The sequence below is a fragment of the Pan paniscus genome, chromosome 21, assembly GCF_029289425.2.
Source record: "Pan paniscus chromosome 21, NHGRI_mPanPan1-v2.0_pri, whole genome shotgun sequence".
NCBI lineage: Eukaryota > Metazoa > Chordata > Mammalia > Primates > Hominidae > Pan > Pan paniscus.
Window position 1 is genome coordinate 23,888,767 of NC_073270.2, and position 71,754 is coordinate 23,960,520.

Genomic DNA, 71,754 nt, shown 5'->3' on the forward strand with positions numbered 1-71,754 from the left:
GTTGTCCAGGGCTTGTCCACTCTCACTATAACTTTTGGTTTTGATCTGTTTTTTTTTCTTTTATTTCTATTTTTAAATAGAAGGGGCTTGGCCAGGTGTAATTCCAGTACTTTGGGATGCCAAGGCCAGTGAATTGCTTGAGGCCAGGCGTTCAAAACCAGCCTGGTCAACATGGCGAAACCCCAACTCTATAAAAAATACAAAAATTAGCCGGGCATAGTGGTGCATGCCTGTAATCCCAGGTACTCAGGAGGCTGAGGCAGGAGAATCCTTTGAACCTGCAAGGCAGAGGTTGCAGTGAGCTGAGATCACGCCACTGCACTCCAGCCTGGGCAATAAAGCCAGACCCTGTCTCAAAAAATTACATAAAGCAAAATAAATAAATAGGAGACACTTCAGGCAGAGCCCAGAAAGGTCAAATGAGAGCCTGTGAGCACCCGAAGGGCAGTGTCCCAGCCTCACCCTCTGGGTCCCCAAGTTTGACACAGGCTCAGAGGAGAGCGGGCTCCGCCAGTATGGTGGATATGAAGGACAGAGGAGGTTGTGCTTTCTGGCTTCCTGCCAATGTGTTTTATCTGGGAGACCACATCAATCCTCCTGGAAGAAACAGCAGGTCTTCCAGACAAATCCAATTGTCCTAGAGAGTGGAGGACACACTGGGGGCTTGTGCAGTGCCCTTTATGAAGGGGAACCCCAGAGTTCCTGGTGAGAAACAGCCGTAGGTAACAGACACCGTCTGCACCCCTGCCCCCCAACCCGCCTCACCATAGGGGTGGGTGAGGTCCCAGAGAATGACCTGCTGGGACTGGAAAGGTCCCACCCACAGCCTTGGACTGTTTGTTCTCAAGAAGCCTGCCAATACATGGGATAAACTGCTCAAAGATGACAGCTGGAGATACAACTGAGGCTCCTTACTGCCCTTCTGTCTACAAAAATGGCGTGACAAAAAGCAGGCTTGGATGAGAAAAGAGGAGATTAGACACTAACTGCATTTCCCACTAAAAAATACAGAAATTTTGCCATGAAACCCACAAATAATTTTAGAGAAGTGGATGCTGTGGCAGGATTCTGCTGGGAGCTGGGTTGTGGGAGGGAGGTGGGTTCAGGGACAAGAAACTTCATGCATCTAATCTGCCAGGTTAATGGGATTAACCGTCATCATTTTTAACTTTCCCTTCAGGGGAAATTTGACTGGAAAGTCGTTCCCCAGCTCTATAACCCAGCCTCTGCAGAACAAATGGGACAGGCTGGCTACTGAGAATACAGGGCACACACCACTGCCAATGCCCCTCCCTGGGCACCACTCTGCCCCATCCAACCCTCTTCTACAGAGGCTCCTGATGGAAAAACAAACACCACCACCTGTGGGCTAAATATCAACTAAAATTTTGTTTATTTAGCCTGCAACCTTTTTTAAAAAGCAATTGCAAGTAATTTTTCATCAAATGTGAATTTTGGTAAAATTACTAGACGTAGCAAAATAGGCCCCATAGTACTACATGATCAGATAGGGCTGAAGTGCAGCTCTCCTTTTAGATGGGGAATAGCATCCCACCTGGCCATGGTCCCCACCACTCCCTATTGCCCCACTACCTTGGTCCACTTTATTAACTTAAATTATTCCCTGACCCCCCTGTAGACATTTGGGACCATGACCTCTGGGATCCTGGAAACAGAAAACCTTTCAAGACCCAGCTCTGTCATGGTGTGGCAGGATGGCTCTCCAGCAAGCATTTAACCATCAACTGTAGACTTCCCGGCTCTAACAGCAGCCATGATATCTCCTGCTGATACCTCACAAGGCAGTAGTGACACCAGCTAGGATGGGCTTGAAATGGTTTTTGAAGATTACAAACAAGTTTATTCTTGAAGTAGTGGGGCAAGCACCTTTTGCCATCTTCGATTAAGTGTCCCTGTGGATGTGGCCTTAAGGCACTTCCTTCTGATGAAAATGCTGTCCTATTCCTCCAGGTCTACACACAGGGTAGGCCTGGGACACACCCAGGTCAGTCACCTCCCTCACAGGCATTTATGCCAATGGTCTCTGCTCAGAGAATTCAAGGTGCTCATTTGAAGCCTGCTGAGTATGAAATTGATAACTTCCTTTGCTACTTCAGTTCACAAACTATGACCTTTTTATGTGAAACTCTGAAGACCTGCCTAGAACACACCTGGATTCTGAGAAAGCTTTCCAATTATTTTTTTCTCAAACGAAAATTCTGAAGCTTACTTTGAAAGGATCTAGATTTCCAAAGACAGGGCAATGATGTTCTGAGAGTAATTGAGGCTGGCAAACATCTCCACTTAAGACAGCTGTCTGCCTCTCACACTCACACTAGGTACACCAAGCTCTGTCTAACCCTCCGTTTCATCATTGCAAATCGACACCTTGCAAAATAAATGTACAACAGCCCTCCCCTCAAGCCCTCTCCAACTCCCATCCTGGTCCAGAGCAAAAGTCAGCAGAAGCTGAGAGTGAAATGATGGCTGATTATGGCAGTTGGGCTGACACTGTCAGTGAAGCTACTAGGTCCCACTAGTTGGTGGGCATGGCTTTCATTGCTGATAAGAAGGTACACTATAGCTGATGCCTGGACCAATCCCATTTGGACTTAACAGTGATGCTCTTGAAGTGGTACAGCATATAATTAATTGAAAATTTCAGACTGCAGGGTATAAATGTGCGCTATATAAAAATGTATATAAATTGTATATAAACAAAATCTGAATTTAGTGAACATACTGTTTTGTTTAAAATTCCAAAATGAGTTAGTGAAACAAGATTCATTTGGTCCTCATTTTACATATCTAGGATAGTTAGCGTCTTCCTAGGAATGATTTTAGAGAAGGAGGGAGAAATTAAGAAAATAACTAGAACATTGAAAGCAAGTAGCTGCTCCCTTGCTGAACACATATTTGACAGTCCAGATTATGTTCATCCGTGGGGACAGTGCAGTGCACAAGCAGAGGAAGTTTCTGCTGTCCCAGAGCCAGAGACAAAAAAAGGTCAGTAGACACGTAATTGCACAGCTAATAATATAGTGCTGAGTCATCCTAATAAAATGATCAAACGTTGGCTCCAGCCTAGTCTGAAAGGTAGGAAACACGGTCAGACAAAGAAATGCACTGATGGCTTGTCAAATTGGTAGAAATTGGCAGGTAAAAATTAAGAATTGGAAGTAACACCCAGATGTGAGTTAAAGAAAGCACCAGCCAGGCACAGTGGCTCACATCTGTAATCCTAGCACTTTGAGAGGCCAAGGCAGGCATATCACTTGAGATCAGGAATTTGAGACCAGCCTGGCCAACATGGCAAAAACCCATCTCCACTAAAAGTATTCAGGTGGCAACATTTCAGCTTTTAGAAGAGATTAGGGGCCAGGCGCTGTGGTTCACACCTGTAATCCCAGCACTTTGGGAGGCCACGGTGGGTCGATCACCTGAGGTCAGGAGTTCGAAATCAGCTTGGCCAACATAGTGAAATCCTGTCTCTACTAAAAATACAAAAATTAGCCGGGTGTTGTGGCAGACATCTGTAATCTTAGCTACTTGGGAGGCTGAGGCAGGAGAATCGCTTGAACCCAGGAGGCGGAGGTTGCAGTGAGCCATTGCACTCCAGCCTGAGCGGCAGAGTGAAACTCCACCTCAAAAAAAAAGAAAAAAAAACACCAGGTATAGGAAACAGTGTGTGCAAAGGCCCTGGGGTAGGAATTGTGCTGGACTGTTTAGCAGAAACTGCAGTTTATCAGTGAGCCTGAGACAGGCTAGGGTTCAACAGGCAAAAGATAAGGGTGAAGAGCTAAGCAAGGTCTCACAGGTCAAGGTGAAGAGCCAGGATGATGTTCCCTCAGCCTTGGAGAACCCTGAAGCTCTGAGCTAAAGAGTGGCATCTCTGGTCTCTTTTATTTTTATTTATTTATTTTTTTGAGACAGAATTTCACTCTTGTTGCCCAGGCTGGAGTGCAATAGCAAGATCTCAGCTCACTACAACCTCCACCTCCCAAGTTCAAGCGATTCTCCTGCCTCAGCCTCCCAAATAGCTGGGATTACAGGCACCTGCCACCAAGCCCAGCTAATTTTTGTGTTTTTAATAGAGACAGGGTTTCACCATGTTGGCCAAGCTGATTTCGAACTCCTGACCTCAGGTGATCCACCTGCCTCGGCCTCCCAAAGTGCTGGGATTACAGGTGTAAACCACTGCATCTGGCCCCTAGTCTCTTCTAAAAGCTGAAATGTTACCACCTGAATATTTTGATTTCAATCTTTATTTCTAATTCTTCTAAAGTTATAGCAAAAATATTTTTTAAATATGCTTGCCTTGCATCCATTGCTAACTCCAGTTTCCAGTTCTCTTGCCAGGGCCTGGAAAACAATGGAGAAATAGAAAGGGAGCGAATGTTCACTTCACTGCCCAGCATTCACTCCCAGGGTGGGGAACACCATGAGCATGGCAGGTGCTCCTAAAGCTGCAGAGCCTGGGGGTGGCAGGGAGGCACAGCCACCCAGGTGAGACCGTCTGGGCTGCTCTCAGAACACAGAGAAGGTCCACAGCCTGCCCTGGTGATACAAAGCAGGGAAGGCCCCAAATTGGGGCTTAGCCTGAGAGGGCTCTTGGCTTCGTGTAGGAATGAATTCAAGGGCCAGTCTGTGATGTTAAACGGTAGATTTTCTTGAAGCAGATGTGCACAGCAGCATCAGAGGCTCTGCTCCTCATGGAGTGGGGCTACCTTCAGGCAGTGTGCCCAGAGCAGCAGATCAGAGGCAGGTCTGCACTCACATTCTTACCCAGTTTTAATTACATGCAAATTAAAAAGCAGAGTATGCAGACATTTCTAGAAAAAGGATGGTAAGTTTTGGATCATCTGCTCACTGCCATGGAAAGGGGTGGTAACCTCTGGATGTTGCCATGGCAATGGTAAACTGACATGGCACACTGGTGGATGTATCTTAGGGAAAGCTACTTCCACTCCATCCCTGTCTTAACTAGTCCTCAATGTGGTCTGACATCTGAGACCTATCTCCAGAATCAAGTCCCACCTCCTACCTCACTGGGGCACACTTTATTTCCAGGGCCTCAAAGATGTGTTGTGCGGCTAGTTCCCTCCCCTTTATCTGATAGGGCTCATCCTAAAAGGGGCCTCTTCAGAACCTGCTCTTGGGCTCCCCTTCCCCAGGCCTCAGGTGTGTGGCCCTCAAGCTGAGGCTGCCCATGGCAGGCTCCTGCCTGGTCCTGGGCTGATCTTGGTGCCCAAGCAAAGCAGTTCCTGCAAATGGAGGCCTAAAGGTCCCTCCTCCCATCAGTCTGTGTGTGGAGTTTCTAAGTTCCTGTGGAGACCAAGCTAAAGCTCAGCCAAGGGCCTATTACAAAATCCCCAGGGATCTGAAACATCTCAGAAAGTGTTAAATTTGACAGACACAGAGGAGGTGATATGATATGCCAGGCTCATACTACAATGAATGTTCATATTAAATCCTCATAACAAGTCTATAAGCACAGCTTCTAAAATATCTACCTTCTAGATTAAAACAAACAACAACAATAAAATCATAGGCACAAATATACACACTGTCTGGGCCAGGGTCACAGAGCTGGTAAAGACACCTAGGATTTGAATGAGCATCTCTTTCCAAAGTCTGTGTTCTTTCTCTCTACCATGCTGCCACAAAACCCACAAGCTTTTAGATGAATTGCAACCCCCCTCCGCCTACCCCCACCAAGATCCCACTATTCAGTGAGGCAGCAGGCTTCAAGTGCAGCTCAATATGGCCCAATTGCTGAAAGAGTGTTTTGTAAGAAATAGTTCAGGAGGAATTCAGTTTCATAAAGACAGGCTTCTTCATAATCAATGACGTCTGAATAACATTTTTATCTAAAAGTATACTCTATTCTGCTGTAGTTCCTTTCTGATAAAACTGAGTATGTCTTCCATTCCATGTTGCTTTGACATCTACCTATTTGTTGAGTGCCTGACATTATTCTAATAACTTTACTCCAGGCATTGTATTTTTAAAGTTCTCCAATTTCCATTTTTAATCATTTCTCTCTCTCCATTTAGAATTTCCATCTTTTTGTTTATTATAAGCATGTCTTCCTTTACTTCATTGAGCATACAGCCAATAGTCACTTTAACATCCTCACCTGCTGATTCCAATGTCTGGGTCCTCTCTCTTCTGCTGTCATCTTCCTGGTGCTTCATGTACTGAGTAATTCCGTATTGTCTTCTGGCATTGTGGTCAGAATGCTGTGGAGTGAATTATCCTCTAAGAACAATGCTAATGGTTGTTTATTAGCTTGCTTATTTGTTTTAGCTGGAAAATAATTCAGCTGGGCTCAAACTGGAAACCCTCTTTTTCAGGGAAGAGAGCAAATGCAGTCAGCTCCCTGATCCTCAGCTGGGTGCCTGGCGCCTGCTCTGCACCTGTGTGGCTCAGGGGTTGGTCAGGGAAGCGAGCAGAGTTCATGCACCCCCTCTCTGGACTCCTTTTCTCAGGATTCTCACTCCCTAGCAGCTGTGGTCCTCTCAACTTTGACCTCTGGTTCTTCATGCCAGTAAAGAGGCAAATTATTGATCAGGGTGTTAACTTCCCAGAGTGGCACAGACCAGGGCCTGCCCTTAGTTGAAACCCTGAAAAAATTGGGCAGCTCACAGCAGGTCATTCCAAGTATTGTCTCTTCCAGAACTGAAAAGCTCCTTTCCAGACCTTTCTGCGGACCCCCGCTGACCACTTAAACGTCCCCCTCATTTCAGCCTCATTGCTGCCCTGCAAGGAGGGGAATGCCTTAAAGATCATACCCATTTTACTGAAGGGGAAACGTAGCTCAGAGAAGAGAAGTTATGGTTTCAAGATAACAGCTGGCAAATGTCAGCCAGGAATCAGACCTGGGTCAGCTGGACTCACATGCCCACATTCTTATTCTTTCGGCTGTGAAACCATCCTTAGCTGCTATCATAGTTGCGTTTGTTCAGCAGTGGTTTTGAACAAGCTATCAAAAGAAGCTGTGCTCTGGAATGCAAAGTGAAGAGAGGTGCTGAGACATGGGGTGGCGGCAGGTGCTCAGAAGCCTCTGAAGGGAACACAACCCCCCTCCATCCTTCGCTCAGAAGGGAACACAGCTGCAGCTCCCCTCTTTTAGTTCTAACTGGAGAGCAAGGCAGAGACCCTTCACAGGTGCTGAGAGGGCTGGGAGGGCTAGCCAGGCCACCTGTGACCTTTTTAGACTTGCAGAAAGCAGGAACAGAGAATATTCTTCAGAGTGCTTGGAGGAAGACTGCAAACCTCCCTAATTGATAAGTGTTGAAGAAAGCTGGGTACTAGAGACCCCTGTACTTCCCTGGCCAGAACGAGCCTCTTCCAGCACCAGAGGGGAAACGAGTAGTACCTGCCACAAACCCAGAGCCCAGGGAGTAGGCCAGACAGGGAGCCAGAGAAGAAGCTGACTGTACTGGTGCTCATGACAAGCTTAGGTTAATTTCCCAAGAGACAATAGAGAGGAGGACATGCCTGCATTATATGTGGGGCAGGATCAGGATGAGAAACCGGCGACACTGCAGAGAGAAGGGGTCAACTCCCTGTCCATCCCTACTCACTCCAAAAAGATTCCTAGGCCTTGGTCAGGAAATGATTTGACTTTTCTGGAAAACTCATGCAATCTGACTCTTCTAAGAGACTGCATGAGCCCTGGGTTGTCTGAGTTTGAAGCCCACTCCACTGTCTATCAGCTGTGCAGCCTTGGAAAAATCACTTCACCTCTTAGGACCTCTATTGTGTCATCTGTAAAATGTGGATCATAATAGTCCCTACCTTACAGGGGAAGGGAGAAGTTGGAGGATCAAATCAGTTAATATGCGTAACACTCTCAGAACACTGCCTGAAATATAAGATGCACTAAATATGTGCTAGCTTCTATTATTATTTGTGCTTAATACTATCACTGCTGCTATTAATATGCCTGCTACTGCTATTACTACTACTGTTGTTGTTATTATTACTACTACTATTACTACTGCACCTGTTGCTATTATAATTATTACTGTCGCTACTGCTGCTGTTGCTATAATTATCACTACTCCTATTACTATTGCTGGTATTGCTATTACTACTACTACTACTACAATTATTATTCATGAGGAGAAGCTAAGTGGCTGCAAATGCTTTCTTAAGCTCTGCATCAATTCAAAATAGACACAGACTCAAAAAACACAGTGGTACAGTTGTCAGATTTAGCAAATACAAACACAGAATGCCCAGTTAAATTTGAATTTTATATAAGAAGTGGTTTTTTAGCTTATGCAATAAACTAAAAATAAGTAAGCTCCAAACTATTGTCTCATGCAATATTTGGGACTTATTTATCCTAGAACATGATTTATTGTTTACCTGAAATTTAAATTTAACCAAGTATCCTGTAGTTTGACAACCCTACTTGGGAAGTGGGTGGTGACTTGTTCCTTGAACACCATTGGCCTTGTGTTCTCGACACACACAGACACACACACACACACACACGCTGGCAGGAGGCTTCGCTCTGGACTCATCTTTATAAGGGCAGCGTTCCGGGCTGGGTTTCTAGAATCAGAACGTGGGCCAGCATTCGTGTTCATTGGACAGTAAGGGAAGAGGGTGGGGACGGGGAACAGAGCTGAGCCAGGATGAGCCCCATCGCATGACGACAGCATGAATGACCCCCAGAGTGGGTCTCTCCAGGAGACAGGAGAAAAGGACCCGGTGTGGGTCCATGTCACTCATTGCAGGGAGCTGGGGAGTCTCTCTGGGAAGGTGGCTCTCCTTGGTCTGAAGGATCATGATACCTGCAAGCTGGCTCCCCCATCTACCCTAGTAACATCCAAAGGCACCCCCAGAGCTGCAAGGAGTTCAAGAGCCAGGCACCACGCCATGAGTGCCACTCAGTGGCTGTCAGTGCAAATGCCCAGCAAGACCTTCTGGGACAGGATGCAGCAGCTGCAGCCTGGAACCTGCTTTCTCCTGTGAACAGAGGCAGCCTGAGTGGAGGAAATAGCCCTGCACTGCAAAGACTCGTTGGCAGTGACAGTCGGTGCCAGGTGCTGGCTGCAGACAGTCGTTCCATGCAGGGATTTGGCTGAGGCAATGCTGACTCGGGTAAAAGGGCTTTATGCTGTTCAAGGGCTCTTGACAAATCGCCTATATCTTTTTAGAATTCTGCAATTCATAAGCGCAGGTTATTTTGACAAAACTTAGTGTCTTGGTTGTCAGATTCAAGAGAAAAAGCACAAAATTAAGGTTTATTGAAATATGCAGAAAAACACATTGCCCAAGGCCTGAACATGGCCAGTCATGAGATGCCTGTGACAGATGAGAAAGCACCTGTCATTTCATGTTGAATTTTTGAGGGAGGCTTATTTCAATGAATTACATTTAAAAAAAAAAAAAAGATTGCTATATCTTGCAGTAAAAAACACTAGATTTTACCTGCAGTAAAACACTAGACTCTAAAGCTTCTCCTTCCCACCTGCACGGTGGCAGTCAGATAATCAGATGCTCAGAGACAGGTTCCCACAGTCCCACAGCCCACATCTACTCAATCCACAGCCCTCATGGCACCCTCCTACCCAGGAGCACCTGGAGAATGTCCTGATGCTGTATGGGGCTGAGGGAAGTACCTGAGGAAACACAGCACATTTCCCCAGAAGGCTGCAGAGGTCTCTGCTACTCCGTGGAATCCTAGAACCCCAGCTCTGCGAAAGGGAACGAGGCCTATGAACTACTCACAGGAGCTAATTAGACATGCAGGAATTTACTTAATTAAACAGTTATGTATTGAACAGATGGGCTGTTGTCAGAGGTATTCGAACCAGAGCGACTCCATCTTGAATAGGGGCTGGGTAAAATAAGGCTGAGACCTACTGGGCTGCATTCTCAGGAGGTTAAGGCATTCGTGGTCATGGGGTGAGATAGGAGGTTGACACGTGAAACAGGTCACAAAGGCTTCGCTGATAAAACAGCATGCAGTAAAGAAGCCAGCCAAATCCCACCAAAACCAAGATGGTGACAAAAATGACCTTTGATTGTCCTCACTGCTCATTACCTGCTAATTATAATGCATTGGCATGCTAAAAGACACTCCCACCAGCGCCATGAGAGTTTACAGATACCATGCAATGTCTGAAAGTTACCCCATATGGTCTAAAAAGGGGAGGAATCCTCAGTTCTGGCATTGCCCAACCTTTTCCCAGGAAACCCATGAATAATCCACCCCTTGTTTAGCATATAATTGAGAAATAACCATAAAAACAGCCAACCAGAAGCCCTCGGGGCTGTTCTGCTTATGGAGTAGGCATTCTTTATTCCTTTACTCTCCTAATAAACTTGCTTTTACTTTACACTATTGATTTGCTTTGAATTCTTTCTTGAGTGAGATCCAAGAACCCTCTCTTAGGATCTGGATCAGGACCTCCTTCCAGTAACACTATGGGCCAAGCAGGGCTTTAGACAGCAAGTCTGTCATAACAGAAAGATCTCGGAAAATAGAGTGTGGTTTGTAGCTATCGTTACTGACAGTCTTCTCTTGAACATGGTCACAGAGTTCTGGAAACTTAACACAAACAGATATTTTTAAGAAACTGTGTTATTTCTAACAGTTGTGTTATTTCTAATAACTCGCAAATAAGTCATAAACATATCTCAAAAGAAAAGTATACATGGGAGAAGTCAAATGTGGACTGGGAGGGCCTCCACTGTGGCCCTTTAAAACACAGACAAGGTGTTGTAGCACAGCAGTAAGCTTTTCTGGAGGCATTTCCTTCAGGCTCACCACCCATTGTTTGGAAGGAAAAGTGAGCACATTTACCACCCCTGGCAGAGATCTAAGGTCCTGATTTCAGCCCACAGCGCTTCAAGCTAATCAAGAGACTCTGGTATATTGCACTGTTTATACATCCAAAGCCACGCCCGTGATAGTGAAGCCCTCTGTATTATCTTAGTAACTTGTATTTGCAGAGGAGGAAGAGCTTCAAAATAACAGCCATTATCTTGTGTATTTGGCATCTCCAAAGTATTGTCCAGATCTGCACATTGTAACAATGCTAAAATTACCAGGAAAGATAGGCATCTCCGTAATACCTCAGAGTTGCTCAGTGAGGCAGGCAAAGCAAAGGGAAGGTAGTGCCTCCCCTAAGTCCAGGCAGCCTCACCCATGGCAGGACAGAGGAGAAGGCACTCTGCAGGACAGAAGAAAGAGTATCTTTTTGATGGTGTAAGTCTACTGGAACATGCTAATTGCACATGTGGATTAGACACTATTTTTACCACCCCCCCACCAAAAAATAACCCAGGTTCTTTTGCTTGGCAAGTAAGAAATCAATCTCCTTGAGACTGTAGGTTTGATCAACAGGAGTTTTATTACTTGGCACAAATAAGCATGCTGTTGGGAGTATTCTCCAAAGCAATGTCTCCCTGAGGGAAAGTGACAGGAGGACTTCATGGGGAGAGGGAGAGAAGAGAGGACGCGTCATGGCAAGTGGAGGAGGGGCCTCAGTGGTGCAGACACAGCGAGTCATCACACCAGCACATAGGTTGCATGTTATGGTGATGAAGCTGTGGCTCATCCCAGGATGGAGACACTAGCATGGTCATGAGGAAAGTTCACTCGGGTTTGTCTATAAGCTGCTGAGGTCTACTGAGAGCTGGTTCCAAGCAATAAGACAACTGCATTCCACACAAAATGCAGGGCAGTAGGCTGTAAAACACGCTGATTGTTCAAGGCGATTACATTCCTATAATCACTCCAGACCCTCTGGAGTGGAGAATCATCTCTGTCCCATAAAAGACAAAGAACTTCACTTGAATCCTCCAAAGATGGTGACAGGTGGATGTCAAAGAAATGTAGGCATGGAGATTGTGGGGTTTGCTCTGGTACCGTTGGTGCCAGTAGGAAGGGAAAGAGGGGATGTCGGGTTTCCATCCCAGGGGGCAGCAGTGAGAGAAGGAAAATGCCTGGGGGCAGTGGAGACCCTCTTCAGACAGACACCAATGGCCAACCAAAGTCAGGAGCACTGGTTCTCAAACCAAAGCACCAGCAGAAAGAGACCCTCTCTTTCTGTTCATGCTGTCAGTAGACTGAGGTCTGAAAAAAAATTAGAGCTGCCTTTGCAATGATCTCATCAACAGTTGAACAAGTTAAATGCATTGCTTTGTCCTATTTGGTTGTGTCAAAGAATTAAAAGGTAAAGATGAATCTCTAAATTTAACATTTTATTTGGGAAGAAAGAATTGCAAGACCACATATTGGGTGGTTTTCGGTGTGTCTAAAGAACAAAGAGATGGTTGGAGGTTTTATAACAAAGAGAAGTGTTATGTATTGCTCTTTGAGAAAGTTCATTGGCACTAGTACAGTTCCGGTGAGGTGGCAACTTTTGATTGGTAAGTAATGGAATGGGTATAATTGGTCTTAGAGTTGCAGCAGGTCATTTTAGCAGCTATTAGATAAAACTGGTTTCAGGTTACAGCAGCCGGGCTTACAGAAAATTATATTCTTGGAGCAATGTTATGCATCCTGAGCACCTTTCCCTCCTGGCTTCTTGGCGGTTTTATTTGGATATGATAAGAATGACCCGATTTGTATGATAAACTTTCACAGTTGTTTCTTGTGTGTGTTTCTGGCTCTAAGCATTTCTAACACCTTAGAAGAGCAAGTATGGAAGAAAAACCAGCAAAACATGATACTCTTTAGTCAGCAGAAAGAAGAGAAAATGCAGAATGCTCATGGACATCTAGCTCCAGTGATGGGGGCTGAAGGGAGCTGAAGGGAGCACCAGCAAGTGAATGAGGGGTGAGGGGTGAGGGGTGGGGGACCGCAGGCCCCTACTCCATCTTTCTCAGCCTTTCTTTTTCATTCAAAAGACCACTAGGACGGCTAAATAGTAGAAAGGAGTATTTTATTGGTGAAGCCATCCTCACAGGGTTAGCAAGAATTCTGGACAGAAATAGAGTTATAATTAAGCATTAATCAGCCTGCACTTTGACCCACTTCCTTGTAACTGAAAGTCATGCAGCACTGATACTGACCACTGGCATCCCTATTGTTCCTATGAATAGGATTTCTGATGTTAGAATCATAAGGCTTTTGTTTAAGAACTGCCTAGGGTGTTTTCCAGATCCCAAATTCCTACTAAACACCCACCAGCATGAAGACCCCCATAGAGGAACAGAATCAGCATGAGAAACAGTTTCACCACTTCCCCATCCCATGACTTCACCCTGCACTTTTCAACCAACCAACCGTCCCCACACTTCAGCCCACTCCAAAACCGTTAACATCCCTTATACCAAACTCCTCGGTGTAAGGTTCTTGTATCGGTTCAAACCCCGAGAGCACGCCAACAAACAACAGGAGGCGGTGTGGAGCAATATGCTGTTCTAATGAGTGCCAGGGTGCAGGCAGGCTGAGGCCTAAAATGGCGTCAGCCCCAAGTGAGGACAGGGCATAGGTTTTACAGTCTCCTGTAAACAGGAAGCGTCCTAGTATAATGTAACTGCTACATTGTACCCAGACGGCCTCTTTCTCGATCTTCAGGGGTACCTGTCTTCTGGCCAGGGTAAGTGTCTTCCGGCCGGCTCTCTTCCTGCTTCTGCTAACTTGCTGATGCACGCTGCTGACACAAGTGGCCTTGCGCCCTGGGACTGGGCCTGAGAAGGGAGGAGTCATTCATCTCCTTAAGCTTTCAGGCCCCAGAGAGAATTGTACACTTGGAGAGATGGATTTAAGGTTCCTTCCCATCTTCTAGATCAGGGTCCTAGGATTCAATCTCCTTCTCTGTTGTGAATTGGTGTCTTGGCGGATTGACTAGCCCTGTGCCTCATTCATGGATTTATTTCAGTTACACTGGCAATATCAGTTTGCAAACCAGGAAGAGACTGTCTCCAGCATATGACATTGGTGCTCTCTCTTTGAAGAGGGAAAGGGCAGAATGGATTTTATGTCTCACAGGGCCTGTATCACACGATAGAGTTACATGTACTCAGTAGGTTTGGGGGAAAGCTATGCATGTGGAGAGGGGAGGTGAGCACACGCACAATAGGCACAGATGTATTACCATGCATTCCGTGCTCCCTTTGGGTGGGGTTTCAGCATAAAAATAAGGTAGAATGTGGCTTTTTCCATCAAAAAGTGAACTGTAGGAGACAAACACAATGTGTGCACAGTCTCTGTAAGCTGCTGGAACTGATTTGACGTCTTCAGTTGCTTATCAGAAAAGAATGTTTCTAAGGTCCTCTGTCCAATCAGAGTTGTGGTGGTCTGGGTTGTAAATCAGAGGTAGGAATTTGCCTGATAGCTCTTATTGTTAGGGAGTTTAGCAAGGGTGTGCTTTTCTTGTAGCCCTAGGAATTTAAGGAGTTGCTCCACCAGAAAAGAAAACTTTTCTGTTTTCTTAACCTTAAAGTCCACCTTAGTTGATAAAGGGCATCTATTTTGGTCTCTCCGATCTCAGTTTCATGTGCTACATTGAAGTATGTATGAAAAGAAACAATTGTCTTTATCATTTCATTTTTTTTCTGATTTCAAGTATAGTTCATGCTTGTTACTGAATATTTGGGGAAAAGCAGATCTTTTTAAAAGAAATACTACCCATCATCTCACTACTAAAAAATAACTATGTTAGTTACTAAAATTGTTCTTCCTATATATCTATACGCACTTTTGAAAAGTAAATTTCCACAGAAAAGTTGTAACAATAGTTCAAAGACTTTCATTTACTCCTTTCTCACATTCACTTGTTTACATTTTCCATTATGTGATTCTCTTTCTGTCTAAAACACTTGACAGTAAGTTATAGACATCCTGCAAACTTACTCTCTAAATATTTCAGCTGACTTTTCTTAAGAACAAGGACATTCTCTTATATAAAGAAAATTGTAAGGTTCTTGTATCGGTTCGAATCCCGAGAGCGTGCCAACAGACAACACGAGGCGATGTGGAGCAACATGCTGTTTTAATGAGCACCTGGGTGCAGGGGGGTTGAGGCCTAAAATGGTGTCAGCCCCAAGTGAGGACAGGACAAAGGTTTTATAGTCTCCTTTAAACAGGAAGTGTCCTAGTCTGATGTAATTGCTACGTTGTACCCGGATGGCCTGTTTCTCAATCTTCAGGGGTACGTGTCTTCTGGCTGGCTCTCTTCCTGCTTCTGCTATCTTGCTGGTGCAGGCAGCTGATGCAAGTGGCCTTGCACCTTGGGACAGGGCCTGAGAAGGGAGGAGTTACTCATCCCTTTAAGCTATCAGGCCCCAGGGAGAATCTTACAAAAATCAAGAAATTTCACATTGAACAGTACCAGTATGAAATGCACAGGCCACATTTGAATGCTGCCAATTGTCCCAACTAGGGTCTTCCTAGACCCTCTCCCTCTCCTCGGCACCCGTCACTTGACCCGCATGTTTTTGAAGAGTAGAGATCATTTATTTAGTAGAACATTCCTCAGCTTGGGTTTCCTGATGTATCCTAAGGAACAGATTCAGGCATGCATCTGGGACAGTGATGCTGCAAACAGGACTGGTGCTCTTGTCAGGGCATCACATCCGCTATAACGTGATGCAGGTTCATCCCAGTGTTGCTGATTTCAGCTTTCATCACTTGGTTTAAGGTGTTGCTCACCAGGTCTCTCCACCAGAACTGTTACTATTTTTCCCTTTGATATACCTATTTTTAAAAGTGAAATTCCCAGTCATTTTATCTTACATTGACCGAGAATGTTACTATGACTTTAGAAAACATCTCTGTCCCATAAAAGACAAAGAACTTCACTTGAATCCTCCAAAGATGGTGACAGGTGGATGTCAAAGAAATGTAGGCATGGAGATTGTGGGGTTTGCTCTGGTACCGTTGGTGCCAGTAGGAAGGGAAAGAGGGGATGTCGAGTTTCCATCCCAGGGGGCAGCAGTGAGAGAAGGAACATGCCTGGGGGCAGTGGAGACCCTCTTCAGACAGACACCAATGGCCAACCAAAGTCAGGAGCACTGGTTCTCAAACCGAAGCACCAGCAGAATCCTCTGGAAGGCTTGCTAGATGCAGATTCCTGTGCCCCAAGAGTATATAATTCAGAGCATGGAGGGTAGGGCCCAAAATGTGCATTTCTAGGCAGACTCAAGAGAATGCTGAGGCTCTTGGTCTAAAGATCCCAATTTGACAACCAGAGGCCTAAAAGAACAACACTTGGGCCATTCTTGGGCTTCTGCAAGATGAGTGTCAAATCAGTCACTCAGCAAATATTTATTTTTAGCATGAATTTTGTTACTAAATCAGAAGAGTTGAAACCTGCTGGTGTAATTGCATCTAACGCTATGAAAAGACATCTCCAAGAGCTACTCCAGATTCGGTCTTTGAAGATGATTGCCAACCCCTTGCCATCCTGTAGCCAAGCTTCCAGGGGGTTTGCAGAGAGTGCGTACATATAAACCTTAAGCACACCTTCTTTTACTCTGAACATGGCTCCATCCACACTTTTCCAGCCATATTAAACTGTGTGAACAGTGTTAACAGCCAAAGATTCTCCAGTCCAGGCACCCACCCAGAATCCAACTCTTATTGCCAGGTGAGACTACTGAGGGCCAGAACAGGCAGGAGAGGGGAGGTCAAGAGAAGCAAAGGCAAGGGGCCCTCTGCTCCAGCCTCACAGAAAAAAAAATGAGTCCTTAGATTGTCCCCCATCCACCCATGCACATGGTTCCATCCTGCCCGCCTTCTCTGATCTAGAGGAGAAGGCTGAGTAATTATCCGAATTCTCTCCCATCGTGAAGTCTGTCCCAGGCCCCAAGCTGAAGGAGGTTCGTCTTCCCTGTTCCCTGAGTCACTGACCCAGGCTCAGGTCTGGCTGTCATCGCATTGGGAGAGCTCTTTGCTTACCTGCCTGTCTCTCCTCCCACAGCAGAGTGAGTTCTCAAGAGTAAAGAGCAGGATTTCGTTTTCACCTATCCCTCAAAATGCTTTATCCAATGTCTGGAGCTTACAAAAACCTAGATGGATGAATGAATTAATAAATAAATGAACAGGTAGCCAAGGACTCCAGCCCTAGAAAGCCAGTGGGATTACAAGGCAGAAATCCCCTGTCTCAGGAGCCTAGGTGCCAGCCCAGGAGCAGCATGGCAGGAGAGAGAGAAAAGCCACATGTCAGGGGTGTGGGCTGGGGACTCAAGTTAAAGGACAAAGCAAGAAGTCAGTCCTCACCTGTGTTAGGAAGAAGGCAGGCCCAGTGCTCAGTGTGTGCTCAGCTTGAAGACAATCAGTCCCAGAGCTGAGGAAGGGGTTCACTAGTGGGCAGGGGTTATGGGATGTATAACTCTTCAGTTATGGGAACTGCAGGGCAGGGAGCCAGATGGCTCAACCTAACCTCAAGAGCAAAGGAAATAGGTCCCATTTCCCACACCCCAAACTTCCCCATTAAATACTGAACTATACAGACTGGCTCTAACCAAGTTCTCACAGTTGCCCACTTCCCATACTCTGCTTTATCTTGACAAAACTTGGGTCAGACTTTTCTTTTCTATGGCTCTTTTGTATAAAAGAATAATTAAAATGCAAATAAATCCATGAAGTATCATGCAGGATGAAAACTCATTCAACATGCAGCATCAGTTCACAAGATCAGAATCTCTTTTTTCTGAGAGGTCAAGATTGAAAAACTGGAGAAATTTCTTAGAGGAAGATGAGAAGAGAGAGAGGCCATGTAGACAGTCCTGGATGACCAGTTCCGACTCCTCCCTTCCCATTCAAAACAGCACTTGGAGAAGCTTCAGGTCCTTGGAGGCACTGTTGAGACTGGCTTCGTTTTCTAGAAAGTCACGAATTTCTAGAAAATGGGAGAAAGTTACAAGCCTTTCTCCCATTGATCTTTCCTCACTGGGCTGCCCATTCTCCAGCTGCTGGTTTTGCAATTGCTGTTCCACTTTTCTGAGTAGAATTTACATTAACAGCACATTTCAGTGACAGTACTAATGATTCTGGCACTTCCTAAAGGGCATAAACTCTGTGAGCCATTAGCAATAAAAGGAGCTGTCAAGCATCACTCTGGATACACTCAGCCAGTTGGCATAATCCACTTTGCTGAATATTCAGAATATATAGACATATATAATTAAATGACTTTATTAGGGTGACTGTTTTCTGCTGAAGTTATTTGAGTCATGCTTGATGACTTTTTTCAATATAAGTGATTTATAAGATTTATAAAGAGACTACTGCTACTAACAATGATGAAACCAGTTATGCAATCCATCCTTGTTAAATGAACTTTTACCAAGGCTGTCTCCCTGTCCTTACCCTACAGGACTCTACCCACTCCTGCCCATCCACAGAGGGTGGGCAAAGTGTGTTAAATGGCACTGACCCCTGATGACACTAATTGAACCAGGCCTGGATACTGGATCCAAGCTGGATCCATCAGATTCCCTTCCCTCGTCATCTGAACTTGGACCACTGAATATAATTTATTCAGAAAGTGGTGGATGACCAAGAGGTAACACTTGAGGTTTGGGTCAGCTCAGAGCCAAATGCAAATATAGCAAGTAGCTTTGCTGAGAAAAAAAATAGGGTACACTAAAAAAGCATGGTAGAGGTGAGTGAGACTGAGTGGTTTCCCAGTGTTGGGAGACAATTCTCCATGGCCTTTCCATTTCTGCACATCTTGTGAGCTAAGACTCTGACAGCATCTCCTCTGAACTGTCCTTTCAAAGATGTTTGTCCAGCAAGAGCCTTAGGAAACAGAGATACTGTCTTCTTCTACAGAGGGAAGATTAGTATTCAGATCAGGATGATAAAGACAATATCTTTCTCTGGGACAAGGTTTGGGAAAGTTTGCTATCAGCCCCTTGTAAGATTAAGACTTCTTAAATGCAAGGTTCCTCAATTCTGTGCAGTGTCCACGTGGACCCACCCCCATACCACGAGCTGTGGGAATGGGAAGAGGGGTAAGGGGAACTGGTGCCCACACTGACTGCTGGGCCCTAAGTAATGAAGCCCTAGGTGTCTAACCGAGGAGTGCCCTGTCTTCTGCCAGCATCTGTGAAATTGTGGGAGGCTACCTGGTTCGTTCTCAAGTAGAGTAAATCTTCAACCCTTCATAGTCCTTGACAAAGCGTTGAGAAATTGACTAGTGAGTGACTCAAACTATGCAGTAAATAATAGTAGAGAGCATGGTGTACTAACAAAACAAAAACCCATTTCTAAACTAAGAAGTTTGTAATCCATCCAGAACCATTGTTATAATGAGCTCTTTTCGCTTCCAAATAGATTTGCAAGAACTTGTATTGAGTCTATTTTTAAAAATATGCATTATACTCTGAACACTGAAAAGGCAGAGTTTTCTAAGTATTGATTCCTGTGTCATTCAATTGTGAGAGCATTTGAGTTTCAAAAATGTTTTCAAATGCTCCTGTAATTTTCCTTGTGAGGTGGTGGGAGGAGTGAAAGGTTACTTTCACTGTTGGTAAAATGTCTAGGAACAGAAGGTCTGAATTAATAGCCTAGTTCCTGCAATCGCAATGATTATAAGGGTAAGTTTGAGAACGTAAAAGGTTCAGGATCCTAGGCTAAGCATGATACGTATGTTAAATGAGTAAACTGTTTTGAACAGAGTTGAGCACATAGTAAGTGCAGCATAAATATTTCTTACTCTTATCATTACCTTATCTCATTCAATGAAATACAAACTCTTGTGTTCATCTCTCAGAGATGAGAAAATCAAGGCTTAAAGAGGTCAGTAATTTGCCCAAGGACAGTGGTTAGAGTATTTTTGGCTGCAAGCAATAGAAAATGCAATGAAACACTAATGTTAATTGTTTTACGCAGAAAGAAATTCAGATTGGCTGCCTTATCAGCTCTCACTATGATCAAGTAGCCTGGTTCCTTTCTGCTGTTTTCCTTGTCATCTTCAGTGGATCGGCTATCACACTGGACAAGCTTCTCACCTTATAGTCACAGGGTGGCTGCAAGAGCCCAACCTTTCCTAGAAGTTGCCTCTGCAAATTTCCCCGCATGTCTCATCAGTCATGGTTGGGCCACGTGCCCACCCCTGAAGTGATCCCAGGTTCCAGAGAGGAAACCAATGTTGAGCACACAAATACATTTCAAGTACTGTCCTACACAAAATCAGGGATCTGCCCACGAGGAAGAAGAGGCGGTGGAGCTTGGAAGGTATGCAACCATGGCTGAGACTGTAAGAGCCACGATGGAACTCCAGGTTCTGAACCTCAAAGGTTCCACTTTCCATTGTGATGAAAGCATCTCAGGTCTGCACTGCCCAGCTTGGCAGCCACAGCCTCACATGACCACTGAGCACTTGAAATTAGTTAATATGCTAAGAAAGCCCATTTAAATTTTTATTTTCAACTTACTTAAATTCAAAGAGCCACAGGGGTCTAGTGGCTCCTGTATTGACAGCACAGGGCCACCTTGTTAGTGGCATCATTTATCACCCTGGGCAGCATTGCTATAGGAATAGCCATATCCTGTAGGTCTATAATGCTGTAGAAATGGAATGTGTGGTGTGAATGAAATTTAAAATTTAAGTAGCCATGGTGAAAAAAAAAAGAGAAACAAGTAAAATTCATTTCATAATATGCTTTATCTCTATTTCCAAAATATTATCATCTCAACATGTAAGAAATATAAGAAGTATTCATGAGATATTTTACATTCCTTTGTTCATCATAAGTGTTTGAGATCCCATGTGTGTCTGACACAGCACCTGACTTTGAACTCACCACATTTCGAGTGCCCCATAGCCCATGTGGCCATGGTTTAGAGATTTCAGAAAGCATTCATGGAAAATTCTCTTTCCTGATCCTCATTCACTACCCTGGGAAGTGGCCAGATAAGGAAGCAAGGGCCAGAAGGGCCCAGCCAGTGGCTCTCAGACTCCAGAGTCATCGAGTCCCTCACTCGAGGGCAGGTTAACTCACAGATGGCTGGCCCCCACCCTCTGCATTTGCCATCCAGCAGGTCTGGGTGGGCACCAGGATGCGGATTCCTAACAGGAGAGGCTGATGCTGCCAGTCTGGGTCCACATTTTGAGAAGCATTCCTCCAAGGGTCCCACCCACGCTCACACCCCAGTAAGTAGATGGCTCAGAATTGAAATCCTTGCTTTCCATCTTACATCTCATTCTCTTTATATGCACAACCATGAAGCCAGGTTGCTAAGACAGTCTGAAAACAACTACCAAAGAACAGAGGTGCTGCTCATGGTTACCCCAGTGTGCTGTGCTGCAGCCCCTGTCCTCCAGACAGTGACAGCAGAGTGGACCTAATTTTGATACTTTGTAAACACTGGACCAATGTGACCTCTCCTAGTCCCGTGCCTTTCTCTGGCTGACTTTTCTTTTATCTCATCTGATTGTGGGTTCAATTTATTTAAAGGAAACCATTTAATGAAATCTTAAGGAAGCCCTCACCTTTATATTTGGTTTAACAGTTGAGTTTTTGGGGTACAGCTGAGGTCTCTATCATTGCAATGTCTAGGGTGTCCCGGGAGTTCAGGTGGGAATCTGAAGACACTTTCCTGATCCACACAGGCGACTTCAGACAATGTCCTACACTTAGCCATGGGTAAATCATGCTTTTAATATGCTCAGTGACAGAACTGATCAAAGCCACTCTGAGCTGCTGAGATTATTTTCCACACCAGCAGGCGACAGAAGTGGCATTCAGGGACTGCTGTCATTGCTGCTGAGATCCAAGACTCCTCTTGGTGCACTGTGATTTGCAGGGAAAGCTGTGTCTCTCTGACTTGCGGGCCAGAGGTTCTGAAGATTGCTTGAGGTTGCAAGTACCTCCAAGCTTGAGCAGCAGTTTTGAAGTGTGGAGATGGGAGGTGAGTTATTCACATCTCTAACAAAGGAGCTGCTGCTTCTGGCTTCAGGAGGGGCTGAGAGGCCCCTGATTCACTATCTCATCACTGGGCTGGAAGCTCCACAGGGATCAGTTAGGCCTGTGGGCCATGCTTTCAGCACTTGGAGGAGAAGTTCCCTTAGACTCAGCCTTTGGCTCCATGCCACTCTTGACAATGTACAGGGAAGCCACTTGGGCCTGATGCTGGAATTTAATCAACAGACAAGGAAGAGGCCCCAGTGTGTACTGGTCAAAAGAACGAGACGGGTGTGCTGAAAAGCGTCTCATAAACAGACTTTGTTTTCCTGTGTTTTAACTCAGCGTGAAAGTTTCTCTAGGTCTCCTCTCCTGGGGGAGAAAGGTAGCGGCTGCTTTCCTGTTCCATTGCTTCTTTAGTATCCTGAGAGAGAACAGCCATGGGCACCCAGCTGCCCCAGCTTCTTCCTGTCCCGGGGCCCCGAGGCTGCCCTTCAGCGGTCTCCAGCTTCCTGCTCCTGTGAGCAGGGGCGTCTCTTTTTGGCTTTCCTGACATTTCTCCTGACCTCTTTTGCTAGCCCTCCTGAACGCACAGTAGTATCTGTACATTGCAGTTGGTCCCCAGGCTGCTGCCTCTCTGTCTCTCCATCTAATGTTGCATCTGTGCACTTTAGAAGTACCCGGGAGCCTTCAAAATATATGGATGCCTGGACGCCACTCCAGATAATTCAGTCAGAGTCTCTGAAGACAGGGCCCAGGCATCCGTGTGTGAGGCTTTCAGGTAATTCCAGCATGCAGCCTGTATTGGTAAGCTCTGTATTGAGGTTGAGGCCCTCATGCTGCAGAGGGGGCCTAGAGCACAGGGAAGTAAGTTCCTGGAAGCACTAGCTGTTTATCACATAGGGCTAATAACCATGGGGACAGTCGTGCATGCTTCTCTTCTTACATGCTAGCTTACTATGCTTGGAGGCATACACATGTGTATGGGGAGAGGAGGGCAGAATCGTGGAGCATTAGGAGAAAAACCTAAAGTAGGCACAGGAAAGATTCCAGGGGCTCACACATGAGGCAGGACAAGAAGAAATACTTTCTCAGGAAAGGGAAGGGGCCGAGTGTTCAATGGGCAGAGAGGACAGCAGAAGAGAGGAGACCAGGAGGACAAGATAGCCCCCAGCACTTCCACACTAAGCCCTGGAAAGGCTATCTGCAGAGGAGCCACCTAAGGGTCTTCCCAAGACCAGGGTTAAAGGGAAAAGCCCCTAAACTCCTCTTCCCTCCTAAATCTGAGGTTGCTCTTGTTCCCTTCCACCAAAGGATGGTGCCAAGTAGAATGACAAAGGTGCCATCTCCTTCCTCTTTCTCAGGGAAGGCTCTCTCTCTTAAGGACAAAGATGTGATGGGTCTCTCTCTTAGGGATAAAGAGGAAAGGACAGACCAACATACAGAGTGGAGGAGTGCTAGACCAAATCCTCCCAATACATCTATTTGACTAGCAGAGACTGGAGACAGCGGTTGAGGTCAACTATGGGGCTGCACTGGTGCTGATCATGCCCATGCTCCCATCCCACACCTGGATAAACAGCAGTGGGCAGCTCCCCCCACCCCCCAGTCTTAGAAAGGCCTCCTCCAGTTGCATCCGGACTCCCTCCTCCCCATCGCTGTCCCAGCCACCCAGCGGAAAGCCGAGACCCCACCCCCCAGGTGGCCAATTTTAGACCCACCAAAGGCCCTTCTGGGCTGTGCTGGGGGCTAAAGGGGGCCACCATCACACAGAGAAGGGGCCAAAGACAGCCAGGATCCTAAAAGTCAGAGCTACTTTAAGAATAACTTTCCCAGGCCAATCCCCAGTTCAGGAACGTTCCTGCGCCCTGTGCCAGCTAGAGGGACTAGGGCTGGAGCTGGCGGCTGCTCCTGGGTGTCCAGTCCAGGAGCGAGTGAACTCACTATCTCTGGAGTTTAGCAGAAGAAGGGTAATTCCAGGCCGGAACCCCTTTCTTTCCCGACCTCTCGACCACAGTCCTCCCCAGGCACATTTCCGTGGCCAGGGATGGAGACCCGCGGATAATGACTGAACCAGGTCACAGGGTGAAGGTTCTGAGATGTCCGGCTCCCGTAGCTTCTGCCAGTTCCCGAGGCAGCTAGCACAGGCTTGGCCTTCTTTGGTGGCATCTCTGCCTCCACCTGTCCGTCTCCATTCCTTGTGCCCACAGCACCTCAGCTGCTCGGACACAGAAGTTAAAAGGTCCGGCATCTACACTTGTCCAGAGTGGGTTGGGGAGCAGAGAAAGGAGTGGTGAGCTGTGGGGAAAACTGGACATCCTGACATACCTGAAATTCACCAAGCCGCCAGTGGAAGCCTCAGGTTCCGCCTCTGTAAAAGGGACTCAGCCATGTGCAAGGATGGGTCGTCGCGAGGATTAAAGGGCAGGGTGAGGGGATGTCAAGTGCAAGGCAAGTGGTCCAAGCTTCCAGGTGGTCCCTGACCAGTTCCGGGCACATCTTTACCCAAAGGGAGGACTCCGGGACCCCCAGCCCCGCCGCCGCAGACCCCCTGTAGCAAAGCAGGGAACTGGACCTCAAAGGGCTGCTGGGGAAGACGGGATCTGAATAGAGGTCTGAAGGAAAGAAGCCAGGCGGGGGACCCCGGGAGGGCCGGACGGGGCTGGGGGTGCTGTTGACACTGGAGCCAGACTGGAGACCCGGGAACCTGGGGCAGAGTCGGCAGCGGGGAGGGGGCGACGGAGATGGGAAAACGGGGCGGGGCCGGAGACGACTCCAGGGCTGGGTGAGGCGCTGACCCCCAGGAGCTGGGGTGCCGAGGGGCGCGGGCCACAGCGGTGCGAGCCAGTCGGGCGCCCGCGCGGTGGGGCGCGCGGCGCAGGGATTGGCGGGCGCTCCCCGGTGCCCGCAGCTCTTAAGCGGAGCCGGGAAGAGCCGCGCGTCTGCGCGCCAGCCCCCGCCCTGGGCCCGCCGCCCGAGCTCTCTGGCGCAGCGCTAGCTCCGCCGCGCTCAGCTGCCCTGCGCCGGCACCCCTGGTCATGAGCGCCCCCTCGACGCTGCCCCCCGGGGGCGAGGAAGGGCTGGGGACGGCCTGGCCCTCTGCAGCCAATGCCAGTAGCGCTCCGGCGGAGGCGGAGGAGGCGGTGGCGGGGCCCGGGGACGCGCGGGCGGCGGGCATGGTCGCCATCCAGTGCATCTACGCGCTGGTGTGCCTGGTGGGGCTGGTGGGCAACGCCCTGGTCATCTTCGTGATCCTTCGCTACGCCAAGATGAAGACGGCTACCAACATCTACCTGCTCAACCTGGCCGTAGCCGACGAGCTCTTCATGCTGAGCGTGCCCTTCGTGGCCTCGTCGGCCGCCCTGCACCACTGGCCCTTCGGCTCCGTGCTGTGCCGCGTGGTGCTCAGCGTCGACGGCCTCAACATGTTCACCAGCGTCTTCTGTCTCACCGTGCTCAGCGTGGACCGCTACGTGGCCGTGGTGCACCCTCTGCGCGCGGCGACCTACCGGCGGCCCAGCGTGGCCAAGCTCATCAACCTGGGCGTGTGGCTGGCGTCCCTGTTGGTCACTCTCCCCATCGCCATCTTCGCAGACACCAGACCGGCTCGCGGCGGCCAGGCCGTGGCCTGCAACCTGCAGTGGCCACACCCGGCCTGGTCGGCAGTCTTCGTGGTCTACACGTTCCTGCTGGGCTTCCTGCTGCCCGTGCTGGCCATTGGCCTGTGCTACCTGCTCCTCGTGGGCAAGATGCGCGCCGTGGCCCTGCGCGCTGGCTGGCAGCAGCGCAGGCGCTCGGAGAAGAAAATCACCAGGCTGGTGCTAATGGTCGTGGCCGTCTTTGTGCTCTGCTGGATGCCTTTCTACGTGGTGCAGCTGCTGAACCTCTTCGTGACCAGCCTTGATGCCACCGTCAACCACGTGTCCCTTATCCTCAGCTATGCCAACAGCTGCGCCAACCCCATTCTCTATGGCTTCCTCTCCGACAACTTCCGCCGATCCTTCCAGCGGGTTCTCTGCCTGCGCTGCTGCCTCCTGGAAGGTGCTGGAGGTGCTGAGGAGGAGCCCCTGGACTACTATGCCACTGCTCTCAAGAGCAAAGGTGGGGCAGGGTGCATGTGCCCCCGACTCCCCTGCCAGCAGGAAGCCCTGCAACCAGAACCCGGCCGCAAGCGCATCCCCCTCACCAGGACCACCACCTTCTGAGGAGCCCTTCCCCTACCCACCCTGCGTGGCCACCTCCCAAGTGGTGGACACCATTCCTACAGCCCCGAAGACTGCATCTCCTGAATGCTCACCTAAGCTCCACCACCTGTTCCTTCCAGCAGCCCATGTACCTGCCGGAGAGTGTCAGAACTCTTCTGCTGCTCTCCTCTCCCCTGCACTCTGGCTTTCAAAAGGATCCTTCCATATGGGTAGGACTCCTCTGGAAACTGGGCTAGGATATTAATCATTCCTGAACCTCTGGCTGTTCTTCAAGGGCTGGGAAGCAGGAGGTGGTGAGAAATGAATGGTCCCTGTGTGTGACTCCTTACAGCCACTGCTTGGGAGAGGACTCAAGAAGGTGGAGGGAGGTAGCACCCTTCCTCTCTGCAGACGCTCTGCCTTGTGGTGGGAGCACAGCTTGTACAGGAGAGAGGAAGAAGGAAGATGCCCCCAGGCACCTGCCCTTTATGTCTCTTCCTGGGCTCTTGTTAAGTGAGATTTATGTTAACAGCCTGGGGCACTTACTTCCCTCCCCACTCACCCCCGGCCTGGGAATAACATCTGCTTGCTGTCACAGGTGTCTCCCTGAGTTGCCCTGAGCTGGGAGCAGTCTTCCTGTGAGTAGAAAAGGTTTGGAGAGACATGACATGGGGTTTATTGCAAGGCATAAAACCAGGTTAGTAATAACAAAGCAGATGATAAAAACTTCATCTAGCTCCTATGATGTAATTTTTTTTTCCCTAATCCTTTGATGTGGGAACATGAGAACTCATTAAGGCAGCAATTTATACTGTGGTGGTGAGTGAGAGAGGAGCCATGGGCGGGAAAAGCTGACCAGAGAGCAGCGAGGGATGGGAACCAGCCCAGGTTTTGGATAGAGGAAGCAGCTTCATCACCACCCCCTATTTTAGAATGTCATCTTTCAGTAAAACATCAGCCACATTAGATATTAACATGTAAGTTGAATACAATAAAAGGCCGTATCTTTGTTGCCTGATGTGTTAACCAAAGGATAAATTATCTTTCCCAAAGGGAAAGAGCTTAAGAGGAGCTCTAATTCTGCTTTCTGATAAAAGCAGGGGAGGGGACAAAGGAGAACTTGGAACACTTACGTTAGCATCTGGTGTAACAACATAGGAACATGTATGAAGTTTGGGGGACCCCACCTGGCTTAGCATTCAGAGACTACCTCTGGGTTTAGCCGGCCTGATTCTGGATGATCATTCTGGTGGTATGGGGGAGATGGTGTGGGGAGGGGGAGAGACAGCCAAAGGGCAACACCCTATGCCCTTCAGAGTGGTCAGCCTCAAAGACCACTCTGAGAGAATGGGTAGCCATGTCTGTACTACATACTGGAGACATGACTGTGGAATGGAAGTTTCAAAACTAAGTCAGAGAACCCTCTGATCCTGCAAACACACATGCACACACACAGAGACATCAACCATCTCTAATTTGTTGGTACCCACCAGGGATACCTTGGGCATCTGAAGTCAGTCTCCATGTCTGTGGGTCTCGTGTAACCATAACTACTTGGAGTTTTTTAAAACTGCATTATTTCTTTGTTCCTCAGTGTCTGACAATGCCTGCCAGGATGGGCACTGATGAATATGGTTGAACGGAACTCCAAGGACCACCCAGGTTGATAGTAGTGAGGTGAGGGGTTCACAGCACTGGCAGTGGTCCCCAGGGCTTCTTCCCAGCTTGTACGTGGGGTTGGGGGTCCTTTCTTTAGTCTCTCAGTGATCAGACTGGGCAAACTCTCTGATAAGCAAGACAGGGCACCTACCAGGAGTCTTGGCAACACTAGTGTGTGGCTGCCCAGATTAGCATGGAATAAGACACATTCTATTTAGAAATGTCAGCCTTTTTAACTTAGTTGATGAAGGTTGAAGGAGAGGCAGCTTCAGGTGATGGAAAGAAAAGTCTCTGAGAGGCAGGACACCTCAGCCTCAGCTACCCCGTGAGCAGTGATTTAACCTCTCTAAACCTCAGTTTCCCACTTGGAATATGTGCCAAGGGAGGTTCGAGTTTTGAGCTCTTCCCAGCTGTAAACTCTGCATTGGCAGAGACACCAGGGAGACACGCGAATCAAATGGTGGGAGGGCAGGAGATAGCACGCTTCTCTGCTTAGTCCTCCTTCCATCACCACTGGAAAATGAGTGTGAACACTGCCCTTGACCCTGCAGTCATAAGTCATGCAGGTGGCGGCGGGGTGGGGGCGGGGGGTCAGCCTACCCACTGCTCTCTTCTTCAGCTTCAGGGCCTTTTCATTTCCCGGTAGCAACGAGGTGCACTGAGCACTTGTCGGGGCTGTGTTTGGAGCCCATCAACAGTGCTGCCAGCTTTAGTTCCATCAACCCCAGGCTTTTGTAACAACTGGTTGCATGAAACCCTCCCTTGTAGTTTGTGTACAGAAGACTGCAATGAATTGAAGTCATGAGACATACAACCAGGATCCTGAAAGCCACCGACATATGTCACCTGCCTGGAAGGCTTGCTTCGATGGTCATCTTGTTCTGCCTGCTAAGACCAGGAGTCACAGCTGTTGACACCATTGTGAATAAAAACATTTTCTGCCACAGGTAGAAACAGCCTTTGCTCATCCCTCCATCTGTCAGAGATCTTGCTTTTTCTTTTACAATTGTCTTTAATGTACTGTTCCATGGCAAGCCAGGTGTTCCATTTTCCCAGATGGTCAGGGAAGATGGTATTTGGACATGACAGGCTGTCACTCAGCAGGATACTTGCCCAGTTTGTCGGCTCTGATCTGTGAGCAAAGATGCATATGAGTTTCACACTCATCTGTGAAGTATTGGCTTCACTTTCATTAAAGTCATCATAGCTGGCATTCCTTAGATGCTAGAGGTGGATGCAAAGGATCAACTAAATATAGCACGTTTTGGCGGCACTGCCTCAGAAACCAGACATGAATCCTAGCAAATGTGGGCATTGACACTCTTCTCTGAGAGGTTGGAGGTAGTGAATTACCCCCATCTCCCACATTCTCATTCCATAAGTAGATGACAGCATAGCCTCAGATTCCTTAAGAACAAATGTTAGAATCCTAGGGCTGTGTTTTCTGAGACAGCTCCACCATGGTGTACACCATCAGCCAGCAGCACACCCTGGAAACTGTCTTGCTGACTAGCATGCATGGGGGTATACATGTGGACAGTTCGCTGAGTGCTTCTCTCGGGTGGTGCAACAGGTTTCCAGACGAAACGATGAGTCTACAAAGGCAGCTTCTGCCTTCATGGAGCTTGGAGGTTAGTGGCAAAAGACAGGCATTAATCAAATAAGCACAGAAATGAGAGTACAGTTCTAAACCTAAATAAGCACTGTGCAGGAAAGGAATGTACTTTCTAAGAGATGATGATAAAAGAAGTTGCCCATGACTCAGAGCAGGCTTTCCCCAGGAAAGTGGCTGGAGATGACCTCCTCTGAAGCATACCTAGGCATTAACTAGGAAAGGAAGGGGCGGGGCACAAGGTGTTCCTGTAAGCTCTAAGCAGAGGGAACAGCATGTGCAAAGAGCTTGCAGTGGGAGGCACTGAAGGGCTCAATGTGACCAAAACACAGACCACAGGGGCGTGTGAGGCACTGGCAGGCACATGAGCAGGAGCCTAATGCCTTCTATGCCACCTCAAGGATGAGGGCTTTGTCCTAAGAGCCAGGGGTCAGTGGTGGCAGGCTCTAATGAGGGGCTTGGGTCTGCCTAGTAAGAGAAGCCTATCAAAAGCTCTGGGGTCCTTGTGAAATTGAGGCTTAACACGCCTCTGCTTTTCAGGGAGGGGTTGGCAGGATGATCATGTCCTTCTTTCCAACTTTCATCAACTTTATATGAACTGAAAGGCAGGGACCTCAATCCTGTGAAGGAAGGGACTTTAGTGCCTAACAGTGGGGGCACCTTCTGAAATGGGGGAGAACTTATGTAAAAAAATGCCTAGAATGGGAGTATTGACTTTCTACAAAGAAAAACATGTGGCTTCCTATTGTCAAAAGACACCATGAGCATCCACCTGCCGCAACATAGCACTTGAAATGACTGGATTTCTGGGGCTCTATCTGCCTAAAGAGTGGGGCTGCCAAAGGTCAGCACTCACCCAGTGTGAACGTGTGGTAGATGGGGAGAGAGAACAAATTGAGAGGCACACAAACCAGGACTGAGTTCCGGCTCCCCCACTTCCAGCCCACAGTGGCCCAGGGAAGGCTGCATGACTGTGTGGAGAGGGCAGAGCAACAGTATCCACCTGCAGGTGCACAGTGACACACAAAGGCCATGTTCCTGGCCCAGGGGAGGAAGGTTTACCATTCAAATGGTGACTACTTCATGATATGGAAGGAGGAAGAGGGAGTTGGTACACAGTTGGGTGTCTTTTTTTTCCATTTTTTTTTAAAATCAGGCTTTCATTAGTGTTCTGAAGAGGCTGTAATTTCTTTTTAATCTATTTTTAATTGGAGTATAATTTACATATGGTAGAGTGTTCTCTTTTTAGTTGTACAGTTCTATGAATTTTGACATGCAAATTTTTACATTTTACATTTTACAATTTTACATTTTACATTTTTACATTTTACATTGGGGCAACTAACTGTTGCCCCAATCAAGATCGGGACTGTTTTGGTCACCATCTACTTCCCTCTTAGTGGCTGTGATTTGTGGCCAAGGAGGCAGGACACAGACAGCATGGGGAGGACCTGAGGAGGTACAGAATTGGAGATGGTGCTATCCCCAAATCCATGGAGGCCACCTGGTTATACCATTTCCCGAGTTCATCCCCCCAGACTAGGAGACCTCAACCAATTTACATAGGAAGCTATAGCCCTCTTGACCTTATGGATCTGAAAAGAAGTATCCTGGAATCTAGACACCACCTGGAGAAACTAGAGGGTTGAGTATGTCCCTGGGCAAGCTGCTAATTCCATAATGACTTCGTGATCCTTTACTCCAAGCACTGGAGAGAGGGTGTGGATTCCACTCCAAGCTCCCTTCCGCCAAACAGAGCAGAGTGTTCCTCAAGATCCAGCCGCATCCCAAAAGCACCATTTCCGTTTGTCACGGGCCTCCAGGCAGCTTGCTGTTGAGTTTGCTCGTGTTTATCATGGTCGTATCCTGTGCTCTGGAGAGTCATAGACAAATTAAACAGTGAAACTGGGACTTGCCCCATGCCCTTTTCAGACTTTCCATTCTCCTGGCACTACCCTTGGGTTTCTGCATGCTACCTTTTTGGAGGAGGGGGAAAATACATGAAGAAAGACTGGAGTCAAACCCTGGCAAAGGCTCGCTGAAAATGGTGATTTGGGATTATATGAGCATTTCAGAACAGATTTATTAAAAGAGGGGGACAATGAACAAGGCATAGGATCTCCAAAGATTCTGTGGAAGGTGGGATCCATGTTCCCAAAGGATTTAAATCGAAACGAGGCAGGAGGCAGTGGGAAAAGGGGAGGAATTAGGGAGAATGTGGAAAAGCCCCTCTCCTCTTTGCCAAGTAGAACAAAGCTTTGCTGGACAACAGCGGGGTAACTTAGCATTTAGGTACGGCATTAGCAAGAAGTCAGAAAGAAGATTTGAGATGGGCACAGAGGTGCTAACCTCTAACCAAAAGCACAGAGCTTATATTGCCAGGCGTTGAATATGCAGAAGATAAGTGGGTTTTGTCTTAGGATAATATCCGTATTAAATTTGCTATTTTAAGAGAAGATTTCCTTCAGGCAGAGATCCAAGGAAATATCTGGCCTGTGGCCCAGGTGGCATAATTGTCACAGACCCCAGCTTTGACTCTTGGTGTTTCTCATTGGATCCCAGAAACCCTCTGCTCTCTGCTCCCCCTCTCCAGTGGGCGTAACCTTGAGTTAACCCATCCCCAGGGTTCTTTTTTCTTTCACAATCACACTTTCAAAACACCCTGAAAAGGATTTCGATTCTATTAGCATCTGATGTTAAAACAATATTTAGTTTCCCTTGTGAGAAGAAATCAGTTGTTTGCCTACATCTGAACCTGCTAACCAAAAAAAAAAAAAAATGAGGAAGGGAACACTCAAAACAAATAGAGATATCACTGAACCCAGGGCATTCATTCTGGAAAAGAAAGAAAGAAAGAACTGGGCATTGTCTGCATTGTTTTATGAAGAAATGCTTCTAAAGGTCAGGAGATGTATTTTGGGTACCCCCACTCAGCTATAACCATGAAGAAAATGTGTTTTCATGTATTATTTGCAACCTCAGTTTTCCTTGAATAGATGATATAATAAGGAATCGCATTCAACAGAGAATAGCAAGCGACTCCAGAAGGTAGGAGGTGGGGGATCTTCTGTCCCCTGGCCCCATCCACAACCATAATGTCTCTCAAAGGAATGTCACCTGCAGGAACTTCCCTCCGTACCTCCTGCTGGCTCTGTTGGGGCCAGAGCTATGTTTCTCTTTCTCCTCTGGGCCCTGAGAAATGGAGAAGGGCACTCTGGAGCATGTTCTTCCTCCTCCGAGCCTCCTTGGGAGAACAGCGGAGGGAGTCTCTGCCCCCTGTACTTGACTAAGCCTTGTGAGAAGGGAAAATAAGCTGAAGCCTTCGAAGCTGGATTTTAGAGTGACCGAGTGTCGGAGCTCACTTCTCACCTGGCACAAAAATCTTCCTGTTTAAGCTATGATATAGATGCCTTCAAATCCAACATTACAGTTCCTCTAGCATTGACAACATTGCTCCAAGCAACTGCATCTTCCCTTGATGGAACAGTCTCCACTTTGTGCAACCTTGAGTTTGCCCGTAAGACACTCATGATTCCAACACAGCTTTTTTCTGTACTCATTTATGCATCTACCAGTTCACTGGCACACAAGTAAACAGTTATTGGGTATCTACCATGGGCCAGAAACTGAGCTTATCTAATCTTCCTGGAAACCTTGTGAGATGGCACTGCTTGCACCCGTCTTACAGCCTTTGAAGGGTCATGTGGTGCCCGTGGCCATGTGACCAGCAGGTGTTAGGCTGGGGTCACACCCAGGTGTGTATGCTGTTCACACCACATATCAGCCCTGCGGGGTGCTTACAGCGGAAATTGTGCAGGTTCCTGCCCAAGAGGGACATGTAAATACATCTAGAAGTAGTTGTTATCTTCCCAAACAATGCAGTACATAAATTGAATCCCAGTGCACTCTCATCAAAACTCCTGGAGTGCCCCCACTTGCACCCAGAACATTTTTCAATGTCACTCTTTCAGTCTTTCTTTCAGTGTCTTTGACCTACAGCCCCTACAGTCATCTCCCACTGCTTGTATCTCTCTTTCCACCTCTTCAGCTGCCTTGCAGCCCACCTCACCTTGTTCACTATGCCCGGTCCGCTCCACCAGGGCTCTTCCCAGTGCAGGGCCTTTGCAGGTGTGATCCTTCCCACCTGGACTGCTTCCCCTCCAGTCTGCATTTGACAAACCCCTCCTTCCCCTTCAGGTCTGGTGTTAAGTGTCAGCTTGTCCAGGAAGCTCCCTCTAGTCCTCCACTCTAAATCCTGCCTTCCTCGTGCGCCTTTTCAGAGTGTGCTGTGCTTTTCTTCCCCTGCACTTATCACTGTTTCTAAGTTAAGTACAATTTGGGGGTGATCAATTGTTTTGCATCTTTCTCCCCTGCCAGAGTCTAACTTATATGGTAGGGACTTGTCATTGTGCCTATCACCATGAAAGGCACAGAGTAAATGCTCAGTAAATAATTGCTGAACTAATCTAAGAAATAGGTGAGAACTGGAAAAAAAAATAACAAAGTCATTTGACTTAAAAAAATGCATTCTGTTTACTTTAAAACAGCAGGCTAGGAAAAGCAAACAAACAAACAAACTTGAATGCTGGCTTATCCAGAAATACCACCTTGGCTTTCTTGCCCCGGACTTTTGTGCTATGAAATATATCACCAGCAACTGGTCCCTGGGAGTCTCCCTCAGACCTGGATGTCCAATGATGTGAACAGAAAGCAGAGATCACACAGGTTGACCCATGGCTCTGGTTTCATAAGGTCTATCCTGATTTTAAATGCTTAGGGATAGTTTTTAAAGCTAACTGATTTGTTTATGTGGTCCTGGTATCTTTCCCTGAGAGGCACTATGGCTATTTAGCGTTTTGAGAATCTCGAGTTCAGATGAGACCTGTAAACAGAACTGCTGATCCCCCAGGCAGCAGGAAGTGAGGAGGACAGGGAAGCTCAGGGCCCCGCACAACTAATGTCCTGGGGCCCAAGTGCTGCATGAAGGGTTTTTGCCTCTAGGTTTTGAAAGTGTGTTTTGGTCTTCCAGTGTTCCTTAAGAAAATGCCCCTCTTCTGGAATAAGAAGAAATCCTAACGCAATGAGGCCCTACAAGTCAGTTTGACAGTGACTGGGAGCAGACTCTTTTGACAAACAGAAGGCTGGGTAACAGGGGGCGAACTACAAGGTGTCACTGTCTCCTCTGGTCTCCCAGCCCCATTTATCTGCACCTGTCCTGCCCCCATTTGTGTAGCTCTTCCTTCACAAAGACTTAGTCTGCTACTTAGGGGGAGCATGGCTCAGCTTGTTATCTCCATAGGGCACTGTGCATGGAGCTGCCCCAGCACACACACACACACTAAAGCCATTACTTCTTCTGCGATGGATGTCAAAATCTCCAAGCCGGTCTTCACAATAATCAGTCAAACTAAAACTCAGGAGTTCAGCATTATCCAGACATATAAAGCATCTGAATATTTGCCTGGACTCTACTTGCTTTTAATTTCTTCTTTAAAAAATCTTTCCGAGCCCTGCATATTGCATTCAGCCAGCCCTACCACCTTAGAAAAGTGAGCCCAAGAAACGTGTGCATTGAAAAGATGATGTTTTTAATCTCCAAAAGAGATGAGAATGATTTCATACTGGATGAGACGTTTAGAAATGAATATTTGAATTAGAGCCACAAATTGAGACCCTTCATGACTACAGTGAATTTGGATATCTCGCAGAGGAGATAATGCCAAACCATACACTGGACACACAGCTGGGATTCGCCAGATGCCCCAGGAAGGGTTTATTTAATTCATTCTAACAAATGATCCTATAATGCATTTATGCATTTAAAAGCACAGAGACACAAGTCCTCATATATGAAGTTGTTATGGTTACAGAAAGAAAATAAATATTTGTGCACACAGAGATAGCATGAAATCATTCTACAGTGAAAATAATAGCCTCTGGAAAAAGCTTTGAAAATCAGAGATGGTGCCATCACCAGACAACACAAGTGCTGGGGTACAGGGCAGCCCTCCATGCATCTCATAGCATTTGCATGGTTTGTGAGCCCCATTTAATGACATAAAATGAGGGCACTGGGGGAGGAAAAGTGAACAGACACACAACCCGAGAGCACATTGTTATTTGTTTATTTTGTACAAGTGATGTCATAAGCAAGGATTTTGCCTGTGTTCTAGATTATCTCCAATAAATAAATAACTATGTACAAATATTTTGAGTTTACAAAATAGAAGAGGAAAACCTTTGTCTTACAAAAGTTACATTTCTATGATACATTTATTTCCCTACACTGAAGCAGGATTTCATTCCTAGCTTAGCTGAACCAAAGACCTTGCAGACCCTGTGTGGCAGTGTCTAGAGCTGTGTACCTAGCCTTTTCTACCAAAGAGCAAAGCTACACAAAGAAAATTCCTCAGTTTCTTGAAAATAAGGGCCTGACTTGGCCTGCTACTTATAACTGATCTATATTTCATGTATTCCAGAAAATTGGAAGCAGTCTGGAATGGTTGTCCTCAAATTACTGAGCAGACACACCCCCCGCAGATCTTGTTAAATATAGATTCTCATGAACTGGATGGGGTGGAGCCTAGGATTCTGCATTTCTAACCAGCTCCCATGGGCAGCTTCCAATTCTTGTTCAGGGGCCACATTCCAAAAGGCCTCTCTGAAATGGTAGAAATTCTCTGAGGACCTGATTAAGGCTAGGCCCTAATTGGGCATCCTCCAGGATCCATTCCCAAGCTCCCAATTCCACAAGACCAGTAGAGCTGGTTTTATTTTGGTCTACCAGTGACAAGGAACAGTGACAGTCAATTGCTAATTGGCATGAATCATGCAGTTTGAAGCTTTCTTGAACTGTCTCCTGGGAGGTGTTTGTCTCTTCTCTCAATCTAGAACAACCTTCTGAACATTTTCAACACAGTCAAAAATAAGTAATAATAACAAAAAAGGAAATTGCATAAGAAGATGAGCAACAATTACCATTTTTCAGTACAAATCAAAACAGCAACAAAATTCAGTCTCACTGTTTAAAAGTAAAGATAAATACCTCTTTGGGTGTAATTTCTATGACAGTCCAGCAACATCAATTCAATACCTTTTACATCTCAACCTTTGTTTAAAATTATTTTGCTCTGGGAATCTGAAATTTCAGGATAAATTAGCAAATCTGGTGAAAAAGCAAATGGCCATTTTTATTTTTAGTGTTTTTGTTTCTGTTTCATGTAGGGGTTCTGCCTGAGCAGACAGCTAAGAGCAAAAGAAGTAGGGTCAGGCACAGGTAGGGTGACTCAGGTGAGTTGGCCCAGTTCCTGGGAGAAGAAAACAAGGAAGAATGGGGAATAAGTGGGGCTTGCTTCATAAATGTGAGAGGGCTAGGAAAAAAAAAATTCACCAAGATAGTTTACCTGTCACATGACAAGTGGGAGTTTGTAGAGAGAGAGAGACCGGAGAGCTGTGCAAAGTGGATACTGGAGACATACAGGTAAGAACAAAGGAAACAAACAAAAACCTAAATACTTAAAAAAAATAAATATTTTAGTCATCTAGTCATCCCTAGCCCACGAGGTCAAGGTCTGCCCAGAAGGCTGCCGACCAATAACGCTCACCCTCCTGCGCCCGGTAGTGAGGACCTGGGACAAATCGCAGTCTGTGTCTTCGTTACAAAATTGCCATCATTGCCCAGTGGTCCAGTGACGTCACGGAAGAGGCCGAGGCTCATTCTCCTCCCTCTAATCACCCCCTCGCCAGTTAGCCATGGAATAGAAGAAAACAGCTTGGGGGGTGCGGGGAGGGTCTTCTCCAGCTGTAATGCCAGCTAAGGTGCTTTGGTAGCAAAGCTGGGGGTGAGGAGGCACAGGAGGGAGAGAAAGGCCGCGCCAAAGCCAGGCTCCTGGACAGAGGCCGCTCAGAGTCTCTGCGGCGTCCGCTCGGTCCGCACGTGCTGCAGCACTACCTCCTTGGAAGGGGCCGCGCACTTGTACTCCATCTTGGCCCTGGCGGCGCCCTGCTTCTTGCGCAGGTGGCAGAGGAGCGCCAAAAGCGCCACCACCAGGCACAGGCTCGCGATGGAGATGCCTATGAGCAAGCCCGAATGCACGAGCCCCACGGCCGGGGGAGTCAAGGTGGAGCCGGGCGTCGGGCTGGGCGGGGGCTCGCCAGAGCCGCCGTCGCCACCGTCCACCTTGCCGGAGTCACAGTCGTTGCCAATGTAGCGGGCAAGGGCCGAGTCGGGCCCGCAGATGCACTCGAAGGTACCGGGGAGGTTGCGGCACACCCCGGAGCAGAAGCCGCCGTTTTCGCACTCGTCGATGTCCGTGCAGATGAAACCGTCGTCCAGGATGTAGCCTTCAGGGCACTCACAGCTAGCCTGGGTGTTGGGGTCGCAGTCGGCTGGACAGGCAGTCTGGTTGCAAAACATCTGGCACCTGTGCGGCTCGTGGGGAATGGGCGCGAAGCCCTCGGCGCAGACGCAGAGGTAGCTAGTTTGGTTCAGGGGCTGGCACTGGTACTCGCAGTTGGCTCTGAAGCACGGGTCCACGGGCTCCACACACTCGCCGTCCACCAGGTCGTAGTTAGGGTAGCAGTGGCACTCGAAGCCACCCTGTGTGTTGACACAGCGCTGCGGACACGGACTGGGCTCCAATATGCAGTCATCCACGTCCTCGCACCGGTGTTGGTCGGCCGCCAGCCGGTAGCCGGTCTCGCACATGCACGAGTAGGAGCCCGGCTGGTCGGGGTTGGGAACGCAGAAGTGCTCGCAGAGGTCGTTGCAGGACTGCGTCGCGGGTGCGGTGCAGGAGCGCCCGTCTGCCTGCAGGGCGGCGCCGGCTGGGCACTGGCAGCGGGGAGCCCCAGGGATCGCATTGCACGCGTGCTCGCAGCCGCCGTTCTCCACGCTGCAGTCCCAAGCGCCCGGCGCCTCCCTGGCCCAGTGCCCCTGGACCGCTCCGGGCGGCGCGGTGCACATTAGCTGTAAGCCGAGGGGCGCCACCGCGGCGGAGCTGCCCACCGGCAGCGCCTGGAAGTCCGCTCCGCGGGCCGCGAACGGGGTGCCGTAGGTGATCGAGACGGCGGCAGCCGCGGCGCCGGGCTCCACAGCCAGTGGCCTGCAGGTGGCTGGGAAGTGGAACTCGCAGAGGAAGCCATCGGCCTTCACGTCGCACTGCTGCTCCTCCCAGATCGGCTCGCTGGGCACGGTGGCCTCAGCAGCGGAGACAGCGACGCACAACGGGCCGCAGAGGGGAGCCCCATTGAGGTCGAGCCGTGCCCACCTGCTATAGCTGGTGTTGTTGTCTCCCGTAACCCACTGGAAGCCGCGCAGGGGCCCGAGGCGCTTGGTGTCGCCGCAGCCGTGTGGCAGCTGCAGGCCGATCCAGAGGCGCCGGCGGCCAACGCCGCCGTCGCCGTTCAGTAGCAAGGAAATGACATCGGCAGCCACTGAGGAGCGCACTGTCATTAGGTGGCCCCGCAGTCCGTCGCAGATCTGACTGGCATTGAGGAAGGTCGCGGGGCCCGGGTAGAGCGCGAAGCAGTCGTGCTCGACGCACTGGCTGCCACCCGGCTGCGGCTCTGCGGGTGCGGGGAACCCCAGGCCGGCCAGGGCCAGCGCGCCAAGGACCAGGACCCCAAGCATGTTACCCAGGCGCGCCGCGTGCAGGCGCCGGGGAAAGCGCGGGCACTGCGACGGGGCCGTGCCGGAGCAGAGGGGCACAGGACGCCGATGGCGACAGCCTCTCCTGTCCGTCCCAGCCCAGACACTTCTTGCCGCTGCGCGCAGCCCCTGCGAGGCAGCCTCTGACATGCGGATCGGCCAGGGCTCGAGTTTATAAGTGCCCGGCCCTCCCTCCCTGGACGTTCGGGAAAAGGAAGGAAGTGCCTGGTGGGAAGGGCTGATGCCGCATACTCGGATTGCTGGGTTCTCTGGCCGCCCTTGCGCCCGCCCTCGCGCATGGGATCACCTCGCCGGGATGAGTAAACCCTGCCCTGGCGCAGGGAGGTTCTCGGGCGGGGCCGACAGGGGCAGGCGCCAGGGAAGGCCAGCACCCCTGTAACGAGACGACTGTCCCCGCCCACCACTCGGGCCCTCACGCGTGCAGCCCTCTTTCATCTCTTGGTCCTCCTTTCTTTCTTTTCATACATGTTACAGCCACTTCCAAGGAAAGCCTGGATTGCAAGAGCTCTGGGAACCGGAGACTTCAGAGAAGAAGGCTTTGAATGGGGCGTGGGGGAGATGGTGCACAGGACCTGCAAGACGCTGGGAGGGGTGATCGGCACCAAGGGCACTTTGGAAGGACCTGCCTAGGACGTGGACTTCCCCGAAGACAGGATCGCAAGGAGAGACAGCTGGATCCTGTCCGCGGCCAAGGTGCCTGGCTCAGGAAACCAGCGGAGCGCGCTTGGCCTCACAGGACAGTGGGTGTGGCTGGGGTGACAGGGCAGGGTGGGGAAGACTGGCCTAATACCAGCGCCCTCTGCCCCATGGCTGGCCAGGGACCCGCGAGTCCCTGGACACGCACTGGCCAACGCCAGACCCCGTCTCATCGGGTGGGGAAGTCGCGGGGACACTGTCAGGGCGCCGAAGTCCGGACCCCGCTCAGAGGCGGTGGCAGGTGAATTGCTGCGGCGCCGGGGAGGGGCGGGCGCGTGGGAGCGAGTCAGCCTGGCCGGTTTCGGCCCAGCTTCCGAAGGATGGTGCTTCTTGCACCCCAACAGAGTGGCTGGCAACCCCCCAGGGGAGCGCGCAGGATCCCAGCTGATCCCACCCGGGTCGGCTAAGGAGGTTTCCATTTAGTCCAGAGTCCGAATTGATACCCAGGTGCATAGAAACGCCACTTGCTCGGCAAAGGGCACTGAAGAGCCACCGTCCTGTGGATGGGCAGGGTGGGAAGGGCTGGAGGAGGACATGGGAATCCGTTACTTTCGACCTCATCCGGTGGTTCACTTACCGGGAATGCGGAAGAGTGGGTCTCCCCCCTCGGGTCGCCCCCATAATGGTGAGAGGCAAACTGTTTAAAAACACCCTTGCCTCTCTCCTCTGCTGTCCTCACAACGAGCGCCAGGGGGCGGCGCTGTCGAGCTCTAAACAAAGCCAAGGAAGTTGGAGAAGTTTCGGGCTAAAAAGGGTTAAGGTGTAGGAGCACAGAGGCCTCCTTCTGGGGTTGGAAGCTCCGTTCCCGGGCAGCTCAGCGTGGATTCCGCTGCGTTCACCTCTTGCCTCCAGGGCCCAGTAGATCCTGGGCTTTAAACAAGAACAGAGAGTATGGCGTCTGCAACGTGCGACAGACACGCACCGGTGGGGTGGGCCGGGCTGGACTGGACTGACCCGCAGTGACCAAACGGGTGGGGCGTGGACACTCTGAAAGTGAAAAGGGCAAGCACGACTGTCCCGCCGCACACTCCCCAGCGCCTTGGGGCAGAGAGCCTCAAAACGTCCCGCTGAGTTGAGCTCTTCGCTGGGAAGGCCGCCCCAGCACCCGGGAAACCAAGGAGCTGCTGGACACGGGGGTCTGAAGCTCCCGGAATGCACACAGCTGCACCTCCCCTGACGCGGACCCCCTGGGAAGAGGAAGGGAAGAGCGGCAGATAGCACAGTAGGGCTTGTCCGGCGGGAGCAGTCAAGCTGTGGCTGCCTAGGCTGAATCAGGGGGTCGTGACTCTGGTGCACAGCCTGCCTACGCGGGACGCAAAAGCAGGGCTGCCTGCGGTGCCGCCATGGGGATGAGGGTGGAGCTTCAGATAAGGGCAGGAACCTCGTTGGGGCACTGCTGAAAGGTCTCAGAATGTGGGGACAATTCCCAGAGTGAATGAGACAAGAGAGGGGGACAGGATCGGTTACAGAATCAGAAACCAGTGCAAAGTGAAAATGTGGGGTCCATTGTTCAATTACAAGGATTCAAGACTGTGATAGCAAAGTGTTAAACAAGGAATGAGGCCCTGGGGGGGTGATGAGAGGGCCCTTCTGAACCTGCCAGCCCTAAAAGCCACTGAGGGACATTCAAGGATCAGATCTCACCCCACACCAGGCTGGTTGAGTTCTTGGATGGATTCTAGCTGATTCACCAACACAATGTTTCACTGGACGTCCTACACAGGTCCACTTGCACCCATTGCTGATTCTTGCAAAGAAAAAAAAAGTGTGAGAACAGCCCCAATAGCTGAGTCCACTAAGAACTCAGTGATGTCTGTGAAACTTGGATCAACCCTATATGAGGAGGTGCAGATGTTGAATGTTTCTGTATTAGAAAGAAACTAGAGCAACAACAGATAGAAGCAGAGCATTGTCCCATGGGGGGTACCACAGTGTCTGGGTTGCCCTACACAAGGATGGGTGGACATGACCCACTTGGCTTTCCCACCTGTAAGGGCTTTACCCCTGGCCCTCAGGATACCTTTGCCTTGTGGGGCCTGCCCTCAGCCGCTTTGTTTTTCCTCTCCAGCCAATACCTTGGAGGCTTTGCATATTTTAGACTACCTTCTGGTGACTGAAGGTCCCCTGTCTGTGTTCTTGCCCCATCCCTATCTTCCTATCTGTGCCCCCTGCACACTAGGGTGGGCCACTCCTTCCTATCCCTTTGCAGATAACACATCCACTTCCCAATGCTTGGCCCAGTTCCTGGCCCAGCGCCCTCACTCTGGCCCACCAGCAGACTTGCTTTACTCCTGAAACAGCTCCCTTGAAGAACACCCATCTGGTCCTAAATACCGTTGCCAAAATCTTGTTTTCAGCCATCCTTCTAGAAGCCTTGGTGCCATTTGCACTTGTGACCCTTCACCATTCTCAAGGCTCCTCCTCCAATTACTTTTGAGACACATGTTTTCCTCCCTTCCTCTCCTGTGAGCCTTGAGGAGGCCCCTGGGATCCTCTTGTACCACCCACTAGAGTGGCCATTCTCAAGGTTTTGCTGGTGGTCTTCATCATCTCTTTACAACCCACCTTTTGGTGAACTTACCTATTCCCCTGGCAGTGATAGCAGTGTCCAAGGAGATTGGGGAGGGAGTATTCTAGAAGGGACTCTTACCCCATCTTTCCCAGTATCAATAGTTGGTCCACTGAGGTTTTAAACCATGCACTTGCCTTTGACTTTCTGCTCTCCTTCATCCACTGCCTAGTTTTTGTGTCTTGTTTCCCCTGATCACTGCTCCTGCCTTCTCAATTTATGCGGAGACAGTTGGGTCCCCAGCTCTTCTCCTTGCTGCTTATCTCTCCAGCTCTCCACCGTGACTGAGGCTACTCTGATCCTCATACTCCCTCAGTGCTGCTCCCGCCCGCTGGGAGAGCCCATGCTCTTTCCCCTCCGCACTGAAGATGCTCGCGATAGTGCCTCTACTCTGTGGCCACAGATGAGAAAATTTGCACTCAAGGGGCTATGCTGGAATTTGGACCCAGAGCCTGCACCCCTTGCACCTCACAAGGCTTCAACGACCAGTGTTCTGCTGGTCTCCATGAATGAGGAAACATCCTGGCAAGGGAGGCTCCTGCTCATTGTCAGAGAAGCACCTTGTCCGCTCATCTCCACCCTGTAGTTCATGTCTCTCCCTCTGCTAGCAACATTCTCGTCTGCCAGGCTCTTCACCCACTGAAATCTTTCCATTCTTTCAAGTCCCAGTTCAAGCTTCCCCATCAGCAAGTTTTCTGAATAACCCAACCAGAACTGATCTGTCTGTGATTCCCATAGACAGGTCGTTCTCTCAGCTCTTTAGTACTCACCACTCCCTCCCTGCCCTGTACCTAATCATGCATATACCACACTTTTTGCTGCACTTAGACTCCAGATTCCCACACATTTTTGTATCCCCTTACACCTAACAGCACGCTTTGTAACTAGACAGTGCCCAGAGCTTATTGGAGCACCTGTGGTAGATGTTTCTTTGTCCTCTCCAGGGTGATTTTCTCACATTCACCTGCAAAGACAAGGATGGGGGACCTCAGAGCCTCAGGGTGAATTAAGAGTGTGGACTTTGGAGTCAACTTGGCTGCACTGGAGACCCAGCTCCAGCATTCACAAGTTTTTGTTTGTTTTTAAGATTTGACTAATAACCCCTCCCCCTGTAGCTCAGTTTCCTTGACTGTGTAATGGGAATAGTCCCTCCTTCAAAGTGTTAGGATGAAGATTAAATGGGTTATACATGTAAAGCATTTAGAACAGAGGAGCCGTAGTCAGCTCTCAATAAATTTTAGCAAAAAAGAAAACACTCAAGTCCCTAGAATTTGGATTCGGCGTCTGATTGTATTCAATATCCAGCGTGGTTTCTTTTCCATGGTAGGGACTCACCAAATGTCTGTTGGATTTAATTTGTTCCAGCCAAGCATTTCTACCACTAATAACAATAAGCAATTGTGAAAAAAATCAGGGATGGAGGCATAGGGAAGAAATTGAAGCATGTCCTGTCTTAGGCTTCCCATCTGCCCTAGAGACATCCATAGTGACTGTCCCCATTGCCCAGGTGTGGAAGCTGAAGGCCAGAGAGAATCAGTGACTCTCCAATGTCACACAGCTAGTAAGTGGTGAAACAAAGATTCACCGGCCTGTGGTAAGGATGAAAGAACTACAATGTGGAGTATGTCTGAGCCCCCATTTTGCCACATACTGGCCGACTTGGCTAAGTTATTTCAATCTCTGGTGTTCTTTCCCAAAAACTGGAGATATAATATCTAATATGTAGGATTAGTGTAAAATAAAACAGAAAATGTACATACAGTGACTATTACTTTTCTTGGAAGACAGCAGCTGTTTAACAAATACGGTTGTTATTACTGCTATATAAAAAAAAAAAGCTTTATCAAAGACCCCTGTGGTCACTGGTAGCCATCCAGGAAGTCTTGCTTTTTATTTATTTATTGACTGATTGATTGACTTTTGAGACAGAGTCTCAAAATCGGTAGCCCAGACTAGAGTGCAGCAGTGTTACCATGGCTCACTGCAGCCTTGACCTCCCAGATCAAGTGATCTGCCTATCTCAGCCTCCAGAGTTGCTGGGACTACAGGTATGTGCCATCACACCCAGCTGATTTTTTTCTTTTGTGTGTGTGTGCAGAAATGGGGCCTCACTATGTTGTCCAGGCTAGTCTGGAACTCCTGGGCTCAGACAATCCTCCACCTCAGCCTCCAAAAGTGCTGAGATCACATGCATGAGCCACTATGCCCAGCCAAGCCCAGCTTTTTAGATGGGAGTTTCTGCTTGATGTCTGTGGAGGAGGCTGGACCAACTACCTGGGCAGTGAACAGACTTCAGCCATTTTTATTGAAAGCAAACATGTGTGAATGTTGTTAGAACACAGATGAAAAGGAGTCCACAGACAGAAGGGGGCCCCAGTGGCATTGTGCTGACCCCATACATACCTTAGCCATATTTATAATACACTAACAATACTAAAATGCAAACATAAAAATTAAGTCTCTATGGCTATGAGCAATATATAAATTCAAGGATGGAAAAATAACTGTCTGTTAAGCAAATGTTATCTAATAACTGCAGCACGTTAGAGCAAAACAAGTATTTTGCTAAATTTTGCCTCTTACTCAGACTTTCTTAAAGAAACAGGGTAAAAGTGGACAATTGTTTGTTGGTCTATTCTTTAGAATAGACTTTATTGGTCTATTATTTGTAAAAGAAAATATGTCGCATATCCAAAAAACCATACCACTAATATCTTACTCAATGGTAAAACACTGAAAGCCTCCTCCCTAAGGTCAGGAACAAAACAAAAATGTCTGCTCTTACCACTTCCATTTAACATTATGCTGGTGATTTCAGAGCAGTTAGTTATGAAAAGGAAATTTAAAAGTCCAGGCTGGAAAGGAACAAATAATACTACATCTATTTGTGGATGATATTAACCTTTTTTGTATATGGAAAATCCTAAGGAAAACACTTCTTTAAAAAACTAAGAACTAATAAAGGAGTTCAGCAGTTGCAGGATATAAGATCAATACATAAAAAAAATTGTATTTCTGTATAACAATAAAAAAATGAAAATTATGAAAACAATTCCATTTATAATAGCATCAAAAAGAATAACATACTTGGGGATAAATTTAACAAAAGAAATGCAAAACATTTGCTCTTAAAACTACAAAACATTGCTGAAAGAAACTTTAAAAGGCTTAAATAAATGGAAAGACACCCTACGCTCATGGATTGGAAGACTTAATATGATTAAGGTGGAAATATCCCCACAATTTATGTACAAATTAGATGCAATCCTTATCAAAATCTCCGCTTTTTTCTTTGCAGAAATTTACATATTGATCCTGGCATTCACATGGAAGTTCAAGGGATTCCAAAGAGCCAAAGAAATCTTGGAAAAGAAAAAAATATGAACACTTACTTCCTGATTTCAAAACTTACCACAAAGCACCAGAACCAAAACAATATAGTGCTGGGATAAAGACAGACACGAATCAATGGAATAGAATTGAGAATCTAAAAATAACCCTCACATTTGTGGTCAATTGATTTCCACAAGGATGCCAAGGCAATTGAAAGAATAGTCTCTTCCACAAATGATTCTGGAACAACTGCATATCTACATGCGGTAGGGTGGGACCTCTACCTCACATCAAATAAAAAATTAAAGAAAAATGGTCAAAACACTTAAATGTAAGATTAAAACTAGAAAATCCTTAGAAGAAAATATAGGTGTAAATCTTTGTGGCCTTCAATAAGGCACTGGTTTCTTAAAAATGGTACAAAAAACACAAGCAATCCAAGAAAATGTAGACAAGTTAGACATTATCAAAATTTAAAACTTTTATGCTTCAAAAAAAAAAGGTGGAGACAAGCCACAGAATGGGAGAATGGTAGGAGACATTTACAAATTATGTACCTGATAAGGTCTCTCTAGAATATATAAGGAACTACAAGTCAATAATTAAAGACAACAAACCCAATTAAAATGTGGGCAAAAGATCTGGATAGATATTTCTCAAAAGAAGGTATATAAATGGCCAATATATCAGGACACCTGAGTGAGAAGACAGAGATCCTGTGCACATGGAAAGATGCTCAACATCATTAGCCATTAGGGGAATGAAAATTAAAACCACAATGAGATACCAATACACACCCACTAGGATGGCTACAATCAAAAAACAGAGAAGAATCCTCAGATAGTGCTGATGGAGATGTTTACTGGTGCAACCACTTTAGAAAGCAGTTTGGCAGTTCCCCAAAATGCTAAACAACAGTTACCATGTGATCTAGTAATTCTACTTCTAGGTATATACACTCAAGAAAAATTAAAACATATTTGCACACAAAAGTTTCTATACAAATGTTCGTAATAGCATTATTCTTTGTTTTTTTTTTTTTTTTTTGAGATGGAGTCTCGCTCTGTCACCAGGCTGGAGTGCAGTGGTGCTGCAATCTTGGCTCATTGCAACCTCTGCCTCCCAGGTTCAAGCCGTTCTCCTGCCTCAGCCTCCCAAGAGGCTGGGACTATAGGTACAAGCCACCACACCCAGCTAATTTTTGTGTTTTTAGTAGAGACGGGGTTTCACCATGTTGGCCAGGATGATCTCAATCTCTTGACCTCATAATCTGCCCACCTTGGCCCCTCAAAGTGCTGGGATTACAGGTGTGAGCCACTGCGCCTAGCCCCAGTAGCATTATTCTTCATAGCCAAAGAGTAGAAAGAACCCAAATATCCATCAGCTGTTGAATGAATGAATGGAATGTGGCATGTCCTGTCCATATAATGAAATGTTATTTGGCAATAAAAAGACATAAAGTACTGATTCATGCACAATCTTGCAAACATTATGCTAAATGAAATGAGCCAGTCCCAAAAGTCCACATATTATATGATTCCATTTCCATGAAATGTCCAGAATTAACAAATCTAGAGAGAAGAAGAGTCTATTACTGGTTGCCTAGTGATTGAGAGTAAGGGGGAATTAGGAAAAGACCACTAATGATTGCAGGGTTTATTTCTGGGGTGATTAAAATGTTCTAGAATTAATTTGCAAAACTCTATGCGTATGCCAAAAGCCATTGAATTATACATTTTAGATAGGTAAACTGTATGATGTGTGGATTATATCTCAGTGTAGCTGTTTTTAAGAAGAAGAACATATGTTCCCCCAGTGAATGAAGCATGAGAGCTTAAGTGATGAACTGCCAGTGGACCTCTGAGCCTTTTCCTGCAGCCGGGGGCTTATTGTATGAGGAAGGATAGAATACCTATAGCTGTCTACCTTGACACAGAACTTTGGATCTATCATCTATTGGATTTCCATGGAGCCAAAGGAAGCTCGGGAATGCCCAGTGATCTATTCAGGGTCAGTCATCCAGGGTGGCCTACTTTGGGAGCAAAGAGAATTTTGTGTCTAGCAGAGTCATGGGACACTACCTTGGTCTTCTCACTCAGGTGTCCTGATATATCCCCTCCTCTCAAGAGGTGTTTTCTGAGAAAAGTGGAGGACCACAGAAAATAGCAAGAGAGTCCCAGAGGCTGCCTGCTGGGCAATGTCTCTTTCTGGAACATGTATCTGGCTGGACCTGGTAATCTCTGCTCAGGCCAATAGGTGGTGAGCAAGAGATGAACAGGCATTTGGGCCATGGGTCCTCTGGCAGTTGGTTGAAGCCCACGGACCCCTTTCTAGAATAATATTTTAAATAAATGTATCAAATAAAACTCACAGAATTACAAAGGAATCCAGTCTATTGAAATGAAATATTAAAATCTCAAAAAGTAGCAAATATGTGATATCAAATATAAGTGCTTCTCTTGGGATATTTTAAAACACAAGTTCTCATGGTGCATCAAATATTGGCTGCCCCTACTTCAGAGTAAAGTCCTCTCCAGCACCCTGCTCTCTGTGACATCTTCATTCCTGGAAGGCTGTTCTGCCCAAGCTGAAGATGTTCTCAGACAGTTTACCCAGAGCTGTCAAGCCATCCTGCAGGCTTGTTCTCAGCCACAGAAGTCTAGAGTAGCTAGTCTGCAGTTTTCAGTCCTGATGGAGCTAGATATTGATGAAAATAAGAAGTCTGCCTGCACCAGCTTCTGCAAATCACCAAAAGATCTCTGTGCAAATTTGTCCAATACTGACTTGGTCAGATAACGAGGGTTTCAATATTCATTGCTCTCATCACTAAGTTTTGGGGAGGTTTGCTACCTCCCCAATATTCATTGCTCATCACTAAGTTTTGGGGAGGCATGGTGCATCACCTAAATGCCATAATTTCAAAGTGGTGATCAATATTTTGAGAGATCTGTGACAACTGTAATGTGGTCTGTGTCTGTGATTTACAGCGATGACAGTCTCTGGTCCTGCTAACACTGCTCTCGGTATTTACCTTGCCTTTTCTTTTCTTTCCTTTTGGAAGGAAAGGATATGCTGTTTCAGGTGCAGATTAGTGAAAATATAGAAGTAATGTTTTCTCCATTCAAGCTGATGAGACCCCTGAATGAAGAACTATTCACTTAAAAGAACACAGAACTATTTCGGTCAGTTCAAGTAGAAGCCTCTAGAATGTTATTGTGTCAAGGTGCGTTTTGCCATGTTAGACTCTCTGTTTATTTTCTACAAAATATTTATTCATAGCAGATTATATTTTTATTGAAAACAATGCATATTTGAAAGAAATGCTCTTACACTCAGAAACACTGTCCTTGAAGACAAAGTCCTCACAAGGAAGCCAAGAAATCCACAAGTGTTGTCTGAGAAACGTCAACTATGCTTCGGCTGTTGGCACACATCTCCTGTGGGATAAGTTCAGGCCTTAAATGTATGCAGGACAAGAGGCTTAAAAGTGAGCATGTGCAGAGAACAAAACCTATTTAGGCAGGAAAATAAGATAATTGGAACTATATATTTTAATGCTATTTTACAGAAGTATATTATAATATATTCTTTAAATGCATGAAATGTGAGAAATTGAACAATGAAAATATCTATCACTAATATAACTGCAAATATTTAGTGCTTGCCTTTAATCTTTTGTGAAAATTAGAGATCTGAACATTTTGTTAGCACAGTAAGTATATTTAATATACTTATTATCAAATTATAACTGATAGATCCAGTGGATGGAAAGCTATAGAAGTAAACACACCTAATATAGAAAGAAATACTACTTATGGTATAGGAGATATATATATATAATTGTTACAGTAGGTAGCTAGTCAGGCCTGAGCATGGCAGGAGAAGGCTCCTCCACCACCAGGAATGTCAGGCAACCATCAGATGATGGTCAGGCAGTTGTTAACTGTCTTTCTAAAATAATTTGTTGCAGCCAGTGCCAGGGAAAGCAGTCTCCCTATCAATAGAAGAAACCTCAAACTGGGGATCAGCAGCTTCCAGATAAGATCTCAGGAGCTGGGTAAGTGGGCTCAAGCTTGTGCATTAAGATGCAAAATGACAGAGTTTAATTGGTATATGACCTTCTAGGGACATTTGATTGGCAAGGGAAGAATGCTTGAAGTGAGCATGTGTACAACTCCAGTAAACAAACTGTGCTGGCAGGCCACTGAGCATGTGGACAGCCCATCCCAAGGGAAGAATCAGGGGAGAAAGGATGCAAGACCCCAGAAGTATGCCAACACATAAAACCCCAAGTGAAAAAGTCAAACCACGCACTTGTATTTCAAGTTGGCCACTTGGCCCTCTTCCAAGTGTACTTTCCTTCCTTCTTCCCTGCTCTAAAGCTTTGTAATAAACTTTCAATCCCGCTCTAAAGCTTGCCTCAGTCTCTCCTTCTGCCTCTCAGCTGAATTCTTTCTTCTGAGGAGGCAAGAATGGAGGTTGCTGCAGACCCATACGGATTTGCTGCTGGTAACATCATTATCTCTGAGTTGAAGCAGCATGATTTTTACTTTCTTCTCTTTCTTATATTTTCTACATGCATTTATTTTATAAGTTAAAGGCTCCACTCCTTCATTAAAAAAAGGTAAAATTATTTTTTGATAATTGAAAATTAGTCACTTCAAAGTAATGTGGCTGGTAATACACAATCGCATTTTTGCAGTCTCTTGCAAAACAGAAGCTATTCTAACTCCCTTGTAGCTCACTAATTTTCAAGAATTTAATAAAAGTCTGCTGCCTGAAAGAGCCGCTCCTGTCATCTTGAGAAGGCTGGGGTCTTTGCACCCCCTGAGTTCAGTGATTGCTTCCCCAAAAACACATTTCACAAGAGGATAGACTTTATCACATGGGTTCAGCCGGGCTGTGTAGTAGAGACCCATCCCAACTCACCCCATGTTATTACCAGTGAACTACTGAGATGCTAAATCTTTGGCTTCTTGGTTTGCGTTGTGGAAGGACAGATAAACAAAAGTGCCTGCTAAGACCCAGATATCTGGAGGAATTCTGTGGATGCCCTAGAGCAAGGTTGACGTGCCGTGTCTGTCAAGGGCAAGACAGTAAACATTTCAGCTGCAGGCCTTTCAGCCTCTGTCATAACCACTGAACTCTGCCTTTGTTGTGTGAAAGCAGCAAGCCTGGTGGAGCCCCACAAAATCGGTTATCTACTGCCAGTAGCAAACCTCCCCAAAACTTAGTGATGAGAGCAATGAATATTGAAACCCTCGTTATCTGACCGAGTCAGTATTGGACAAATTTGCACAGAGATCTTTTGGTGATTTGCAGAAGCTGGTGCAGGCAGACTTCTTATTTTCATCAATATCTAGCTCCATCAGGACTGAAAACTGCAGACTAGCTACTCTAGACTTCTGGTGGCTGAGAACAAGCCTGCAGGATGGCTTGACAGCTCTGGGTAAACTGTCTGAGAACATCTTCAGCTTGGGCGGAACAGCCTTCCAGGAATGAAGATGTCACAGAGAGCAGGGTGCTGGAGAGGACTTTACTCTGAAGTAGGGGCGGCCAATATTTGATCCCATCATTCAGAAATCCCTCTTCTACCCACAGGCCTGGCAGTGACTGAGGCTCCATCTAGCTCTGGGAGAAGAGGAAGGGAGTGGCTTCCCACTGGGGGTGCCTCAGACCTCGCTTACCTCCACCCATAGCTGGTCCACCCACCATGGGTGCTCAAAAGTAGAAGGAAGGATGGGGAAACATTCAGTCCACGTCCAAATCATCGAGAAGACTTTTCAGATTGGGAATAATTCCGAAGCCAGATCCCAGCAAGGCACTGGCAGAAAATGGCTCTCTGGGGTTTATTTTCCTTTGGAAAGGACTTTTGGGACATACAGCAAGAGGGAGCTTTCCAGGTCCCTTAAAGGGCCCAGCAGGAAAGAAGGGCAGTGGGACACATTGTCTGTTCTCCATAGACAATAGGGCAGACTGCTTCCTCCTTGGGACTGGTAGTTACGTTTATGTTTCTGACAACCAGCTGGCCACTGAAGAAGCGTGGAGCCAACAGCTGCAAGGGATAAGTTTGGCAGCATCACCCACGGTGCAAATTTAAAACTCCAGCTGGTTCTACTGCAAGCAGAATAAACACAAACAGCTGATAATAAGTAAATTCAGAACTTGAAATATGCCAGAGACACTTTATAGCCCTCTGTTTTCTCCTAGTGTGCACTCTTTGTGCTCTCATCCTGTGGTCTTGAGCGTGAACATCATTTTCATATTTTATCTTGCTATCTAAAAGTTTTATTTATTTGGGAAATAAGTAGGCTCTGAATCTGGGGGAAAAATAGTTGTCAAGAACCAAATATTTGGCTTCCTGTTTCCCAGAAAGTGTTTGCTGCTGTTTCCATTTCTGGCCCAACATTTTTCCAAAGAGTTGAAAATGTCATTTAAATGAGTCAGTCCCCGGGGCTCAGAAGCAATGATAAAGATGTGGACATGGCCCCAGAACGTTGGAGCACTGCTGCCTCTGGTGGACTGAAGGGCAGCTGGCATTAAAAACAGGATGTTCCTGCTGTGATACAGGCAGAGGAAGAAGAAGGGTATGCAAACCAAGGCAGTCCCCTGCAGCCTTGCCCCTCAGTGTGTGGTCCCAGACCAGCAGCATCACTGCACCCGGTAGCTTGTTAGAAATGCACAACCTCTGACCCCACCCCTGACCTCCTGCATCAGAATCTGCCTGTTGACAAGGTCTTGGGGAAAAGGGTACTGGGGAATTTGCTGCACACACACTCCGCTGGGCAACCCAACGGCCTCAATGAGACCAGCCTGCACAGGATTCTACCTGCCTTCCCCTACCTTCCACCACAGTTTCCATGATCCTCTCTAGGAGTATGAAAAAGGAGTGGCCAAGATTGTCAGCATCAGCTTTTATCTTCTCTCTGTGAACACATATATCACTTACCAACTTGTCAGAAAGGCAGATTCCTGGGCCCTAATTCAAACTTCCTGAATCAGAAACTCTGGGGATTGGGCCCAGCCCTCTGGGTTTTAGCAAGCTCTCCAGGGCATTCTGATGCACAGGTTTGAGAAACAACTGGCTCATTGTATGTGAGGCATGAATGAAGTGGCCTGTGAGGCTCTGCTCACATCCTCATTACCCCATCTCTTCCTCCTGGGCTTTCCACCTTGGGTCCAGGCTCTACCAACTCTTCCTTGGATCCTGAATCTACAGTTTCTACCTGCATGGGCACAAGTATCACAAACCTTATCCTGATGGGATAGTGGAACTCCACCTTCAAGCCAAGATAAATGTAATTTGTAAAATTTTTGCACAGACAGGAGGTGCAGAGGACATTGTTATCATGAAGCTGAAAGTCATGCAATAGGATGGAAAGGAGGAAGACTGAAGGAATCCAAGATGCTAAAAGTATTAAGAATTCATAGCCCAACCTCATACTGTTGGGCTATGAGTATGTCAACCTCATACTGTTTTCTGCAAAGAAACAGAGATAATAAGTGCTTTAGGTTTTGCAGGCCACTTGGTCTGTGCTGCTGTAACAGGAGACCAGCCGCAGACCATATATAAATGAATGGACGTGGCTGTGGTCCAATAAAACTTTGTTTACAGACTTTGAAATTTTCATAATTTTACATGCCGTGAAATATTTTTCTTCTTTTGATTTTTTTCTGACCATTAAAAAAATGCAAAAAAGCCATTTTTAGCTCACGCACCATACAGAAACAGGCAGTGGGCCAGAGTGGGCCTGCAGGCCATAGTTTTCCAAACCCTGCCCTACAAACATTAATAAAGAAAAAAACTTAGAAGATGCAGGACTTGCTTATGAAAACTTCCTCTACTTCAAAAAAGATATATATAGAGAAGAAAAAAACCCAACCACTAAGAAGCATTGTATTCAAATGCAAGAGACAATGGTGGGAAGAGCCCTCTTTGTCTTGTGTCTGTCCATTGTGGATGTTTCTTGTCACTGTTGTGGAATTATGGTGAGTGAAAGAGAGGGCGTTAAGAAGGAAGAGAAGAGAAAGGAAAAGCAAAATACAGTGAGTATTTAGGAAGTTGTAGAAGGCAAAGTAAGGACTGAAATGACCACAAGCTTCATATTACAAGGAGAGAGAAAAATGTGGTTCTGTTCTTTCAGTTAAAGAGAAAAACGCTTCCACCTTACTCCCCAATAGAACCACAGATCTCAGAGTTGGCTTGGCTGAGACCAGGCCTATTGGATTCTTGGCTTCCGGTATCATGCAGCTTCTGGTAAGTCAATGTGTTTGACATTTCCTTCACACTCTAGACTCCCCAGCTCCCAAGGAAGGAACACCACCTTTCATCTTCCAGGTCATTTTGTTCTGCTATGAAGGTGTTTCCATCTCAAAAATTGGTAGTTCATATAAAGCGGGCAAATGGGCGCCATAGTCACCACCTTACAGACACTGCACTCATTTACACACCATTTTGCATACATTTGTTCTGACTGCTCTTCAGTGAGAACTTCATTACTTTTATATTACAGAATTGTTATACTTTTAAAAAACTTTAAATATCTGTCATTTGTAGTGAGCAGCTTAGTATTTTCCGTGATGGAGTGTAATAGTTTTCCATTGCTGCTGTGGTTAAAAACAACACAAACGTATCATCTTAGAGCTCTGGAGGTAAGAAGTCCAAAATTGGGGCACCATCAGGGCTTCTCTCCTTCTGGAGAATATAGGGGAGGATCCTTTCCTTATCTGTTCCAGAGATCACCTTTATTTCTTGACCTGAGGCTCCTAGCTCCATCTTCAAAGCCAAGAGCATACACAGCATCTTCTCACCTCTCTCTCTGACCTCTGCTTCTGTGTCACATCTCTAACCCTTCTGCCTTGATATTCCATCTTTTAAGGACCCTGTGATTGCATTGGGCCAACCAGGCTGAAGTCATAGAGGCAAAAGACAATAAAGGATTAATAACAAAACCAAAGGGAAAAAAATCCTTTGACAGAATTGCCCTAGCATGTCTGGTTTAGCACGTGAGCAAATACAGCATTTGGGCTTCGTCTTATGAAATCTTAATGGCTTGTGAATGAAATGAGTTAAAACTGTCAACCATCTCTCGCTGAACTGAGCTTAGTGTTCCCACTTAAGAAATTCATTTCTGAATTTTATTAAATTTTTGAAATCTCACTAAAACTATAGTCCTGTCTGCTGATTTCTAGGGTAGATGGCCCTGATGATGTAATAAATCCTCTTCATCAAGAATGTCTTGGTCATTTGTATTTCTGGCACTGTAGTCCTCACAGTAGAGCATTGGTTCTTTGTCATCTAAACAAAACTCACTTGGATTTAGCAGCAAGAACTTTAAGGACTCTGATTGTCGGGGCTGTGATCCTAAGCTTGAAAGGATCAGTTTATTAGCAATATCTCACACTCTTTTTTTTTTCATGTTGAGCAGTAGAATATAAGAGATGATAATGAGGAAATGGAAATTAAAGACGTGTGTGTGTGCCGCTCCCTGCAGATTCGGTTTATACCATGCCTCCAGGAGTCACAGAGCCTTGGACACAGCAGGATGGGTGGTCTGATCCCAGCTATTTGCAGCCCACACAGTGATCAGGGGATTCTTTATTGGTCACTTTTTTTTCTTTCTCTCTACCAATTAATGTTCCTTGTTCTTGATCCACCCCTTTGAGCCAACCATTGAAAAGATGGAAACATCATTTTCCATGAAAGTACACATCTTGAACCCTGTTATAACCTGAAACAGAAAATGTAAAAAGCTGCTGTCAGTTCCTCCTTCAGTTTCAGAGTGCACACAAAGCCCTATTGTCAAACTTAAACAATGTTTATAGTGAAAAGAAATGATTAGAAGCAGGAAGGCACCACAGGGAGTAACAATCCTTCATGTTTGGAGGGATTTTATTTGCTTTAGCAATCTAATGGAAGGAAAAGAAAATTCCCATTATCAGGAACATCGCCCATCGGAGTGCCTAGTAATAAAAGTGTCAGCACCAATAATGTTATTAAAAGAAAACACTTTCTAGGTTCTGCCACCTACGTGTTGTATCCCTTGAAAAGGAAGCACAGTGGATAGCACAGTGCCTGTGGAGGCTGAGCTGGACGTGGATTTGTTTGCCTTGAAGCTTTGTATCAACAGTATGGGCACCTCAGCTCTGAATTTTCTGATAAAATGAGGTGTGCACGTAGAGTTCATGGCAATAGTGACCTTCAGACTCATTCTTCTTCAGATCCTTCTTTTTAGGTAGATCTACAATGGCATTCCTTTTCCCAGGAATGCTGAGTCCCAGGCTGGCCAAACTCATGTTGCCATGTATTACCCCCCAAGGCAAATAGCAAAGTTTCCTTTGAAGACAATAAATACATAGTCCATGGGCTTGACAACTGGAGGTGTTTTGGAAAGTTCTTTTTATTTTCAGCAAGATATGGAGACTCGTTTTCCTTGGATGAGTATAAAACATGAAAGCAGTTATTCTGTAGATGTCTAATGGAAAGCTCTAGAATCTCTACCACATTTCTTGGTGCCAGCATTTGCATTTTTTGGCTATTTATTGGAACTTGGTTGCATGTCATTTTTTGTTCATCCATGCCATTTTCTGACTATTTACTTTGTGCTAGGTGCCATATTAAGGACATTAAGCACATTACATGGAATCCTCACAACAAATTATTTTTATTATCCCTATTTTACTGAAGATGAAATCAATTTAGGAACAGTAGCCTGGCCAAGGTCATGGGGCAGCAGTGAAGCCAGAATTCAATTGCAAGGCTGTGTAACTCTGACATCCAGCATGTAACCACATCTCAATCCCTGAAATGATTTAAGCAAAATGAGAAGAAATGTGTGCTCTTTATAGTTTTATGCATCATGTGTGGGTTTGCCTCTGAGATGTGTCAAGGCCCCGTTGAAACAGTCTTGTGAGATGTTGCTTCCGAAAGACGTAGAAGCACAGCTGTGTGTTGATAATAGTCCCAAACTGGTAACACTTGGGTGTTCATCAGCAGGTAAATTGATACACAATTGTTAGTGAAGCTGCTCAGGGGAATTCTAGGAGCAATTAAGAGTGAACGCACATCCTATGATGTGCAAATCTCAAAAACATTGCACAGCATAAAAGCAGCTTTACATAAAACAGTATATTCTGTCTGATTTGAATTATATGACGTCATTAAACAGGCTAAATAATCCATGATGGGGGGAAATCAGAACAGCGGTTGCCTCTAGCTGGGGAGAAGGTAAAATTGAGAAGGGGGATGGGGAGACTTCCTAGGGTGATGGTCCGGGTCCTTATCTTGACAGGATGTTGGTTACACAGATGTCTGCATTTGTCAAAACTCATGGAATGACACACTTAAAATTTGTACATTTAATTGTGTGTAAATCTTATCTCAAAAGAAAAACATAACAAATATCGGCCTCTAGTTAATGACATGGGTTGACGTGTTTAGAGGGATGTGTACTGATGCCTACAACTTACTCAAATGCATCACAAATAAGCTGTATTGATGGCTGGGTGGATGGAAAGATGTGACAGAAGTCAAGTGACATATTAGAAGTGTAGAATCTAGATGGTGTTCGAATCTAAGTGGTAGGATTCTACCTAGGTAGAAGCCACACAGCTGTTCACCGTTTGTAAATTTTTGTAGCAAAATATTAGGAAAAAGACTTTGCTTATGGAGTCCAGGCTCTTTTCTCTGTGAAGCTGCATTTCCCCAAATGTGAGGGAAACCCACCTGCCCTGTTAAGGACCAGCGGTGATCTCAATCTGACACTGCCACAGTGAATGCCACAGGTGTTCTGTGCCAGTCAGTGATTCACCCTTGTCACAGTTGGGGAATAGTGAAAGGAAGCCTTGAGGGGAGCAGTGGAGGTGGCCACGGCCCACCTGCCCAGCAGACTGATGCCCACCACTATCCTCTCTGGAGACAAGTTTGGAATTAGAGCATGATTCTGAGGAGTCAGACAGACTTCAGTTTCATTCCTGGTTCTGACAGCTGCTTGCTGTGTGACCTTAAGCAATTTGTTGAAATACCTCTGAGCTTCTATTTCTCCATCTGTGAAATGGGCACAATGCATAGTGGCTGGCACAGGATGGAGGACGGTCCTTAGCACAATGCTAGGCCCACAGAATATGCTCAAGCACATTTCCTAGAAACTGAAGGGCCTGTACAGGCCAAAAGGCCTGTAGCCAAAAAGCAGGGTTTGACTGTGGCCATCTTTAAGAAAGAAATGTAGTCAGATGATTTAAAGGAAAATGGGTAAAAGAAAAAACCAAAGCTGCAAGTTTAAAAAGTCAATGCTCAGGAATAATGAGAGGAAAGTGGTCTTGGAACACACAAGGGTGACCACTCCTTCATGATGTGTGTGTGTTTTGATAGAGGTCGGTATAATTAGAGATATTCATGATCCCCAAAGGCCTCCTTATGGGGTAGGGGCTTAAAGACATTTTCCCTACTCTTGGCCCTTCCCCACTCACCCTCCCTCTGACCCCAGGGCCCATAAAGCTACTGGAGCCTTGTGTTTGGGGCTCAGTCAGTAGTGAGAGGACCCCAACAATCTGACCCTGTATTGGTGCACTACAGTTCCATGGGTAAAGAGAAACAAGAGGGGTCAGCATTTTCTCTGGTTGAGACTATTGCTTGTACCATCGCAATAAGTGATTAAAGGCTTTACCAGTACTTTCATTTTGGCTCATTGTTGCTTTAATTGGCTACTCCAACACCTGACAGCTCAGCTCTCTCTCTCTCCTGATCAGCTGAACTCCTGATACCCAACAGAGGAATTAAGATGCAATAGTAAAATATACATAAATTTTAAGACAGCTATTCTGCAGAAGACTCTCCGGAGACAATGAAAAGACAAGCCACAGACTGGAAGAAAATATTTGTGAAATATATACAGTCTCAGATGGGGATACCATCTGAGAAATACATCGTTAGGCAATGTCATTGTGTGAACATCATAGAGTACTTACACAAGCATGGATGGCATAGCCTACTACACACCTAGGCTATGTGGTATGGCCTATTGCTCCTAAGTTATGAACCTGTACAGCATGTTACTCTACTGAACAGTAGAGGCAATTGTAACACAATGATAAGTATTCATATATCTTAACATCTGAACATAGAAAAAGTATAGTAAAAATACAGTATTACAATTTTATGGGATCATTTTCATATACATGGTTTGTCATTGATTGAAATGTCATTATGCAGTGCATGACTTTATCTGATGAAGGGCTAATATCCAAAATATACAAAGAAACCCTAAAACTCAACAATAAAAAAAAAACCCAATTAAAAAATGGGCCAAGGATTTAAATGAACACCTCTCCAAAAAAGAGGCACAGGTGGCAAAGAAGTATTGAAGAGATGCTCAATAGCACATGTCATTAGGGAATTGCAAATTAAAACAGCAATGAGATATCACTACATACCTAATAGAATGGCTAAAATCCAGAACACTGACAATTCCAAATGTTGGCAAGGTTGTAGAGCAGCAGGAACTCATTCATTGCTGGTGGGAATGCAAAATGATAGACGCTTTGGAAGATGGTCTGGCAGTTACCTACAAATCTAAACATACTCTTACCATCCAGAAATTGCACTCTTAGGTATTTACTCAAATGAGTAGAAAAATTATATCCATAAAAACATCTGCACATGAATATTTATAGCAGCTTTACTCATAATTGCCAAATTTCGGAAGCAACCAAGATGTCCTTTGGTAGGTGAATGGATAAATAAACAATGCTCTATTCAGACAATGCAATATTATTCAGCACAAAAAAGAAATGAGCTATCAAACCATGAAAATGTTTAGAAGAAACCTAAATGCATATTATTAAGTGAAAGAAGCCAATCTGAAGAGGCTACATATTCTATGATTCCAACTATATGACACTCTAGAAAAGGTAAAACTATGGAGACAGTGAAAAGATCATGGTTGCCAGGAGTTGGGAGGGAAGAAGAGGCAGAGCACAGAGGATGTTTAGGGCAGAGAAACGATTCTGCATGACACTGTGACAGTGGAACACATCATTAGTCATTACATGTTTGTCAAAATCCATGAAATGTACAACAGTAAGAATAAACCCTAATGTAAACTTTGGGCTTTAGTTAATAATAATATGTCAATATTAGCTCATCAAGTTTAACAAATGTACCACACCAACATGAGGGAAACCAAATTATTTCTCCCAAAATATTGAGGGTTGTTCAGCTAAAAATGCCACAAGCACAGGGAAGCACTTGGCCTCGGCCGCTGTTTGGCTGACGGCAGCACACAAGCCCTTCCTTACTGAAGACAGCACTCACTTCCCAGCCCAGAGAGGGCATCAGCAGGCACAAGAGACATCTGGAAGCGGGCTTTACTATCTTCCCAGATCTTCCTGCCTTTTAAAAGACAAGAACTGCTCTCCTCTTTGTTTTGTCACTACATAGGATTTATGGCTCTTTGCTGAAATACTATTTAACCAAGGACCCCTAAGCCATTGCCTTCAGAAATACTTTTGGACTGGCCGGGTACGGTGGCTCGCGCCTGTAATCCCAGCACTTTGGGAGGCAGAGGCGGGCTGATCACGAGGTCAGGAGATCGAGACCATCCTGGCTAACACAATGAAACCCTGTTTCTATTAAAAATACAGAAAATTAGCCTGGCGTGGTGGCGGGCGCCTGTAGTCCCAGCTACTCGGGAGGCTGACGCAGGAGAATGGCGTGAACCCGGGAGGCAGAGGTTACAGTGAGCCAAGACTGTGCCACTGCACTCCAGCCTGGGCGACAGAGCGAGACTCCGTCTCAAAAAAAAAAAAAAAAAAGAAAGAAAGAAAGAAATACTTTTCGACTAAGGCTTCTCCTGTGCGATGGGTACTACATAAATTAATAAACCTCTGCTTGTTTTTCTTATGTTAATTTGACATCTGTTTTCAGGAGAGTTTCTCACCTAATAACGTAAAAAGGAAAAGAAAGGAAATTATGTTTTCTCTCCCACAACTGCAAGTTGTTGAAACATCTTGCGGGATGGGATTGGAGGAGGCATATATGGGAATTTTCTGTACTTTCTACCTAATTCATCTGTAGACCTAATGTTTCTCAAAAATGAAATTATAATAATTTAAAAAGGATACTTGAATAACCCCCAAGAAAACAGGAAAAGAGAACTGAAAGGAAGGGAAGGAGGAGGAGGTGGAGGAGGAAGGTAAGAAAGGTAGAAAAAGAACCGAATAACAGGCCTAACCCCAATAAATGCTGATTCTATCTACGAATACTTCTAAAACAGGCCAAACAAATCTGTGGTGATAGACAGCAGAACAGTGTTTGTCTATGGGGTGGAACTTGATTGCAAGGACATAGGAAACTTACTAGGGGTGATGGATAGTTCCACATCTTGACCAAAGTGATGGTTACAATGGTATATACATTTATAAAAATGCATTAAATTGTACAGTTGGGATTCGTACCTTTCTCTGCATATAAATCTTACTTCAACTTTTTAAAAAGGATTAAAAATGCTTCCTTGGTGAGCGGGACTTCTGTGTGAGGCCTGTAGGCACAGCACCCATGCTGTAGGCACGAGGATGCAAGCCACATGCTCGCTGGTGCTGGAGGACCAAAAGAAGAAATGCAGCCGAAAGCAGCTGCAGCAGCCCTGGCTTTCCCACCTCTGAATTTCTTGTCATGAGAGAAAAATAAGCATTATGTTAACCAGGCTTTAATATGCACAGGCAAATTTACTGCTAAATATTATAAGTTTATTAACATATTTAGATATAAGCAGGACCAGAATAACATACCTAGAACAGATACTGATTTTCTTGCATTCATGTAATAATCATTTAAAATTCATATCTGCTTTATGCGAATAGATATAAACATAGAGCTAAGTGCTCCTACAAGATGAATTTTTAGTAGGCTAAACAGCACAGCTAAAGTCTCTTATGAACCTCATTTCCCCAACATATCTTTTATCTCTCTCTCTTTTTGGTTTGTTTCTTGTTTGTTAAGCTAATGGATGTATTAACTCCATCCCAATGTGACTCCAAATTTTGAAATTATAAGGCCCAAATGAATTATTTTTTCTTTGCTCAAATAGGATACATACCTCATCTGAAGACAATTCAACACATAACAAAAGTTAATGAACGGTATTTCACTGCAGTCACAAACCCATTAAGCATCAAATCCAGGCACTGTGAACATCAAAGAAGTCAAACTGGGCAACTGGTCTCTCCTGTGCAATGGGAAAACCTCCTAATGAAGGGCCATGACTTTATTGTTGACACCGATTCCACTTAAAACTTGGCGTCTGCAATCTCTGCCAGAAGATTTTCCGAGGTTGTTTTTAAGTCATAAAGTTAAATAACATGAAATGTTGTCTCCATAGTAAAAGATGCTTTCCTAAAACTGAAGGGCCTCTAGCCAAAAGACCTACAGCCAAAAAGCAGGGTTTGACTGTGGCCATCTCTAAGAAAGAAATGTAGTCAGATGATTCAAAGGAAAATGGGTAAACAAAAAAAAACAAAGCTGCAAGTTTAAAAAGTCAATACTCAGGATTGATGAAAGGAAAGTGGCCTTGGAACACACAGAGGTGACCGCTCCTTCATGATGTGTGTGTGTTTTAATGGAGGCCGGTATAATTAGGGATATTCATGATCCCTGTGGTGCTTTGGTGGGAGGTGGAGGGGGACAGTCAGAGACAGATGTCTTCCCAGTCCCCAGTGCTGAGCAGAGGATTTGGTGAAGCAACCGGCAGTGGATAAAGTGTAGAAAGTACAAAACTAACTCCAGCCCACAATAGTCATTCACTTTTTAATACCACTGAAATGACGAAGTCAAAAGCAATCATGTTTCCCACTTCTAGAAAAATATTCAGGTCACAATTTGTAAATCTTTTGTTTAATTTATAACAATGATTAGCAGCATTTAAAAATCAACTTTATTGAGGTTTAATTTGCATACAATAAAATGTACCCATTTTCTGTGTGGTCTAAGGAGTTTTGACAAATGCAAACGCCCATGTAACCAACACCCAATCAAGACACAAGTATTTCCTTCATTCCACAAAGGTCCCTCAAGGTCTTTTGCTCCCAACCCCCACCCCCACTCTCACATAACCACTGAACTACCATCCATCACTGCGGATTAGTTTTACCTCTTCTAGAATGTCATAGAAATGGAATCATGCAGTGTCCAGCTAATTTTGTTCCTTTGTGTCTGGCTTTCTTGCTCATTGTGTATTTCAGACGCCTGCTCCTTTTCCTTGATAAGGGATATCCCATTGTGTGCATGACCCACAGTCTTCACCCAGCTACCTAATGATGAATGTCTGGGTTCTTTCCAGATCGAAGCTGTATAAATAAACCTTGTGAATATCTATGGCCAAGACAATGTAGATCATGGCTTCATTCCCTTAAATAAATATCTAAGAGCAGAATTGTCAGGTTGTACGTTGTGTATGTTTAACTTTCTAAGAAAGAAACCATCTGTTTTTAAAGAAGTTATACCGTTTACATTTCTATTACCGTGTGCAAGAGTTCCAGTTGGGAAGTAGCCTCTGAGCAGGTCGGGACTATGGGGCGATTTGCACATTCCCACTTCCCTTCCTCTCCTACTGCATTCAAACACATTGCTCTCACCAAGGCAGACTGGGGATAGCCACGTAGGGGGACTGTGAGGGTGCGTTCCCTGGGATCTGCCCTCAGAGCAGGCAAGGCAGGTCTCAGGATGCACAATCTTTCTGATCAGAGGGCTTTTGAGTAGTTCTACCCCAGTGTGTGTGTGCGTGTGTGTGTGTGTGTGTTTGGGGGGTACATACACAAGCCCAAGTAAGTTTGTTTGAACATATTATTAAAAATACCCATATTGCTTAACACTCTGCTTTTCCTATCTGAAACTGGCTGAGAGGCCCACTCATCTCCCCACTCTTTGCTGGTTGACACTTTTTCAATTGCAGTTCCTATTCATGTCTAATGGGAGGCAGGGAAGCCTAGTGATTAAGAGTGAGAGTGTAAGATTTCATTCATCTCATTCACCACTCATCTTCTCTCTGCCTCAATTTCCTTAACTATAAAATGGAGATATTAATACTACCTATTTCTCAATAGCAAATACTATTTTCCCATTTGGTACATAGTAAAAGGTCAGTGATTTTTTTCCTCTTCATTGCTTTAATAACATATGTGGTATAAAATAACATATCCAGGGGTCTTGTATTTAAAAAATCTTTTGAGGCTTGACTGTGAGCAAGGCACAATACAGATGTACCCCTTGCTCTTGAGTGCCTTACAGTCTCTCAGGAAGACACAAGTCATGTAGCCACTGACCTATCATGCAAGGAATAAAGTGATAAAAGCCAGCAGAAAACTCCTGAGAGAGAAATCCATCCCCATGGATACAGCTCCTCCTGGGGAAATGGAGGCATGACCTCTAGAGGCAGGGAGGACTGTCTGCACTGAGTTTAGAGGACAGCTGTGTGCTGGAGGCTGCCAGTGCTCAACAAATCGTGCTTGCACTTTTCACTGTGCTCAGGTGAAGTACACCTGCCAGGGCCTGCATCTGTACCTGAAGGTTTCCCCATCCTAAGTGTGGAAGGCCACTTTGCCCACATGTGTGGTCATCTGGAAGTGCTGGAAATTACCCACCACCTCCACCCAGGGCAGCCCTCTACTCATTACCAATGGGTATCTACACACCACTCCCTTGGCTTTCAGATGTGATGACCCTCGCATGTTTTGCACCATTTCCCAGGATTTCCACAGTGATGTCACCACTTGATGCCATTACCACTGTTCCCTGTGCTTCCCAGTGAACCACAGGATGGTGAGTCCTTCTCTCAGGCTCTGTTTCTGAGAGCTGGAGTGCAAAGAGCCCCAGACCAGCTGGATATGGCGGCCACAATTCAGATCAGCAATAGTGAAGACTTGAGTGCAGGCCGTGCCATGAGCTGGAGACAGGGGACAGGTGGCAGATGGTGGAGGAAGAGGCCCTGGACAGCATCGAGGCTCACACAGGCCCACCAGGAGGGTGTGCTAGCCCACCCTACCTGGTACACTGCTCCAACCCCCAGCTCAGTCATGCATTCCACATGTGTTTACTGAGCACCATAGTATGCCAGGCCCTGGTCTAGAGGCCTAGGGTATATCAGAAACCAAAAGACAAAAAAGTGCCCCTGTTGGCTCTTACATTCTAGTAGATAAATACAGATACTAAATAATCAATCATAGTGTACAAACAGAAATCATAAACCAGGGTGGAAGGTGATTGGTGTTTTGGAAAAACAGTAGAGCAGAGCAAGGATCGCTGGGAGGGCTGGAGAGAAGGCCCAGCCTTATAGCCCACTGGGAGAAGATAGGTACAAAGTGAGGAAGGAAAGAACCATCTAAAATTGTTTCCAAAATAAGAGAGTCAAGACAATGAACAAGAAGGTATACTAACAAGAATAAGAGAAGATCACTCAAGACCAAATGAAGCAGCGGTTCTCCAAGGGCGGTTCCTGGACCAGCAGCATCAGCAGAAATGCAGTCTTGGGCTCCACCCCAGATCGGCCAAGTCAGAAGCTCTGAGGGAGGGGTTCCGTTTTAAGGAGCCCTGCAGGAGGTTCCAGAGGATTCAGACACATGCTCAGGTTCAAATACAGCTAGAAGGAAATGCCCTCCTGTGCTGGGAAGAGCTCACCTAGTGCAGGCGGGACCAGAAAGGAACCACACCTGCAACCTGAAGCGAAACCTCAGAACTCAACAGAGAATAAGAAAATCGCCAAAGCACTCGGGGAAAAATGGAAAAGAAAAAGAAGGCCGGGCGAATCCCAGCACTTTGGGAGGCCGAGGTGGGAGGATCATGAGGTCAGGAGTTCGAGACCAGCCTGACCAATGTGGTGAAACCCCGTCTCTACTAAAAATACAAAAAAAAATTAGTCGAGCATGGTGGCATGTGCCTGTAATCCCAGCTACTCAGGAGGGCTGAGGCAGGAGAATCGCTTCAACCCGGGAGACGGAGGTTGCAGTGAGCCGAGATCACACCACTGCACTCCAGCCTGGGTGACAGAGCGAGACTCTATCTCAAAAAAAAAAAAAAAAAAAAAAAAGGAAAAAAGAAAAAGAAATGGTCCATGAAAGAAAACACATTATTTGACATCAGCCTTCTCATCAGTAACAACGTATGCAAGAAAGCAAAGGCTGGATATCTCCAGAGTTCTACAGGACAACAGTTTAGAGCCTAGAAATCTATGTCTAGGTGAGGCATCATTCAACTTGCGGAAGGGAAAGGCATTTCTGGTCATGCAAGCATGACCTTCTCAGAAAAAGACACAACTCAAAACAAAACACTCCCGTGATAACTGAATCCAACAGTACTGGGAATCAGAGGTGAAGATGAGAAAAAATCAACAAAAACTCATGGCATCCAAGTAGGTTTTGGTTGTAAAAATGTATAACAATAAAAAAAAAAATTCAGATGCAATCCAGGTGGGCAGTGGTGTGGGAATCTGGGTAACCTGAGAGGACAGGAAATAGAAATAACAGATTGCTGGGTATTTTGGGGGATAGAGGGAGGAGATAGCTATTAATTAACATAAGACATTAATAGAAGATATAGGCTTTAGTATGTGAGGTGAAAAAGTAAGACTATTTGAAGAATACAAATAGTCTATATCAATTCCAAAATATTAAGGGAAAAAGTAGATCAAAGAAAACTTAATCAACTAATAATTGACGAGAGAGAGACTAGAAATCCCAATGAATCATTATAAATGGAACATATAAAATAAGTCAGTACAAATTTATTAGTAACCTTAATGAATGTGAATAGATTGAATTCTCCCATTAAAAGACAAAGACTTTTGATTGAATAAAAGAAAAAAAAGTGAAATCCAGCTTTGTTGTTTACAAGAGACAAACATGAAGTGTCACCAAAAGGCTGAATTTAGGGAAAAAATACCAGATATTCATCAGATGCAGCAGAATGAATCGGGTATATCAGTTGTAAAGTCATATATAATATAATTTGAAGTGAAAAGGTTCAAAAAGGTATATTTTTTATTGGTGAAGGACGAAATCTGCCAAACACATATTAGTCCCTTCACCACGCGGCTGTAAATAGAAGACAAAACTGGTGGAAATCCGAGGAGAAGCTGACGAAGCCACAGCCATGGGGGATGAGGGCCTGGATGGAGGCCAGGGCATGAGGACTTGCAGGACGGATGAGAAGGAAAGCAGACAAGGGCGTGACACCCCGACACACACACGCGGGACGGGAGGCGGCGATTTCAACAATGAAGTAAAACATTTGTGACATAACATTTTTGGGAAAGCCAGACCCTGGAGAAAGAAGGTAGACATCCCAATTATTTTCTTCCACCTCACAAATTTCATTATTTCATGATACTTGAACACAGTAGGAGCCCCACAGAGACAAGTCACAGGCTTGGCTTCAGACCTTACGATATGAACTATGTGGACAGGCGTAAGGCCAGTGGCAGAGGCAAGCAGGCTTTGCAGGAAGGTGACAGGAGGGTGCTGGGCCTCACCAAGGCCAGCAGAACGAAGTGGCCTGAAATTCCCACAGGCACGGCCTGAGAAACTCAGCCCTTCCTTCTCAGGCTCCAAGCCCAGCTTTGTGTGACCACCACACCTGGGACATTCCTCTACCCCCTTTTGTGTTCTCTCTCTCTTCTCTCCCTCATCTCTCCTTCCTTCTCTTTCCCATTTATTCATTCCCTCCCTACCATTCATTCCTTCCCATTCATTCCCTTCCTCCCTCTCCCTCCCTTCCTCCCTCTCCCTCCCTTCCTCCCTTCCTCCCTTCCTCTTTTCCTCCCTTCCATCCTTTCTTCCACTCAGTTGAATTCTATGAACCAATTTTAACCACAAGAGAACATCATCATCCAAGTTAATCACGACAAACCTCAAATAGAACCCAACTACCAGAACTCAGAGAGGGACAACCGCTCATGGAGAGTTTGATGGTGGTTCTCCCGGGGACTCAGGAGAGGGCCTGTGCCTGAGCTGCATGCTGAGCATCCTTAAGTCAATCACAGTTCCGGAAAAATGATTGCACTTGATCCATACCTTTTACTCTCTCTGCCTCTTTCTTCACTTTTTCACTGTTGAGCTGTTCATAATTTCCTCTGAAAAGGGAGAGTTAGGAGGCATTCAGAGGATCTGAAGGGTAAACCCATTAGTCATTCTGTTTCTAAGCACCTGTAATGTCAAATATAATTCAGGGAAAGGCTGACTCCGACTTCTCTGGTTTTCAAGTTTATCATCTCTGCTCTCTGTATCTCCTCTTGCTGAATATACACAAGAGTCAGCTGAGAACTTGATAGGCTCACTCAATGCATGTTCAATCCCATGGAAGGTACATAGTACATGTCTGAGTCTCTCATTGTAATCTGCATTTTGTCTGATGATAGCAACACAAATGTACTCTGCATTGTGCAATAGATATGTGTGCAAATTAATTTTTCTTGGCAAATTATTTGTTTGCGAATGATTTACCTAGCATTTAAGAAATTTTAGTGAGATAGCAAAAGTCACCAAAAAATGTAACCATCACAAGTTGGTGTTTTCCTTCATAGGCTTTTCCTAAATTGAGAAACACTGGCCTCAGGTGTTCCAGTATGACACAGAAGGATGTTAGAACTGTGTGTGCTTGTGGGTGTGTGTCTTGTGGGTGTGTGTTGTGTGTGTTTGTGGATGCATATCTCTGTGTCATGCATGTGTGTGTTTATGTGTGTGTGTGTGTGTGTGTGTTGGGGGAACAGCCATGGTTGTTCATATCGAGGAATAATTTCCAAGTGTATGTTGTTAATGACTAGACTTCTAACAGGATCAGCTGCATTTAACCCTAAATAATGGATATTTATTGCAAGTGTCCTGTACCATTAGCATAACAGAGCAGAACCCTTTGTTCTTCTTAAGTCCTGTGCCTTTGCCACAGCCTTTTGCACAATCTTAAAAGCAGGCTGACTCAGAATTGACCACCATCTGCTGTTCCTGACTTGGAATCACCATGAGATTTGTGCAGCCAAACAACCAGCGATCTGATCTGCCTGTCCAATTAGTTAAATAAACTGAAAGGGCTTTGCTGACAAAGTAGTGATAAATGCTCCAATGATAATTATAGAACAGTGTTTTCACATCGCATCCATTGGACATGTTTAATTCTGCGCCAGGCATCACCCATGTAATTTACAAGATGCAGGGAATTAAAGAGTGATGAGGGGGCCATGGATGAGTGGACTCAGCTGCCATGGACACTGGGTGCAGTGCAGCCCAGCCCTCTGTATTCCATGTCCCCAAGGGCAGCACGCTGAGGGGCAGGGTACACATTTGCTGAGGTAATGAAGGAAGGCAGAGCCCAGCGCCCCCTGTCGCCTCCAGCAGGTGCAGGTGCAGAAACTCAGCCACAAGGTACCTCCTTTTTAGCAACTCTTTGAAAGGGGAGATGGATAAATGTAATGACCTTGAAAGCAAGTTCTGCCAGGTATTTCGAGTTGTCGTGAAATATATTAAAACAAGTTCACAATCAATGTGTTTAAGAGTTTATTAGGATAGGCACATAACAGAAAGCTCAAAGGACAACAAAGCTGCACCTTCCTAAAGGCTGACCCTCAAAGCACCATTTTGTTAGAACTCAGAGGAGAAGCTCGATCTCTGAGCCTTCCCTCCTCACAGTCTGGGAAACATGCACAGGATGAAGGTAAATCCTGCATAGAAATCTTGTAATTCCAGAATTAGTCAAACAAATTTGAAATACACACATTTAAAAATACTTACATTCTCATTTAGCGTTCATGAAGTGATTACTGACATTTACAATTACATCTGACATCACAGAGCAAGCCTTTGCAGGGATCTAATTCAAGCTTAAGCCAAATCTATGCAAAGAACTTCAGCCCAGAGGAATAGTGGGCAAAATCTGCTGAAAAGAACTGCTTGCCACCTTGCAGATAAGAGCAACAGCACAATAAAGGGATTCCAGAGCTTCTACCTAAAATAGAAGGGCATTATCTACAAGAACAGACCAAAACACAATTTATTTTTAAACAAGCCCTTCAGTGAGTATTTGTCTCAGGAATCTAGTATGAAAATAGTGTCTTTGATTAGTGAATATATGGAGAATTCGGATTATCATCTCCATTTTTAGTTGAGAAAATGCACAAACCATATAGATTTAAGCCATGGGTTTTGCAGCCGAAGTAGAGACAGATGTTTTCTGGGATCATATCTCAGATTCCCAAGCTAAAGCTATTGTTCAAGGTGATGGAAATATGTAGGGGGCATTAAACCATTTTGCAGCTGCTAGAAAGCTGTGTTTTCCTGTTTTCCTGATTTAGACAATGGAGAAGCTAAGAAGAGAAATAATAGGAAAGGCTTTCCTATGTTAGTTTTAAAAAGACTGTGTTATTTTTAATTCAATTTTTTTTTGTCAAATCTCATCTCTGTTCTCCTAGTTGTCACAGAAATATTTATAGGAATAAAGGTTGAAACAAAAGTACCTAATGATCATCTCCATCCATCGAAAGATTGCTCAGGGATAAGACACTCAAACAAGGGCTTGTGATGAGGATGGAAAAGACAAAGCAACTTGAAGAGAAAAAAAAATTCTTTTAAACTCAGTTCATCCTGCAAAATGGACATAACACATGCAAATAAAGGTTTGACTTTTAAATTCCACTTTTTTGCCTGATCGCAGGGAAGATGGCATGAGGCTGGCCCTTCCTGAAGCCTTGCTCCTCCACCACTGACTAACAGACAGGCCTCCAGGTGGCCTTGCAAGGCCGACAGTGACCGCAGCCCACTTCCCCACATCCTTAATCAGAGCCTCATGCAGTTCATCCCCACATTACCCAAACATAACATCGTAGTGCTACACATAGATGTGTTGCATCATGATGCTATGGCAATGACGATGACGCTTAGGTGTGTGGGCCACCGAAGGCAGAGACCAGATGTGGTTGGTCTTGCCTGGAAGCCAAGCTGTTGAGCAGGGGTGGAGTCCCTCTACAGAGGATGCTCACCAAGTTCTAATGCATTGTCGATAACTGTCCTGCCCTGGTTTTTCTGCATTCCTCAGATTATCTGTGGGAATTGTCCTCCTGCATCCTTTCTCAAATGACAAAGAAGAAAGAAAGAGCAGTGATGGCACCTGAAATTCAGGAATGAGTAGGCATGGCGAGCTGCGTGTGTGAGATGTTCTCTCTTTACATTGTCTGCTTTGAGATGTGGGATGAGGGGAGGGAGAGAGTTGGTCCTGAATATATTCAGGTTTTTCCAAGAGTCTCCCAGAATTATTGACCTATCTGGACAACAAATCTTCACTGTCTTGGTGTCCATCTCCAAGTGAAAACTTCCCCCGTCCCCATGGCCCTGGCTTGTTCTGCTGCTGAACAGGTCACCTGGGCAGAAACACTGTGTCTAGAGAGAAGTTAGCAGGTGGCAGGGTGCACTTCTCCCCATACTGTGACCCCTGGATTCCCCACTGTGCCACGCCCGAGCAAGCTGGGGCCCCTCAGGACAAGGACGATTTGTTAATGGCCCCTTGGCCGGTGGGCATTTGTTTACCCACTACTGTAGCCCCAAGATCCCCCAAACAAGAATTTCCATGCTTCAAAGTAACAGCAAAAATAAACAGGAGAATAAAGCACGTGTTTGAGCCCAGTGGTTTCCATCAGATGCACCACCTGAGCTGTCTGGTTGGATTGCTGGCTCTCCCCCCGCGGTGGGAGTGGTGTGCAAGAGAAAGCACCACCCAGCAGGAGAGGGACCCAGCCTGCCAGGGAAGGTTTTGAGGAACTGGATTCTTTATCACCCATTTCTCCCCTTGTGGGTTCCACAGAGGGGTTCCATGCCCTCCCTGTTGTTGAGAACGGGGCTGCATTCAGAGACCAGACGATGGGCCTGGGCTGTGAGAGCAATCAGAACACTGTGAAAATAGGAGGGCTCGTTGGATCCCAGGAATCATACACAGACTGCGTTGGGGCTGTGGGAAGCCAAGGACAGAAATGTCTCCTTCACCCCAAATGATAAGGGCAAGGATTTTCAAGGCCCAGAGGGAGAAATGTTGCATTTGCATTTATTTAAGTGCTGATGTTGGTCAGCAGCACATCCAGCCATGTCTTTAGAATCCTCTGAATGGCCAGACAGATGGCTGCTCTCCGCACCACAGACTGCCCAGCTTCACACATCACCTAGAGTCTCGTGGCCAAGG

The 71,754-nt window shown here is 46.2% G+C and overlaps 3 protein-coding genes across 4 annotated transcripts in view; 1 reads left to right on the forward strand and 2 right to left on the reverse strand.

Annotated features, from left to right (window-relative positions):
• Nucleotides 1–24,697: 24,697 nt before the first annotated feature.
• Nucleotides 24,698–28,753, forward strand: SSTR4 (somatostatin receptor 4). Its single transcript, XM_034947358.3, has one exon. The coding sequence runs from the start codon at nt 24,870–24,872 to the stop codon at nt 26,034–26,036; it is 1,167 nt and encodes a 388-aa protein (XP_034803249.1). The 5' UTR covers nt 24,698–24,869; the 3' UTR covers nt 26,037–28,753.
• A 6,277-nt stretch (nt 28,754–35,030) lies between these two features.
• Nucleotides 35,031–46,895, reverse strand: THBD (thrombomodulin). The gene has a single exon (XM_003829379.6). It carries the CDS (start codon nt 39,083–39,085, stop codon nt 37,190–37,192), a length of 1,896 nt encoding a protein of 631 aa, XP_003829427.2. The 5' UTR covers nt 39,086–46,895; the 3' UTR covers nt 35,031–37,189.
• Nucleotides 46,896–63,968: 17,073 nt separating this feature from the next.
• The window catches only part of CD93 (CD93 molecule), a 12,159-nt gene continuing 4,373 nt past the window's right edge, over nt 63,969–71,754 (reverse strand). The window contains exons 3-4 of one of the 2 annotated variants that reach the window (XR_608986.5): nt 67,611–67,669; nt 63,969–66,860 (exon numbers count right to left, since the gene is read on the reverse strand). The gene's annotated coding sequence lies outside the window, so the exon portion shown is untranslated. Of the gene's footprint in view, nt 66,861–67,610; nt 67,670–69,073 lie in introns of those variants that run through there. The other variant, XM_003829378.5, reaches the window with a different exon arrangement.

Coding starts and splice junctions, on each gene's coding strand:
- SSTR4 (XM_034947358.3), top strand. CDS start 24,870: ATGAGCGCCCCCTCGACGCTGCCCCCCGGGGGCGAGGAAGGGCTGGGG.
- THBD (XM_003829379.6), bottom strand. CDS start 39,085: ATGTCAGAGGCTGCCTCGCAGGGGCTGCGCGCAGCGGCAAGAAGTGTC.